The sequence below is a fragment of the Apis laboriosa genome, unplaced genomic scaffold, assembly GCF_014066325.1.
Source record: "Apis laboriosa isolate Shangri-la unplaced genomic scaffold, ASM1406632v1 scaffold40_cov151, whole genome shotgun sequence".
Classification (NCBI taxonomy): Eukaryota; Metazoa; Arthropoda; class Insecta; order Hymenoptera; family Apidae; genus Apis; species Apis laboriosa.
In genome coordinates, this window is record NW_025223180.1 from 4,032,444 (window position 1) to 4,104,532 (window position 72,089).

Here is a 72,089-nt window from a genome sequence, read left to right on the forward strand (position 1 = left end):
CGGATCCTGCGGAGAAGAGATCGTTAAGAGGCGCTTATAAATGAAGGAGATTTAAAGGCCGAGATCAGACGATAGCTGGGTCCACGCCGCTTCAAAACAAAAGCGAGACCGATTACAAAAGCCTCCGAAGAATACGCGAAAGGTTACGCGACGGGAATTATTTAAATTTATTAATGGGGGCCGGAGAGGAACTGGATTTTTATAGTAGAAAAGAATTTAATTAATTACCTATTTTTTTTCCCCCTTTTATTCTATTTTATCGTAGACAGGTATCGAGTGGATGGATGGTTTTAGAACAAGCTTCTCGTAGAAATTAACCTTTTTTTCTTCTTTCTTGCTCGTCGAGTTTTTTTTATTGGGGATGCATAATCGGTATATTGGAATATTCCTGGAATATTATTGTTGTTGAACTTGTTTCACGTTTTCACGTTATATATTGAAGATTAAATTTAAACAGAGAACGGAATATTATAATGTTGAAATTTATTTTTAAGTTAATTTGAAAAAATTCTATTTTATTTTAGACAAGTGGATAGATGGCTTTAGAACAAGTTTCTCGTAGAAATTAACATTTTTCTTGTCGAGTTTTTTTATTGGGAATGTATAATCGGTATATTGAAATATTCCTGGATTATTATTATTGTTGAACTTGTAACTAACTTTTCACGTTATATATTGAAGATTAAATTTAAGCAGAGAGCAGAAATATTGTAATTTATTTTTATGTTAATTTGAAAAAATTATTTCATTATGGAACAGATATCGAATGAATGGATGGTTTCAGAATATATATTCGAATATTTCTACAGAATATTATTGTTGCTGAACTTGTTCGTTCAATAGCTTTCACGTTATATATCGAAGATTAAATTTAAACAGAGAACAGAATATATTATATAGCATTGTAATTTAATTTTAAATTAATTTGAAAAAGACTAATAGAACTACTATCCATTATTGTACGTAAAATAAATAATATAAAAAAGCTTAGACTTCTTCGTGTCAATTTTCGAAGCTCACAAATAATATCAAAGACGAAAAACTCAACTCAGTATAATATAATACTTCTATCGATTCGAAATTAAAATAGCTTATCTCTCAAATCGAACAGTATTTCAACACTTGAAACAAGATTTCCGATTTCCAAATTTTCAATCGACCGGTTCCCGATATTCACATCGATCGAAAAACATTACCCGTCTTCTGCCCGTAACCCTCGTCGTCGAAAGTGAAAACTGCGCTGCACGGCGGCGAAAGTGAAACACGTTGGGCTGGCGAGGAACGGCGGAATTTCGGGACGGATAAAAAGGGAAGCGCGCGCGCCACGATCGGTTTAAATCTACCTTCAAAATTCCTGGGCCAAGTTCACCCGGATTACGCCCGGTGGCGGAGGTTGGGGACACAAGGGGCGAAACAATTATGGCGCCTGTTGGCCCGGATTAGGGATACGTAATGGGCGCAAAAACGGGCCCGGTTGGCGGCGGTCACGTGGCGGTGATTATCTCTCGATGCTTTTGCACGCGTAGCCGGCTTTTTCACCGCGACCCGACCGGACGGACGGGGCCGAATGCCTCTGCGACTTTGTAATTAAGCCCCCGCGTTTCCTATCCACCAGCCATTGTTCGCTGTCTGTCGTTCGGTATAACCGGTCCAACGATCTTAAATTGTTTCTTCCTCTTTGTTTCCCCCCCTTTTCTTTCTCGCCGCGCATGCGGCTACGCGCTACGTCCTCTTTCATAAATCGACCTTTCGAGCTATGAATCCTTTTCCTCTTTTCTCCACGCTTCCGAAAAATTCCAAGTAAATTCCGATCTGCTCGACATCAGGAATCTCTATCTCGTGTCATTTTGCAGGAGGGCATTTATTATTCTCGCTCAATTTAATATTTTCCAAGCGGTTAGGTTATAGGGAAAGATCTTCTTTTTGTTGTTTCAATCGCAGTTTTTTTTTTCTTATTTATTAATAAGTTTCGTTTCCGTTTCTTCTTTCTTCTATTTTTTTTTCTCTCTCTCTCTCTGCGTTCGATGTATTCTTTTTCTCTTTTTGTTTTAAGAATCAGGTTAGGTTAGATTATTAGAGTTTTCTATAGAGTTTTCCTGAAAAACTATTATTTTATAAATAATTCGTTCATTTCTTCTTCTCCTCCCTTCTCGTTCGATGGATTTCTTTCTTTTTTTGTTTGTCAAGAATCAAGTTAGGTTAGGTTAGGTTAGGTTAGATTATAGGAGATAAAAGGATTATAGGAGATCTTTCTTTTCCCTCTTACTTACGAATAATTCGTCTCGTTTCCGTTTTTTCTTCTCTCCTTGCTCGATATATTCCTTTTTCTCTTATTGATTTGATGAAAACTTAATTTTGTGAATAAATAATCGAGTAATTGTGCGTAGATTTATTTGTAAAAAAAAAAAAATGGTTTGTTTCGTTCAGAATCATTTATCGATCTTAATTTTTGTTGTAAAGTATATATATCTTTTTTCACAAAAGTTTGAACGATCGATCACCAGTATATCTAATAAAAAAAAAGTTATAAACCTGACCTCTCAGCGTGTCACGTAGGGATTAAAAAGCACGGATTAAGGTTAAACTTGACACGACTGCTCGACATATCGCTACACAAGTACGTATCTAGTTCTTGGAACAAGCCTCAAACCGTGTCACGACACATCTAATATTCCAACTCGATCCGTTGTTAATCTCGTTAACGAGCATGCAAACAGCATTAGACGAGATCTCGAAGAGACCTTCGCAACGTACGGCTCGGGAACGAAAGGCGAAAGGAAGGAGGGAAAGAAAAGGAAAGAAAGAAGAGAACCCTTGCTAACAAGTGTCGCGCAAGAGTTAAGCCTTGGAAAAATCTTCGAGACTCCTCGGTGGTGGATTACAAGGAAACGGTTAACCGTATTTTAATAACGATAAACGGTGGATGTAAACGGTGGATGGACCGATAAGAGCTCCCGCACGGCTCGTGTAAACGTGAAACGTGGGTGACCGTTCGTGCAAACAAGTAGCTCGTGTTGGTTCCCCAACAAACTACCTTGTCTTGGCTTCTCCTCCCTTTGTGTTCCAGCCGCCTCTAGGCCGTGGAGCACCAACAGTAGACACACGTTTTTTTTCTCTCTCCCTAATAAACACAACCGATATATACAATATATATTCCTATATATAGAGAGGGGCCCGGTGTTACGGCCCGGCCGAAAGCGGATGTCCGAAGAAAAAGGAAGAAGGGTGAAGGGGAGAGAGAACACGAGACGGTTCTGATATACGATGCATCGTGGATTACCATAAAACGATATTTCACTTTTTTTTCAGGGGATTCGCCGCCTCGCCGAAAATCGACCACCGATTCTCTTACGAGGCGATATTAAAACGAGCGAGGAGGAACGAGAAATAATAATCGAGTCGATGGAGAGGGACGAGGGGGAGGGGGGGAAAGGAGAGGGAGGATGATGGCTAATTGAAGGGTTGCTTATCGGTCGACTCCTTATCCCGGTCCCGGGATAACCGGGGGGGGGGGGGGGAATAATTTTGTTTTCTTCCGAACGAGGGAGGGGAAAAGAGGGGAGGGAGGGGGGGGGGGAGATTATTTAGGTCAACTTGGATTTTCAATTACGGAGACAAGTTTGTTCGCGGAGTTAATAAGAAGTTTAACTCTGGAAAGGGAGGAAATATAAGGGAGAACCGAGGTTCGTTCAGTTTTGTTTTACTTTTCGGCAGTTTTTAAGCTTGTATTTTGTATCGAGTATAAAGTCGAAGTCGAGAATTGCGCGTTGAACGTTGTTAATAGCGGACAAATTATTGGAAATTGATTTTTTACATTCGTTTATTAAGGGGGCGCAAAATTCCTTATCGAGTCTTCCACCACCTTTTACTTCGAAGCAGTTATTCCGACAAGCAGTTGTTCCTCGTTTATTTTATAAAACGACAAAAAGTTTCGATTTTCGTAGCACTTCGATTCAACTCGGAGGGAAAAGTCACGCGCCATTCTACGATTCTTTCCTAAAAAAAAAAAAAAAATTCCGTAACTATGCTCGACCTTCCTGAACGGCGCACCTATAAAAAAAAGGATCGCCTCTAATCCCTCACCTTCGATGGCAGAGTTAAGAGTTTTCGGACGAGCCGTTACCGTCTCGAAATCGGTGCACGAGAGGTTGCGACGCCACTTTCGGCACAGGGCCATTACTTCTCTTACTTTTTAACGATCCGTCTGGTGGCTCTCCGGTGGAGAGGAGGTGGTTCGCGCTCTCTTGGAGGTTCGCCGCCGAGGGAAGCACCCCGCTGCGATAGTCTGGAGTCCCCTTAACAAGCGGCGATACCATCGTGGGCCCGGTTCCCCGGGTTTGCATACCGCTGCGCGCGGTGCCGCCGCGTCGGGACGCCTCCCACGCTCGGATTCCAAACGCGTATCGTCAACTATGAATGAGCCTCCGCCGCCGCCGCCGCCGCCTCTTCCACGCACAGGTCAGAAATTTTCTGCCTTTCGCTTCCTGCCTTACGCTCTTATCTCTTTGTGCCCTTCTGACGGCCCCCGCCTTTGCATCTGTCTTTTGGGAAATTCGGATACGTCGAGGCGAAGAATTTGTCCTTTCCTTGGAAAATTATTTCTTTCCAGCGTTTTCTCCTTTGAATTCGAAAATTCTGCGAAATTTAGAAATTGTGCAAAATTGTTTCTTCCTCGGCGTTATCTTAGATCTCTTTTTACGAAATTTTACGAAATCTGGAAATTAAAGAATTGTCTTGTCTTGGTTTGGAAAAATTATTTCCTTGTAATCGAGACAATTGTGGCTTTGGAGAAAAATTTTTAAATTTCTTATTCTATAATATTTATTTATTTATTTTTCTTTTGGAAAATTTCGCGAAAGAGAAAGACTATCGGTTTGGCGAAGAACTTGTCAGAAGATTAGAAATTGAGACAATTATCATCTTCTTAACGAAGAAGACGTTTCAGGAAGAAAGATTCTGACGATGAAAGTTGGTAAGTAATTTGGTTTTTTTTCAATGGAAAAAAGTTAAAAACTTGGAACAGTCGATACAAACTTTCCTTAATTTCCATTTCTCCCAACAACAACAAGTCGCTTAAGCACGCGTTTAGAATCAACGCGCGTATCCACGCGTTCGCGCAGTTGCGTTTAACTTGGACGTTGAGCAATCAGAAATTCCGAGGGGAAAGGCGAATTTCCATTCGTCTTGTTTCTTCGTCCAAATGAGCTGCCGCTCTAAATTATAAAACAATTTTAGTTTCCACGTATTTCCGTAGTTACTTGCGAATCATCCACGCTGAAATTCTCGTGGATCCACGTAAACTATGCGCGGTGGACCTTCTGTTCCCGGAAAGGAACAACATCATGGATGGCACGTATTGGCTCCAAACATTTCCAACACCTACGAACGTATTTCGATTCGACGCAAAAGTCGATGCAACCGTCCCCTTTGCTACGAATACGTGGAAAATTATTTGTTTGGGACAACGAAAATGGATTATGCGAACGTGATTCTTCGTTATATCATACATTTGGTCGGAAACTTTGATACTCGAGAGATACATTGAAACTAATACATAATTTCGCGCTTTCTCTTCGTATTCCACCGCGAGAATATCAATTTGTCATTATGCTAAATTTAACGTTTCTATATATTATGTTTAACTTTCGGAAATCGTTTCGCGAGGTTCCGGTTAATGGAACTCTATTAAAGCTCAAATTGTTTGATATCGACTTGATATCGAAACTCTAATCACGAGATCAAATAATTAATTTTTAACGAGATCTCGTTTAACTTTTTCTATCAATGTTACAACGGAGTAGTTCAATTTCAACGATCCTTAGCGGAGGAAAACATAATTGGCGGTGGAAGAGTAGTAGTGTGATTTTCATTTCGTCGCTGATTCGCATTTTTTTTCCACGAGGAGAACGAACATTCTTCATTTCGCAATGTAATCAACGGTACGAAAGGTAGTTTATACGATTGGCCGCGACTGACAAAGAAAGGAAAATAAAGCTGGAGCGAGTTCTCTCGAGTTCTTCCTTCGTGCCTCTCGCTTCGTTGTCCGTTTCGTCGAAAGGTTGGTGTACCGATATAACGGCCGCGCACTCACGAATTCGAGCGAAAGTTTCTTGAATCCCCCGACGATTCCGGCAGGTAGGCTTCCCCGAAGCAGAGTCCAACTCCCTTACCGAGAAGCCCAAGTATAGAAAGATTCCGGAAGTCGTGGAGCGGTGGAGCCTACCGGGTGGTCCTCGCTTCTCCGACGACTGCCGTCGTCAGTCATAAAGGGAGGTGACACAATGGAGAAATCTGACGAGTCCATCGGGAATTCCTGGTCGCTGGTGAACGAACACGCGAAAGCTACGAAAGTCGCTTTCCTTCTCTCGTCAACGAGGAGAATTCTTCGCCATGAAGGGGGATAAAGGTGACCGGGGGAGAGGGATTCGATGGATGCACCTTTGAAACGCGAGGATGTACAGAATGGAGTAAAGGAATTTCTCGAAAAACTTGAAATTCCAAGAAAATTATAATTAATATTTAAAAAAATATCCTTCCTCGTTCCATACCTTTATTTATCTAATTTTTAAATATGATAATTCGATGTATCCCTTAACCATGAGGGATTAATAGAAACCCTAAATATTAAGATTTCTGCATAAGTCATAAACCTCGGCCCCATTAACCCCCAGCTCTATTAACAAGATAAACAATTCATCGATCGATCCTCTAATGCCCAACCCTTCAAAATAAGAACCATCCTTCGAACTACCCCTCCTTCGCCTCGTTCGTTTCCTCTCGACTCTGCTCCGCGAGGGGGTGAAAATTGATTCGACGCCGGAAGGGCGCCCCTGGCCCTTCGAGAGAGGAGAGAAAGGTCAGAAAAATCTTCGACTCCCTCCTCACCCGCTCCCGCTGTTCAAACTCGCCAGGAATCTCGGGGGCTGGAAGCACAGCCTCCGCTCCACAACAGGGGCCGGTTGCCCTGGCCACGGGTGCAAGCCCCCTCTCCCTTCCCCTCCCTCCCTTATCCACGCAGGATCGGTCCTCTGACTTTTGTCGGTGCTTGTTCCCCGGTCCTCTTTGAGTAATGGAAGTGGACCGAAATCAATTTCAATTCCTACGAGGCGGCGACCGAGCGCCGGCCGCGGTTCCCCCTTTGAGACAACCACCGTCCCAGCTTCCATGCGCGCCTCCCCTTGCTTAACACCTTCGGATTTTATGCGGACAGCCTCCTCGCGGACCGATCGGTATGCCGACCATCTCGCGAATCTCGCCACGGTTCCAATCGTACAGAGCTTCCACGGGTTATACCTGAGAGAGGGAGAAAGGGAGAGAGAGAGAGAGAGAAAGAGAGTCGTCGAGAGGTGTCAAGATTGGAAGAGGATGGGATAATTTTCGAGAAAGTGTATATTAATAGCGACTTAGACGCATGTTAAAATTTAAATTAATTCATTCACGTTTAACATATTTTGTCAAACAACGTGTTCTTTAAGGAGCGATCAAGTTTGGAGAAGGAACTCGATCATCTCGTGAATTCGCTTGGAATCGAAAAACGGAAGAAGAAAGAGATGAAAAGTAATCCACTTGCAATTTTCACATCTGTTTAAACGTTCACATCCGATCGTTTATCGAGGAGATATTTAAACTCACATTCGAAATCGATGTCACGTTCTCTATCCGTGATACGCGAGACAACGAGGTCCGAAATGGCCGGTCGAACGCGAGGACACGGTTTTACGATCCTATTTGAAATTCGCCACGCTCGTAAACCAGGTACGAGGGCCACGGGAGCCGGCCGGGGTAGATCTCGAGGGGAAGGGCCGTCGTGATTTCGTGCATCTGTTGTTTCTTCGCCGCGACAACGAGATAAGATCGCCGTGACGCGGGCACCATCGGAGGAGGGTTTTTTCGGGGATGAAGATATATCCGTGGATAACGCGGCGTATTGTACACCTGCGTAACTGGACGGACGTGGAACCGCGTACTATAAAACTTAATTAACTCCTCGAAACGATTTATCCCCGGCGTCGATTAAGAGGTAATCCCCTCCCCATTTCCTAATACCCGCGTTTTAAATCGCGCGCAAATTTCACTAACCGTTACACCATTGGGGAAGCAAATGACATTTTTTTTTAATCTCAATATCACTCGAGTTTAATTTAAGAGGAGGTTAATACTTGGTTTAATTAAACGCTAAGAGATTGGTGAAATGGACGAGGGAAAATAAAATGATTAAAGAGGGATATATTGGAATCGAGTTGGAAAAGAAACGAGAAATATACGAAGTCCTTAATAGAAGCGTGATTATATCGTATATCTGTCTGATTATTGACTTTTGTCGAATCGGTAAGATCGAGGCAATATAATAAAATCAGACGGAAAGGTAATAACTTGAATTTTATTTGGAATGCTAATTAATTTAACGTACCGTTGATGCAACGGTATTGAAGTAGGAAACAATTTTCACATATCCACTTAAATTCCTCTTTTCTTTTCTTTTTTTTTTTTTTTTTAATATCGCGAAATAAGCAAACCCGGCTCGAAAACATTCGGTATGCTCGGTTAGAAGCGTGACACGCAACAGTTTAGTTGGCAATAACGGCCGCCACCATATCAGGGTCTAAACACGCGTGGCTCGTAAAAGAGGCAGCCGTAAAGGCGAAAAAAAAAGGCGAAAGTTTCGTTTCATGAAACGGTCGCGATTATGAACGTCCCGTGGCAAAAATACCGTACAGTTAACAGCTCGTTCGGCTCCCGTAAACGTTCACCGTAATCCGTGTTACCAACTTTTATTGCCGCTATGAAAACGAAGTATTAATCGATGTCCTTACACCTTTATCATCAAAACCACCGGTAGACAACCTCGTGTATGACTTCATACCTCGGAATCTTTTCGCTGGTGACGCTCGTGTTAATTAACCTCGATGACTTTCCGCCTTCCTCGAATTAAAACTTCCTATATTTCTCGAGCCTCGTCCCTCGTGAACAGGCCTCGTCTTAATGCGTTTCGAGCGGATAAAATTCTTTCCCAGGTTTTTAAAGGCGATAAGGCGTGGTATTCGTAAATTTACTTACCCAATATTTTCCAAAACGACCGAAGGAGATTGGAAACCTCTAGAAATTTCTTCGAAGAAAGATGGAAAGTGTCTCTCTCGAATATTAAGCGGCAGGATATTCAAGCTAAACGCGTCTTCCTCGCTTCATGATAGAAATCCTAATTGAGTGTAAGTCGTGCAATCGTGAAGATTGAACTATACTCTTTCGACCCTCCCAAGACGAACGGTTCATAGTTTCAATACATTGCCCCGCTTGTTCACGTTTCACCAGTTTCTTTGCAGACGAATCTATCCATTTATTAAACAATCGATTAATTAAAAACACGATTCAAGAGCATGCCGAAGAAAACGAACAAACGAATCTCTTTATTCGTGAGAGATCTTTGACAAATCGTCGGATTCGAACCTCACATCGAACCTTTTACGCGTCAACCAACGCGTCGCTTTAAATAAACGCTCCCCAAGTTTTCCAAAAGAGATGAAAATACGAAGGATCGATCGAATCAATCACGAGATCATCTCAGGTCGCTTACCAGTTGTACCATCGTCGAGTTGGCTTCGACGCTGGCGACAGTGGCGGTGAAGTTAAAAGTGTGTTGTCGACGGCGATCGAAACGGTTAGAAACGTCCCTCGATAATAATGACACAAAGATGCCGGCACTCGGGGGGTACTGGTACACATGGGCGATCCCGCAGCTGATCTCTCGGGACGAAAATCTTCTAAACCAAGGCCACGGTTCGTTAGCGCCATTGTGACCGGAGTCCAAATATTGTTGGATTCCTTTCCTACGGACCTACAGCGGAGATTTCTGCCGTTCCATGACGTCGCCATTTTGCGACCATCATGGAAGACTTGACGACTTTATGCGCGGTGGCACGAGAAAGAAGATTTTCTTTTCTTCTTTTTTTTCCTTTTTTTTTTTTCGTTCGTCGCTCGCCTTTCAAATTATCCGACGAATTCTCTTTCCCTCCATCTTTTACTTATCATTAATATTATTGATCGTGATACGAGCGAAGAAGATTTCTAATCGGTTTAATTGTACGATTTTTATTTATTTCGTTCCACGATTAGACACGAAGAAAGTTTATTAAAAATTACTAAAAGTTCGAAAAGAGAAAAGGAAAAAGATAGATCTTGGTCTAAATAATATTTTCTTTTCCTATAATTGTCAACAGAAACAAATCTTATCTTATTTTTTTTTTTTTTTCTCGATTAACGCTTACACTTCAATTCAATAATAAGAAGAATAAATGAACGTCGCAATTAGAAAAAATGAAATTAAATCGGTAATTCGATATTCATAGAAAATAGAATTATACTGTGTTTCGTGCTTCGACGTTTGAAAAAAATCGGCTAATGATCTAAAAGCGTGAACTCGCCCAGTTCCCAATTTGTTAAACGTAAACGATGTTAATCGGTGTAGTAATAGTACAATGGTGGATGGAATTTTAATTGATCTTGCGATCGTTATTGCGGTTGTTGGTACTGTTATCTTTATCGAATTTGTCGAGGATGTCGAGGCGGAGGAACGAGCCGACGATTGAGCGGGCCGTGGACGCAGCCCGACCGATCCCATCCTCCATCGAACTCGTGCCGCTGCTTTTAGAGATTTTAACGGGTTTCGTCTCCGCCCAAATATTCACGGCGAATTTCAATTCTGCTACCAGCGCCTCCCATGGCGTAACCTGCAACAACACGCCGACGAAATATGATCACGGCTCTTCCCCCCCCCCCCTCCTTCTGTTATTCGTTAATTCCATGTTCCCCGCTCAAATTCGATGATATAAAACTGTTATTAGAATTTTAATTAAAAAATTTCTAACCTCTATACGGTTAAGAATGGGAAATAAAATAAAAGGAAAAAAGGAGGAAGAGATGGAAATAAAAATAAAAGGAACGATTATGATTTGTCTTCCCTTGGAAGGGAGAATTTAAAGGCGGTCTTTATAAGGAAGAATTATTCCTTCGCTTTTCTATGCACGCGACACGGAGGAATATTTATCACTCGGTTTCGGGGTAAAAGAGATCCAAGGGTGAGATAACGGTGCAGCGGGAAGAGAAAGAGGGGGCTCACCTTCTCCTTCACGGCGACCTTTCGTACATTCCACAGGAATTCAAAGACGGCGATGATGAACGAGCCGCAACATCCGATCAGGAGGACCAAGAACACACCACCGACGTTGGCCAATCCTAATTCGCTGGACGATGTCGGCTCCACTTCGATTTTCGAGCACAAACCACCGCCTCGCTCCTCCCACCACTTCTTCTTCAGATCTTGGAGAACCCCTTTCTCTTGCAGTATCAGTATCGCCCTGCTTATGGGCGTTCTGTACGGTGAATCTGGAAGAAAGAATCGCTTTTTTTCAAAATATTTCCAAAGAAATTGGAATATGAAATGGAAATTTCGTCGAGCTTACTTACTTCGCGGCAACGCGATACCGTATCCCTTGTTATCGATCAGACCTCCGACCTTGTCGAGGTCGCAGTTCCTCTCCATTCTGTACTCGATCGTGGTGGATTCCATGAGGAAAGCGTAATCGCGTTTCTTCAACACCCGATCGACACCCTCGTCGTTGCTCTTGGTGAACACGCTCGGTCTCGCTTCCTGCATGGCAGCCCACATGCGTTGATAGGTGGAATAATTGGAATCCTTGAAAACGATTATTTTCATCAATTAATTACGCAATTGATGTTTTCGAATTCGTTGAACTATCGCATCGAAAATCACCCTGAAGAAAGTGGACGTGGATCCACCAGCCACGGCTCCGTACTTGATTTTTGTCTGCTTAGCGAGATCTTCGACACCTTTGATCGGATTGTCCATCTTGTCAACTGTGAGGAAGGCGGCCAAGTTGGCGGTGTAAGAGGAGACCATTATCAGGGTGAAAAACCACCACATACCGGCCACCATTCGGATGGAGGGTGCTCTAAATTCGAACGAATAAAATAAAGGCTAATTTTTATTAGATCGTAGAGGATCGTGATTCGAACAGGATGGCACAAAGTAAATCGTGTCAAAGTTGGAAACGAAGCGAATCGAGTTTCATGTTGGAATTAATCAAAGTGAATCTATGCTAGTTTGGAGCATAGACGATTGAACCGAATGGAAGATCGATGCGAGATAAAACCTGGACCGAGAAGATCGATCGAAGTGGATCTATCGAACATGAATGAATTAGAATCGATCGATGGAAATTGGCTATTACGTATCGGAGAGAATTCAAGTAACTCGAAGATGATCGAGGAGGAATGTAAATTGGAGCAATTGATTCTTTACTATTCTTCATTTTTTTTTCATTGAATTATCTGCGTTGCCACAACGATTTCCGCGGAAGACCCGTTGATCCTTTGTCGTCCGCAATCACGGTCTACGTCGGGCAGATAAATCGGTCGGTACTCGAGAGACGACTGGATGAAGCGTCTCGTCGAGACGCGCGCGTAGGAGGGCGCGCAGAAGCGGGGACAGAGATAGGATGCGTCGCGTTTTCCTAATTAAGCGCGAGCTAAAGAGCCGCGTATGCAAATGACGCCTGTTTGCCGAGCATGCCGCGCGTGCGTGTATAATATATTTTGTGTCGCGCGAACGTGCACAGGACGCCGAGTAAACAGAAACAAAGGACATTGTTTCCTCCGCGAGCCGGGACCCTTTATCGACAAATGGATCGCGATTAAATTGCCACCGCGTGATATCGATAAGCGATACCACCTCCACGTCCTCCCGTGCCGTGAATTTTCTTTTTTCTTTTTAATTTTTCAACAACGATACGAAACGTCGCTTCGTTTCAATTTTTCGATATTATCAATCGAGATTATCCGCGATATTATTTAAAAAAAGAAAAAAATCAAATCTGATCCTCGTGCGCTTTCCTTCTCCAAAACAGGACAAGATAGAAAAGGATGTCATAACGTTCACGTATTCTCTTTTCGCCTTAAAAATACGTATATTTAAATTACGCACAAACAGATTTAGAAAAAATGAAAGAGACATGTTACTTCGATCACGCGAATCACTACGATCCATATCTAAATTAACACACAAGATAACAAATTCGAAGGTCCAAATGTCCACTCTTCCCTCATAGGAGCATAAACGAGGAGGTAGGAGGGAGCAGTTAGGAGGATTCCTGGTTGTTAGTCGTCACCATGGTTGTCGTTGTCGTTGTCGTTGTCGTCATCGTCGCCGCCTTTGGTCGGAACCATCGTCGTCAGTATGTAGCGAGCAAACATGCGCGGTGTTACGAGCGGAGAGTTAGCGCCGTGCCGGCGCTAATAAGTGGGAAGCCGCCTCAAATATGTCCGGCAAACAGCGGCTCGTTAAGCTTAATTGTCGTGAAAAAAAGAGGATAGCCGGGGGAGGGAGGAGACGGGGGGAACCGGGTACGGAGGGAGGGGGAAGGGGAGAAAAAAGAAAAAGTGCCGCGTCTGCTTTTGGCACCGTCTCTTGTAGACTTTCCTACAAACGATCCGCGATATTTTATATTTCCTTAAGCGGAATAATGAGATACGCCAAGATTTTTATCCCCCACCTTCAACGCGAATGAATTTCCCAAATGAACCGCGGGGGATATACGCGGGATCTCGGGGACGGGACGGGACGAGGCGGCGGCTGAGAAAGATTCCCGCCAGCGATTTTAAATTATATTTCGTGATTTAGCGATTGTGTAAAGTGGAGATTCTTATCGGTATCTTTCTTCGTTCGTTCGGATTCATAAAGTTTTCGCGATAGAGGGGGTCGAAGTAGCGGATTTAATAAAATATCGCTGTTGTAAATTTGGAATTTTTTCACGATCCTTTTCTTTTTTTTTTTTTTTTTTTTTTTTTTTCTATCTCGAGCAAACGATCGAAGATTTCCGTCGGGTAATTTCTCAATTTTGCTCGGAACAGTATCTACCAGAGACTAAAGTTAAAATTTCCGTTTTGAATTTATAATCCGGGCGATTAGGAAATGGAACGCTAGTTTCGTTAGAACTTTCACGAGTAATTCCGGAATAGTAATTGCGCGAGGTAAAACAGATATGGTTGCATCTCTTTGGGGGCACTGTTGCGGCTTCCGTTTCGCGATTATCGCGCGAGTGTAAGGTAGGTTGAGGTTGCATAGGCGCTTCGTTAAGTTTGCCGATCCGGACTTACTTGGGAAGTATATCGGATCCCTGTTGCATGAGGGAGCCGACGGTGAGCCACATGGAGTTTTTCAAGTCGAAATTATTTTCCAATTCCTCCGGATCCGGGTTGCACGGATGCGGATTGTCCCATTCGCCTGGCGCCATTCTGTAGATAAAAAAATTCCTTTAAAAATTCTCTTAAATACTATCAAGTTGTTCAACTTTCTTCCTTTTCTACGTTCTCGAGAATTTAATTTTATCACGCTTTGAGGAGGCTTAAGAAAAAGAAAAAAAAAAATATTCTTCCTCGAAGAGGAAAACTTTCATCGAGATATGTATATATATATATCTTCTCGCGTAGTTGTCTTAAAAGCTTACCTGGCCTGTAGAAACAGCATTATCGAAACTGCTAAGAAAGCGGTCGCCATGTAAATCCAGACGTCGGTTGACAACGGCGACAGAAACGAGAACAGATCCGGTTCCTTCTCCTCCGGTTTCCTGTATAAAATGCTGATACCTAGCGAACGTATCGGATAAAATAGCATTGTCGTCAGATTTATCGTGTAAATGGGACGCGCGATAAGGAATTAGAAACGGCCGTACCTAGGTTCATGAACGGCATTGTAAAATCGACCGCGCTCTCGCGCTCGTACGTAATTGTCAGATCGCAAATAGCCAGATCCGCATCCTGAAAAGGATCCCTGCATCCTTATTCCGTTTAATCGAATGTAAGATAAACTTTATATACACGGGAACAATTACGTACGTGATCCAATAAACGTCTAATCAGGCCATTCCATTGTTTCGTTTCCTTGTTCAACGTGCCGTAATTACCGTCCGGCACCAGCTCGAACTCATATTTAAAATTTAACAATTTGGCAATCTCCTCGATGAGATCGACGCAGAAGCCTTCGTAACGCTTTTGTTCGATTAATATTCCTCGAGTCGCGCTGTCTGTCACTTCCATTACGTACGGCGGACCCTGATCAATTACCATTAATTACTATTGATTAACAAGGGTACAATTATTAGCAATAAAAAAATATCATCCGAGAATTTCTTTCCAATTGCAAAAATTGTACTCGAATTCTCATCAAGATATCGATATATCTTAATCAATAATTTTTTAATTCGAACAGATTGTGCGTATTACTTACTAATTTAGTGCTAATCTTGAATTTCTTCTGTTCAATAGATTTATACAAATAACTCTCCCGTTCCTTTTCGTTGTCGGCCGCGTGAAGACCTTCTGGATCCCAATATGCTATTTCCACGCTCTCATCTTGTCTCACGTCTATGATCTTTAACTTGAAGAATTGACGTTGACCATTTTCGTCGATTGTAATCGGCCCTGTTATCTTCCCCTCTTTGGATAGCTATAGAAATTATTAACAATTTTTTCTTTCTTTATTTACAGAGAAATTTTAGGAGGATATATTTGGATGATTTCTTACGAGCGAAATAAAATTGTGCACAAAATTGTGATTAAATTACTCAAATTCAAGCTAATTTGAACTAGGCTTTAGAGTGTTCACGTTGCAAGAAAAATACGTTTCAAGAAAACTTTACCTCGCGTATCACGTTGGTAATGTTGGGACCTGCGTTGTATTTCTCTTCTCCTTCACAAGAGAGCGGTACTGGGTCAATAGTTTCACCCTCTGTGTTATCCTGATTCCTTGCGTTTAAAGTTTCCAGCGCGTTATACACCAGGAAGACGGAATCATATAAAATGGCCGATTCCACCTTTTTAAAGTAAAATCTAATTAATTACAACGAAATTACACGATTTCCATGACATCATGAATTACTAAAACTGTACAATTATCCAAGCAATTTCAAGAAAACTCAAATCAATCGATTTTCAATTAATTTAGAAATTTTTCAATTAATTTAAAGTCTTCGATATATTCGATATCATTAGCAAGATTGTTATAACCGATGTTCTTCCAGAAATAAGCACGTTTATCATTTAATTTATCTAAATCTGATTAAACTCTATTAAAATTAGAAAAAATTTAAACCGCTATAATTCTAAAGATAGTGATTTCCGATCAATGAATAAATAATTAAAAACGTTGAATCTTATCCTTTAAAATATTTTTTGAATTATCTCGATATATGATTTTAATCGAGAGATATCATTTTTTGATCTCTCACTCACGTCTCATTGGCCTATCCAAATTCCAGACGAGTAACAATCGCGGTTCTTAGAAAAATATAATATTTTCCAGGAAAAAACTCGATCTATAGAATTCATAATTCCTGCCTATATTAAATACTTATGGAAATTTCGAATCCTTTCAACACTTTGACAATCAATTGAAATATGAAAGAGAAGACTTCGATGGCATTTCCTCTATTTTCTGAACGAGTTTCGATGACAAAATTTTTATTTCTTTTCCTTCGAAAAGATTTACACGAAAAATGATGGTTTCATTTGTGACTTTACAACGGTTTATTGTTGAAGATACAAAGCACATACGTAATTTTCAAAGATACGTAATTTAGAATATGTTTCACGGATTGTACGATATATTTTCTACGTAATATTTGTACAATTCAACTACAATCCGCTCAATAACCAACCACTAATTAATCTCTCTAAGAGTTGAATACGAAAATTCCTGTAATCCCTGTTCCATACCTTGGAACAAACAATTTTACTTAATCCGACATTTTGTAATTCAGACCCTTCGTTTCGTTTGCACGAAGTAACAAGATGTTAGCAACGATCCGTTCTAATGAGAAATGAAACGTTAAGCCGTCCAATTTCCCAGAATTATAAAACAACACGATTAAACGTTTCATTGCACAGCGCATTTGCATACAGGAGAAAGCATATTGCTCGCGTTCGCGCACTCGGCCCACGATACAAAGCGGATCGGCGAGGGCTAATGAAACGAAAATTAAGGGAGGCCGTCAGCTGTTCGCAAGTATCATGTCGCGGCTAGATTTTCCGGAAAACGAAAGGCATCCTCGAACACGAGAGTGCAACTTCATTATATCGGCTAGTTAATGAAGAAATTATCTTATAATTGTAAGACCTTGTGCTCCTCCATTCAGACGATTCTGAGAATGCAAGGAACGTTTTGAAGAAGACACGAATATAGTTAGAGGAAATGTAGAAACGTCTAATTTGCAATAATTTTATTTTTATTATTCACAACGAAGATTGTTTTAACATTGTAATGTAGAACTATAACTAAGAACTTGCAATCCTCGAATGTTTTCGATCAAAAGAATTTTCTTCTGGTGACCTTTAATTCGAGAAAACCGAGGGATCCTCTTTAAGATAATATCGAAGATTCGTTTATCTTCTACTTTTTTAATATTCGATCACTCGATTGATCATATCGATGCTCTTTATATTAGCTCTTTACGTGGAATTTAATATTACGAAGGGAGCGAAGGAAAATTCAAAGGAAGGACGAATTTAATTTTTTAACGAAAACGAAAAATATTGAATTGAATTATTATATCCTATAATATCAATCTTCGAGGATGACCATGCTCTCTTATAAATGAATCATTCACGAGATTTCTATTAGCATCGATTCGTTCGAAAAGAAATATCATTCAAGAAAATTATGGAAACATTCTTGAGAATTCGATGTCATTTTACCAAGTACCAATTCGTGAAGATTCACTTCATAATCCACGCTCATTACCAAAAATATCAAAAATACCGACGCTTGAAATATTTGTCCGCCACTTGGCGAACCGAGCGCGAAGGAGATATCGGCGAATATTATCATTTCATTATCTACCTATCTTAATTATATATCCCTATACAGAAAATTGGATGGAAAATAAATTCATCGGAAGAATTATACGTTTATATTTACCCAATTAATTCCTTCCACCTCGTTTCCTTCCTCGTTTCGCAAATTCAGTCCAGTAATATTGATCGTTGATTCTTCCTGCACCTCCCACAGGGACAATTTTGCCGAATCCTAGAATAAATTCGTAAAAAAAAAAAAAAAAAAAAGAAAAAGAAAAAGAGAAAAAAAAATTCTTAATCGTATCAACAACATTACAATATAAAACAAAAACGAAGAAAAATAACAGAGTGGCGATCGCACAGGCTCACCCTGTATATATACGCGCGCGAGCTACATCTATACATATATAACACAAGTACGATTCTCATCTTTATCCAAGACATAATTTTAAAAAGTGTCGATTGCCAGCCGCACCCCATTTCTATTTGGCGGCGGAGCCAAGTTTTCGAGCCGCGCTGTCATCTATCTCGGATGCCCCCCTCTCTCTCCCTTCCTCTCTCTCTCTCTCTCTCTCTCTCCGAATTCATCGCTGACCACCGAAAAAACGATCGGTCATCGTCGATAACACGCATACACGTGTCTCGACCCGGATTCGAGAACGACGAGAACACCAATCGTGAAACTTGGAATGTTAAGCGGCGGACCCATCGTTCGAGGGGTCGTTCGCCTTCTTCTTCTGTCTCTTGGTGCAACAAGCGAGAAATAACTTGGAAACTCCGCGCTAACTATAAGAAGTGTGTCTGCAAACGAACGAATCTGCGGAAGTGACTCGATGGTTCGTTGACTCCCTCGTTTTTCCTTCTCGAATTTCTCTTATTTCGAAATATATACGAATCCTATTTTATAGGGAAACGTCTCGATTCAACGTGTCTGTTCCAATGATTTATGACGAGATGATAATATTCGAACGGGATTAAAAAAATGCACGATACACGAATATAACACGAAAATAAAATGGGAGGAGGAGGAGGAGGAAATCGCGGGAACTGTCACCAAAGTTATCGAATACTATTGTTGTTACGAACGAGCTATAATATAATATATGATGGCAAGAAAGTTGTTGCTGCGAGGCGTAACGAAGTTTGGACGCTAATTTTCAATCTACCCGCGCTGCACGAGCTATCCCCCCCAATTACAAAGTTGCAATCTGTCCGAACTTATCAAGTCAATCTTTTTAATCCATGGTAAAAAGTTTAAAGCGAATCTTCACTTTCTTCTACAGATTATAATCCTCCTCTTCAAGGACTAATTATCCAGCGTACGATACATAGCATTATATCGCGCTCGTTCAATTAAAATTTCTTCGATCGCGCGCCCAACCCTTTCCTCCGCAATTAAAACGAGCGTTTGCCGACTCGTTAAAGTCGAAAGTCCGCTCCGCTTCAGGATTATCGAATATAATCGTGGGATAGCGGGGACGTTGACGTTGACGTGGGTCCAGTTCCCCGGGTTCCGTTCTCTAACATCGTTCAACGAGCCGCGTCTTCCACGAATTTCTCGATAGCTCGGACAAATATAGATGCACCGTGAAATTCCACGCGAATCCATACGACACGCCACGCCTTCCCTTTCCATTCCCGCCTCGTTTCTCCGTACACGCAGGACAAATTTCGAATATTTGCGAAACGTTCGAATAACTCTCTGTCAAAGCGATCAAAGTGTTCCTTCTTTAAAACGTTAAAACGTTTTGGAAAGAGGGGGGAGGGCCTCGAAACGTATAGAAGATCGCGAGGAGAAGATTCGACTGCTTCGTTCATAGAAATGGACACTTGAAGCGTAACGAGTCAAGATATATCGAAAAACGTAACAATTTGTGGATAAGTAATTTCTGTAGAGAATATATATAATATAATAGAATTGAAACGATGGTCGAACGAACCCTCGATCTTCTTCGAGCGTAGCTCTAAAAAGGACACAACCTTCGTTCTCTTTTCCAGTCCAACTCCCCCGGTAAATCGCACGAGTTCCCTCTAACTTTGCATTGTCTTTGGGTACGCGCACGCTTCGACGCGACAAAAGGGGCGCTTCTACGCGTCACCCGGAGGACGTCGAGTTGTTCCGCTTTGAAACAAAGAAAGAAAAAAAAAGAAAAGAAAAGGCAAAAAAGGAAGAAAAGAGGGATTCAAGGGGAGAGAGAGAGAGAGAGAGAGAGAGAGAGGGGAAGAGACATACGTAGAGAGAGAAAGAGAGAGAAAAGGAAACGATACGCGCGAAAACCCTCGACTCGCCGCGAACGTCGTTATTTATGAAGGTATTGTTACGTGCCCGGTGGTAATGCGTCATAAAAAGCGGATTCCAGGGTGCGGTGGTGAACGAAGGAATGTTCAGACGGCACGCCATTACCGGCGTATCGTTGAAAACAATTACTCGGAGCAATTTATGGGTACGTTTAATAAAAAGGCTGGCAATTGTAACCGGCTAATGCAGTTACTACGCCCGGGGTGAACGTGACCGCGACACGTTCCATGGATTTATTAATGAAATTCCCTTGGAAAAGCCGCGGTCGGGGAAACCGCGAGCGTTATCTCCGCTAACTGCCCGGCCTCGACGAGAAAATCTTGCAGGGTGCGGTGACGACGTGCTCTCGAATGCTGCGATGATTTTTAAGCGAGACGATCGAAAGATTTATCCTGGCATTTTTTTCAAACATTTTTTATGGATGGATGGACGGACATTTCTGGTTACGATTTATCAGCGATTTTTCTATACTTGATTTCGATTCGTTCGTTTGTAACGTTCGTGATCTAAATGCGATCTTTGGGACGGTGGTGAATTAGTTTTTTTACATAATGTAAACACATTTGACAAATTTTACGCCATCCACCGGAATTTTCAATTTCCAGCTTTTGTCCCAGCTTTCCAGTGAAATTAGGACAGGAAATGTCAAACCGATGGACCGCGGAATACGAACCCACCACTTTCGTATGGATGCCCCCGCTTGTTCAAACTCTTAAATCTCCCTTCGTCGTTTAAACTTCGTTACGTTTATACTTGGACAAATGAATTTTCCAAAAAATAAACATTTCTGGTTACGATTTATCAGCGATTTTTCTATACTTGATTTCGATTCGTTCGTTTGTTTCGTGATCTAAATGCGATCTTTGGGACGGTGGTGAATTATTTTTTTTACATACTTCGCATAATGTAAACATATTTGAAAAATTTTACGCCACCCACCGGAATTTTCAATTTCCAGCTTTTGTCCCAGCTTTCCAGTGAAATTAGGAGAGGAAATGTCAAACCGATGGACCGCGGAATACGAACCCACCACTTTCGTATGGATGCCCCCGCTTGTTCAAACTCGTAAATCTCTCTTCATCGTGATATTTAAACTTCGTTACGTTTACGCTTGGACAAATGAATTTTCCAAAAAATATGCTCGTTACGAAAAAAAGAAAAAAATGAAATGAAATGAAATGAAATGAAATGAAACGCGAGGAAACGCGTTTAGACTTTACTTGGAGAGACGAAATACGAATGTGGGGGTAAAATATTGGCGCATGTTGCGAAGATAAACTCGTTCTAAACAAAGAGAGAGGAGAAAATAGATCGGGATTTCATCTCGAATTTTCCTCCAAGTTTGATCCAAACTTGAGTGATCCACTTTTCCTCCGTCGTTAAGATTAAATTATGGTAGATTGGTCGATCGTGAGATGAATCGAGTTTCCGAGTGGAGGAGATCGTACGCATATAAAGTAGAATGTGGCGTAATACCAGGTAAGTAATTAAGAAATTACAGTACTCCGCCAACAGCTTGACCTCCTTCGCCTGATAGAGCACATCGATGATGTTCCTCGGCTCGACGTCGATGATCACGTTGCAGATCGACATGGCACGAATCTCCTTCAGTATAGGACGAAAATCCGGCCCTTCCCCCAACCTTCTTATCGTCACCGCAGTGTCCTTCTTTCGTCTAAGAGACAGAGCCTTTTGAATCCGCGACAGGCCGTCGTTGTTTTGGTAGACGGCCGCGAAAGTGGTCCACTTCATGGATTCGACCACGTCGGCGATCGCCTGGGCAAAATTTTCATTCGTTCTGGTACGATGATTTATATTGATATTAGATAATCTGTTTTTAACTAGGCTTGTTAAAGTTAATTTAATGATACATGATATAAAAGGGAAAGGGTTATGCGATGCAAGATACAACGAAGCTATCACGAAAGTGGGCCGATATTCTTCAACGATCGTTTTTTTTACAAAATTCACGTTCACAAATTGAGGCAGAAAGAGAGAAATCGGTTTATGCAAACGTGAATTTCCTTTTAAACCTGGGGGAAAATCGTGGGGGAATTCGTTATACACTCGGATCGTTATCGGTCGAGAAAACGAACGTCGAACGCCGTACGCGATAAATTAAGGGAAGACCGCGGTGACGAGTTAGGTGCGAAAATTCGACGAATGGAAATTTCTTTCTGCGAAACCGGCGTAAAAATGGCGTGAAATAGGCGTTGCGTTGCCACCGAAATAAAAGAGAGGGGAGAAAAATCGAACGAAATGGAAAAAAATCTTCAAAGGACGGATGGGAAAATATTGAAATATTTTTACGTTTTTCCAGCGCGAAAGAATTTTTTTTTTTTTTTTTTTTTTGATAAAATCATGATATCTCGCGGATCGACAGTTCGAAGAGCGAGGGGGAAGAAATTGGCGTGCGTGAAATTACGATATTTGCGACGATGAAGATTAAATACGATGATGAGATAAATTGACGGATACTCGATATATTTGAAAATCTGGTTAATTTAAAACTCGTGTTCGGCCACTCGTGTTCCTTCCCCAAAGCGGCAATTGATTTGAAGAAGCGCGTGATAAATTTGACGCGCATTAATCGCATTAATCGTATAAATAATTGGCCGGGCTTTATAACGAAGGCCATTTTAATATTCTTAGCCTCGTAAGCTTGTAACGAGCATCGATATATAATTCTTGTATATGTAATCTTCTTATTGATCGCCTATGTACGATAACGTTCAATCGTTTAATCGTTTCTCTTTCCGTTTCCACGTATTTCGCGCGTTTTTTACATAACGGCTTCCTTTATATTCCCATTTCCCCGTTTCTTCGCTCTTCGACGCGATCGTATTTACGCATGGCATACGGGGGGAGGCGAGCGAGCGCCACGCGCTGCGCCAATTTAACCGCAGGATTTAAACTAACCTAACACAGCGGGAGGAACGCTTTAATTGCGCTATAAAGATCGAAACGGCGAGTAATCCTTTACGCCCGCCACGCTCGTTCGTCGACAATTTTAATTAAACCTTAATCGGTGGGGGGGGGGGGGGGAGTACCCCGCCTCGATTCGTCTCAACTTGGTTTTCGTTTGTTTTCCCGCGTCCGTGTGAAAAGAGCGGGGAGAATAAAAACTCATCCGGCCGTCGTCGTTAGCCGTCGAAGTTCGGTCTTTGATCGCGCTCATTAGCCTCGACTAGCCGGTTTAATGCGCCAGCTACTTCAAACCCGTTCGATTTGCCTCGTTAAACGAGTAATTTAAAATTGCATCGAAACGCGCCACCTTTGCTCCCCCCCCCCTTCTCTTCGCTCCTCGCCATTTTTCCTTTAAACGATTTCCTTCCCCGACCATCGACCCGTAAAGGTGTCGCGCATTTGTGCGTCGTTGTACGTATACACGTAAAAAAAAAAAAAAAAAAAAAAAAAAAAAAAAAAGGAAAAAAGGAAACGTTGAAGATACTCGATTAATTCGAATCAATTTCACTCCACGACCGGTTTTCAATCCGAGGAGGAAATAAATATTTGCGCGCAATTGGATAATTTACGGCGGTAGGTTGCGTGGCGCCACTTTTGTTGCGGTACTTTTGTTTCGAGAGAAATACAGAAGATCGTATATTCCTTTCCTCTGATTCGATGGATACGATGGATAATTTAATATTGTGAGAATTTCGTTCGATTGCGTTATCGAAGAACATTGTCGAATCTATCTGATTCTTTACAGTGTTAGAAATTTGTAATAAATCATGTTATGATATTACGATGAAACGGGACTCACTTGATTCTCACGTTTTGTAAAAATCGACTCACCTGACTGACCATCTTGCTGTCGGGAAAGAAGTTGATAGTCATCGGTTTTGGATTTTTCGGCTCCTGATTCGCCTGAAGCTCTTCATTTTGTCTCCAGAAATAGTCGATGTGAGGCACATCGAACTTGGCCGCGATGCTAGCTACGATCCCATAAGTGTAGGGGCTCGAAGGTCCAAAGATCGCCGCCACACCCTCCTCCAAAAGTTTGCAAGCTGCAAAAGCGTGTTAACCTCCTCCGTAAAATAATACAAATCAGGAAATGCACGAAGCTCTTCGAGATCGAGTGGAGAATGCAAGCTATTGTTCGAGGAAATCTCGAAAATTAGAAGGTTTTGATCGATTTTCTGCTCTTACTATTGCTCAAAATCCTCCTTACTACTCCATCGTAGAATCGTGTCATGGAATTGCCGTGATGTTTCGAACGAAGATTAATCGATATTCCATTTTCGATGCAGAAAGAATGGTACTCGAGAGGAGGATAATCTTATTATTCGTTTCAATTGGAAGGGGATGGAGGGATGGAGGGAAAAAGAGGAACCGTTTAAATATCGAGTTGCATTGGGGAACAAAGAAGTCCAATTACGCTTTATTATCGCTCCAGCCCTTCGATTTGTTTCTCCCGCGGCAGGATTTAACGCGAAATTTATTGTCGATCGAAGAAGTTCGATGGGAAGAAAACTAGAGACAACGTTGCTCGATGGACTCCATTCGATCGTTTCCTCGCCATTTTCTTTACTTATCAAACGTTAAATTTCCTCGAAATTGATTGTGCGCGTTCAGTCGCTAATTGGTTCATTAGCAATTTTAATCTTCTGGTCGAATGATTTCGCCTCTCGTGCAATTCGAATATTAATTGAAAATTTCCACATTTTCTTCGTTACGATAGGAATATCGAAAAATATAAATAACGTTTTAGATAGCGAAAGAGAATGTATCGTAGTAACTTCGTATCTATCTATAGAAATACAAAATTTTTATTTGAAAACTGTTTTAAAAATTGTCAGCTGAACTTACTTATGTAAATTTATCTATATAAAAAAATCTACTATAACGAAAAATATATGAATAGAAATATGTCAATGTTAGTTTTAAAATTTGTGTGCAAAAATGTATATTGCTTAATACGAACCAGCGGCGGCGGTTTTGAAGCTGTCAGTGTTAACCTCTACTTGCTTTATACTAGTTTCCACCTTGAACGAGGGTGCGATGTGTTCCGATTTCGTCTCGATCACCGCCTTTTTAAACGCATTCATGTACTCTTCGTCCCCCGCATGAAAGATCGCACCTGGGAACAAACGAGAAAGTGAACAAACGATAGAAAGTTTTACACTTTTATTTCGTAGAGAAGTCGAAAAATAATCTGCACTAGATTTATGTTTACGGGAAAGGATTCCATTCGGTGATATTATAGCATTAACGGTGGTCATTACGAAATGGACAAGCATAAGATTTTAGAGAAATGAGGTAATTTCATAATAAAATTCGACGTCTAATGTTCCAGAAAACGTGAGCGTTGTTAGTCCGTATCGTAGTGTGTATAAAATGAGAGTCTTGTTACGTCTCGGAGAGACCTTGTTACGAGGGTTGTTTATAAAGAAAAGGAAGAGAGGCAAAGAAAGAAGCCGGCTGGACATGGAAATGGTTTCGTTTCAATTGCAAAACGTTTTTATGAATTAAATTTTGTTCACTTCGGGGGAAATTTTTAGAATTAGAATTTAACCAATATAATAATAGAACTTTGTAATTTCACAGCTCTCGATTTCTATTCGTTTTGTAGCGGGAAAGTATCAGGTATTTGACGATTTCGAGGTTTTCACTCGATGAACGTCGAAAACAATTCAATCAAACAATTCAAAGGCAGAGCGATCGATAAAAATCGAAGAACAATCGAGTTGATCGTTTCGTAAATAGCATACTCCACGGATAACAAGATATCTGTTCGATCATTAAAAATGTTTCTCTTAATTATCCATTCTGAAATACTTTATCAAATCATGAATTGCAAAGAAAAAGAAAAAAATTGAACAACACATTCTACCTTTGCACGCGAAAAATCTCCAAAATTTCCGTGTTTCAGTGGAAAAATAGGGAAGTAACAGGAAACCACGAAACCGATTTAACGCGAATTAATGGAGCCCCTCTAGCTGCCTGACAGGATAATTTCAAACTTCTGTTTCTTTTATTGTCTTCCTTCCCCTCGCACGTCGTGTGAATTTCTGGTTGAAGAGAGAGATTCCACCGGCGAGAAATTGTCCAATCTCGTCGAACCTTCCGCCTTCGATCGCGATCTCGGCCAATCTTTCCCCTGTATGCTCGAGCGACTTGGAAAGTCATCGTCGTCGTTCGGTGAAACGACGTTGAAACGAGTTGCGAGAAAAACCGATCGCCTCTCGTCTTTTCCTCGAATGAGAATTCGTCGCATTCCCACGAACCGAACGATTCCCGTCCACGTTTCACGTCCACCAAATTTAATTAGAAACGTTGACTTTCGCTCGCGCCAGAAGCGAATCGTTGCCCGACCTTTGCCTCGTTTGCAATTTGCGATTGAAATGTAAATGAAGTATGCTTGATTTTATTTGTTTTATTTTATTCTTTTCTTTCGTTTCAAATGAGAAAGAGAGAGAGAGAGAGATTTCGGCTAGATACCGAAGGATTTTAATTATTTTTTTGTGCCAATTTTTCGATTCGATCGATCGATATTCATCGTATAATTATATCGATGTAAATTTAAATCTTGATTTCAATCAATTTCAGTAATTCTAAACTTGATGGATAAATTTAAATTTGTAAATTTAAATATTTCAATAATAATAATAACGATTCGATTAAATTTGAAAATTCATAGTGTAGATGGTAGAGTATTAAAAAAGGGGTGGCTTAATTTTGCATTTCTCGTTTGGTATCTTTTTAATTAATCGTTTCGAATCGATAAAATTCCAATTCTTTTTTAAAAACAAAAATTCCAACTATTTTTTTCTTCTTCTTTTAGATTAGATAAAATTAGACGTGTAAAATATGAGATTTATTCGTCATTATTCGTTTTTAAAATATATCTCTGTGAAAATGATGATACACGAACAATGTGTAATATAGTTTCATAATAGTTTCATCGTACACAAGTTCGTGCAATTTTGATTGTCTTACCGTGTAAATCGCATTAAAAAATATCACGCGTCAGCGGCTACGGATAGAACGCGCATCAACGCGGATTTTCACGCGTTAAAAAGTCGCCTAGTTTCCACGAAACAATTCAAATAGATGTTCATGCGTCCCTCCTTTTAAAGCAGGGGATTGTAATATCGAATTTTATACTATGCCGTGGCATCGTTCTCTCATCGACGATAGATTCGTTTCCCATAAAATTTTAATTCAAACAAAATTCTTTCGACTAATTGTTCGTGTTTTAATTTTTTATAAACGAATATAATAATAATAATAATAATAATAATAATAATAATAATAATAATAATAACAAAGAAATTTCGAACGAAAGAGAAAGAAAATCAAGCCTGAAATTTGAAAAAAATATTATGGACGAGTATTTCTGACAGAATCGTCGTCGTTATTCAATGTTTTAATCCCATATGGAACATATTTATATATACACACTCGATAAATCTCGTTTCATTAAACATTCCCGATTAAAACGAATTTATTAAGCCCCGTCCTTTGCCCCATTATTTGCTGTTTCGTTACGGTTGTCATGGAATTTCGATTTCACACCGATACGATAACGACGTTAATCGAAGTAACTGCCAAACCCCTCTTCCTCCCCCCCGAATGAAAAATCCTCGCAAAAATTTCATCCCTCTCGGCTCAGTGTATCGTATCTCGAAACGTGCTTATTTCCACGTTAATTATTTCCGAATTTTCGCACGAAAATGTTTCGTTGAAAAAAAAAAAAAAAAAAAAAAAAAAAAAGAAAAAAGATATTTTTAACGAACGACGGATTTTTAATATATTCCACCCTCGATATCGAAGCGTGACCGTTCCCGCCATATATCCCTCCCCCCCCCCCCCCATCTTTTTCCACGATCAAATTTTATGCAAATCCATCGAAGAATATCGATAAACAACGATAAAACCGTATTGGCCTCGATCGAAACTCTACGTTCCATCCCGAATGCTCGCTCGAAATCTATCCGCGTTAATAATAAACGCGATGTTTAATGCATATTTTGCCATGCTAATTACACGTTTGACGCGCGCGACCGTTACGTGGACCCATACAGGCGCGCGTACAATGCCAGTTTGCAGGGAAATAGGGTTGATAAACGGGTTGATCTCGACATCGGTCATGAAGATAATTTCAATCATTCAGCTAACACGGGATTATGCGGCGAGCCCATCGGCCACTGGTCAAACCTGACTGACTGACTGGCAGCCCGCTCCGCTTTCATATCGATACTTAGACACACAGTCTCTCTCTCTCTCTCTCGATAATTTCTGGCTAGCTTTGACGATTCGACGCCTATGTTGGGATAATAATGGCTTCTGAAATCAATAAGCGATGCATTTACGTTTTCATCGAGGGATTAAGACGGGATGTAACATTTGAGATAGGATCGAAAATCAATCGATAGGGATGATTTGGGGGTGTGTGTGTGTGTGTGTGTATACGCGAGATTTTTAATAAAACGTAATGGCGAGAACGTGTGGCGATAAATCGAAGCGAAAACGATATCGCCCAATTTGAAATGGACTGGACTCGCAAATGAAAATGGCGAAGGCATGTTTATTTTTAATATTAAGTCGGATACCGTGTACATTATATCGATATTATTTATTAATAGATCGTGAATATTCATTCCCAGTTGGAAAGTAATAATAAGAAAATTCTAATTCGGTTGGAAAAATTATTGGCATCTTGGCCACGTTTCACGCCATTCCTTTATCGAGTTTATCGCTTTTTGCCACCGTATTCCTTACGTACTTAATATGCATTAGAAATTTCACGATGAGTACGGATAATTCAAAACAGGGAAACCGTTGTTTGTTCTTCCTTTTAGAGATTCCACGGTACGTGGCCTCGATGTAATCTCATTTCCATGGGATTAAAGGTGTTACGAGAAGCATGACGAATCGAAAACCTTGATAACAATCTGTCTCAATTTGCACGGTATAATATATCGCGCTTCTCAATCATATCTCGCCATAAATTCGAATACAGCTCGTTCGTGTATATCGTATATAATCAATGAAACGTGACGCTGCTTGATGCTGTTTAATAAATTAGAATATTTATATACGGATATAAATAGGTAAAACTAAACTGAATAACGTCCATTTAATTTCAAAATGTATAATACACGTTTTAATTAATTTTTGGATTGGATTCAACAATAACGACATTTATCGATCTATCTTATTGCTTTTGCTTTTCTTCGATAATCTCCAGTGTATCGGGCATCATGAATCACGAGAAATTCATTACACCGTATTACACGACATTTATCCGTCATCCTCGATACACGATGCCACTATATCTTCTTCCTGTCAAAGTCATCATTCGATTACGTACACTCCAATTAGCCCGATATTCAGCGTTTCGTGGCAAACTCCATTCTTGTCTTCTTGAAATCGTTTCGTGTTTCAAACGAACCCATATATTTTTTGATATATCATAAAACAATGGGCGTTTCCACAAGTTAACCGTTTGCGCTCGAAGCCTTTTTCGCTCGATCGAATCAACAAGTCGAGACGAATTTTTAACTCAAAATGATTTCACACGTACAAATTAATGTATAAAACTTTTACATTTTAATATTTTACATATCTTTATGTTTAAAGGAAAAAAGATTTGTTGAATATTAAATTCTGTATCGTTGTTTCGTGCGATATTTTATAAGATACATCTCTGATTTGTCAGGTAGTTTTACAATAAGTGATTCACAGTAATATGTTCTTTCATCCTTCTTGATCCTTCTTAACTCCTGTTAACGTGCTTTCACATTCATCGTCTATTATTCTTATTTTTCTTATCTCTTTTTTCACTTATCTCTTCATTATTTCATCTTCATCTTCATCACTGCTCTCTTTATGAATTTCTTTATGAATGAAAAACTCATCTTTATTCGAATTAATCATTATTACGTTCTATGTGCTTATAAAAACTTAAAAACTTTGAAAATAATATATTCCTATTTCCACGACTGTCAAACTCACACTAAATGCCAAAGATATCCGATTACGATCTAATTTGAAATAAAAAACTCTATTTGATTATATTATATTACAATTCATAAGATTATATACGACGAGCTTAAGAGTCTATTCTAAAAAAATTGAATCTTCGAATCCAAGTTGGTGAGAGTCACCGTTCAAAAGTGTAAAATTAAAAACACTATTTCTCCTTTTATACTCTGATACAAAAATTAATATAAACGAAAGCAATATAATTCCTCAACTCCTCTGATCAAACAAATTTATTACCAAATTTATTACGATCAATTCCGTTTATATGTCAGGACGAATCAATTAGCATTTATGCGCCCCATCTTGTAACAAACACACCGCAAAGCAGCCAAAGCGTAGAGAGAGGGAGGGAGTCGTGCAAATTCAGTTGGTTTCGAGTTCTATTTGTCCAGCTCGGTGTCCAAGTTTGTTTCGCGCGGACCAAAATTGATCTAAATGCCGTGAATGTTGTACGGAAGAAAGAAATTTAAATTTTCGTCCATTCGAAATCGTTGATCGCGACGGTCGAGCCGGTTACGTGGAGTGAACTTACTGGAACGTTTTAAAATGCCGGAAATTGTTCTCTCCAACGGTTGTGGCCGAGGAAACGAGTAACGCCTCGGGCGAATTGTAATTGTAGCCCACGAGATAAGAGGCGTGGATGAGGGTACGATGAAGGTACGATGTTCTTTGTACGTGATAAAATTCTAAATAAAAAAAAAAAAAACGAATCGAGTAAATAAATTTTCATAATTGGCGAGCTTCGTTCATTTATCGATTGGATTTATCTATGCGATAAAGATATGCGATAAAGAGGGGAGAAAGAATTTTACAAAATTCTCGAAAAGGATAAACGCGTTTAAAGTTTAAAATTCCTCGATAAATTAACAAGTTCGACGTTTCGAAAGTGAAAAATAAAGAAAGAAGAGATTCAATTTCTTTGATTGTTTTCTCTCCCTCTTTTTTTCCTTATTAGCGAGGAATAATTTTTCTTTCTGCTGCCTAAAGTATCGTAATAATTAACATGGTTAATAATTCAAAAATCGAGAATCTTTTCATTCAAATAATTACGAGCTTGCAACATTGCGCTTTCTATGCAGACAGGATACCGATAATCCATATTCATAATTAGCAGATATTTCATAATTAGAGGGAATGTACGAACCTTCACAAATTAGAAGCAATTAGAAATTATCCATCAGATGCGCCGCTTCGTTTCGTTTCCTTTCACGCAAAAATATATTCGTACACCCTTTCACTTTTACGAAACATCTTCATCGCGCTCCACGAAAAAAATACGTTTCTTGTGTAACTTGGGATAACTCCGTAACGTTTCGTGGTAAATTGAATTTCTGGAAAGAGAACGAAAAGAAGAAAAATCCCGGATGGAACGATTTTTTACGGATTCGCATTAAATTGTACTTGTGCTCGATGTCCTGGATGGATATCCACTCGATCCATCCAGCGTATCGTTCAGCGATCGATCATTCCCCCTTTTTTTCTTCCTTTATTTCGCTTCTTCCTTTATTTCCTCCTCGATTCAACATTACGATCGATCGTGAATCGACTCGAGGTCGATTAATTTCAACCAATCGACGATGTATCTACGAATCTAGACGCGAGAAGTATATATTATATATATTAACGGAGTGGAGAAAATTTTGAGGGAAAATTTTTTTCCCCAATTTTCCTTCGGATTGAAATCATTCAACTTGGATTTATTTAAAACTCGTCGGTGACGATATGGGAACGCGGAACGGAATGATAAATAATGATAGTTAATAATACGTATTTACACGTGAAATTTCATCAACGAACCATGTAAATTTGATTGAAATTGTACGTATTGTTTTCTCATCCTCTCTGCTGATATGAATATATAATCATTCGTAACAAACGAATTTATGGAACGCAACAGAATTTCCACGTTTGTAATATATTAAAATAGAATATTTTTATTCAATTAATAATTCACGATCCATTGAAATGACCGCGGCTTTGAAATTTCAGTTTTTTTTTTTTTTTTTTTTAATGAGTTGTTAACTTCGTCCGGAGAATCTGGTAAATATTTGATTATTAGAATTATAATAATTTATATAATTCCGCGTCGTGTCACGTGAAATTTTAGTGTCACGGATTGGGGTACAATTAAACGATCAATTTTTAATCAACGCATATCAATTTCTGTTATTATATTATACATATTATACAAGTCTATCTATATATCTAGCGATATATTACGATAAACTTATTTTATCCAAAATCTAAAAGTAATTTCACTTTGAAATTCGTAATTTGCAATTCACTGAAAGCTGAATTAAATGTCCGATGTTTCGAAATTTTGAAAAAAAAAAAAAAAATGTATCGAAAACATTTAATCTTTAAATTCCATTTTTTTTATTCACGAATCAGGTAAAACAAAATACAAAATAAACCGCGATATAAAATCGCGAAATATAAAATTAAAAAGCAAAAAGTAAATAAAACGAACAACAACGCAAGGGGAAAAACGAAAATAATAGAAAATATGAATAAATAACGAATTTATCCCGAAACGAAACCGGATTTCGAGGAGGATCCAGCGAAAATGAGGGTGGAAGAAAAATTTTTGGAAAAATTTATTCTCCCGAGAGGTAGAACAATGACGTTCTCGCGAACGACGAATAAACGCCGGGTAAACGCGAATTTCATTCACGTGGATTCCGTTTGAGCCGCGTCGCCGAGTCGCGTCGCGTTTCGAAACGAATCCCGCCATCTCTTTCTTCTGGAAAAAAACTTTTCCATTCGAAGATCGGAGGGATGGGACGGTTGCAGTCCCATCGTAGCAATCGTAATCGAAAAACGGGGCGGTTGATCGATCTGCTCTTCCTCCCCTTTGTCTTCGTTTCACTTTTGCCGAAAGGCGAAACTTTCATCCCCTATCGAGTGATAAAAGTTGGGGCCGGTGGGCGAGCGATATGGAAAATCGATTCCACGAACGTGACGACGTATCCGTAGCTGGGGGACTCGAGAACCACCCGATCGAGATGCATCTGTCCAAGACCTGACGCCGTGTTCAACAGGTCCAGGCGAAAATTATATCCTCGTGTCCGTCCACCTTCTTTCGAGAACTCAAGCGCAGCTTGTTGTTTCAAATTCTTTAGAACGAAAATGAAAATAACATGGAATTTTTTAAAAAGATACTGTGATGACTCTTCGATATATATCCTAATGTTGCGAAGATTTTACTAAGAAAAACGGTTTAAGTTAGGTTAAGTTAGCTTGGAATGGAAGAAAATTAATCTAAAATCTAAATCTAATAGATATGGCAAATTGTTAAATCGATCAACGTAAATTAAATATGTTTTTATTTAATTTCTAGGATAAGTTGGGTTAGTAAGTTGTTATTAATAAAAGGATGAGAAAGTAAAGATAGGAAAAAAGATCGAAATCGTAGCATTTTGTATTTGCAAAGATTTACCAAAGAAATTTGCAAGGGATCTTCTTCGTTTCTACGTTAAACGATTTCTTTATCCTTTCAAGCGTGATTACATGAATAAATAACCATCAATATCGGGGCGAAAAGCTCGCACCGTTATAGAGAAAATAATGAAGATACATTCGACGCGAAGTATGCCTCCCTTGTCGGGATTATTTCGTAGCAAGTACCACTCGTAGAATATTTTGTACACACGGTGAATATTCGTACAAGAAAAATAGGTTAATCTTGTTCCAGGGGTGGAACGTAATCACATTTCGTTGTTGCGTTTCAAAAATAAAAGGATCCGCGAAATGAAACAAAGACAAACCTGCCACCCGTTCTATCTTTCGATGGACTCGTCGAATTTTTCTTATTTTATCCCGATATAATAAAAACCTGCGACCGATATCTCCGCAACGATAATTCGTCCAGCGTATCCAGTAAAAAGAGAAAAAGAGAGAAAAATCCAAAAACGAATTTTTTTGAACTTTTGAAATCCGACGGAATTCGATTCCTTTTTCGAATCGTTAAAAAATTCTATAACCACCTCGTACATCCTTACAAACTAGCGTCCTTCATTAAAAGCTTGTTTAGTAATTAAACATTCCATTCATTTTCTTCCCTCCTTGTTTTCGTCCTCGTTTTGCCGTGCCGCGTTAATTAAACGGAATATTCGTTCGCAAAATAATAAAAAAAAAAAAAAAAAAAGAAGAGAGAAGGAAGAGGGAAAAATGAAAAACTCTTCGCTCTGAAGATGTAACAAATGAGAGAACCAAGAAACGAAAATCATCGCGTTTTTCTTCTCGATTGCAATCCACGCTTGTACGGATTCTTGACACAAGTTCCCGCCTGTTTTTTCATCCGTGAAACAATATTATTCCGAGGAGGAGGAGGAGGAGGAGAAAGAGGAGTGTCTCGAAAAATCGAATGATCAATATCTATACCCGCGTGATTCCCCGTCTCTGTTATGGAAATCGGCCACATCCGATATCGTCCCATATACATCCGCCCGTATTTTTACGCCGGTAGAAAACTTCCGGTAAATACGGCCGCCCTCGTTCGATCGATCCGCCATCTACGATGAAAATATTTGCGGTCGTTGCCCGTCCACGTTTTTTTTCTCTGTCGATTATTATTATTATTAATTCGTGTGGGGGGTTGAAAAAAATCGGTTGAAATTTAATCACGGGGGAGAGGTGTCTCCTCGCGAGAAAGGAGATATTTTCCGAACGTATTTCTTCGAATCTATTCGAAAGGTTAAATCGAAAGTTAAAGGAATCGAATCGAAGAGAGACAACGATCGATCACTTGGTCACTTCGAGCGTATCGAGAACTAGAGAAGAGAGATGTCCTCGAGAGGGAAGGAAGTTCTCGGTGTCACGTACTCGTAAGGAAAGTAACAAGTGATTAGGGTTTCGTTTGTATGGAAGAAAAACTTTTTCGGAAAGAAGAAGGAATAAACTATTGTCAAGTGTTGGAGAGAGTACGGAGATAAAGTTTCGTGGGAACGACGTGGGACTGTCTCACACGTGTCGCCATATTTTATTATCTTTTAATAAAAAGAGAAAACTTCTTCGTCGTATGGGTGGAAACGTATCTAGATTTTTTCTTTCGTCTCGAATTTCGTTATTATATATATATATTGTTTTGCGTTGTAAAAAAAGAACGAAGAAATAAGGTAAGGCAAGACTAAAGTAATTTAAGAGTAAAGTGAAACTTTTTCATTGGTTTAACCCAACTCCTAAATCTTGATCAAGACGTTTCAATTTCCCCTCGTAGAACGATTTTATATATACGCGTTATAAAGTGTTTCTGCAAACATCGTTGTTACGATAAAACGTCGAATGGGAAGCGAAATGTCTTCGCGACAATGTAATGCTCGCGTTAGAATATTCGAAAAGCGTTTCGCAAACATCGTTTCGTGGATTATAGGCGAGGAACAGCCAGTCGCAAAAGGGGGAAAGGCGCAAAGGATACGAGAGACTTTTGTTAACCCTGATAAATAATCTACGATCCAGTTTAATAATTTGCTGCCTCGGCGAGTTTACGGCTGCATTAAATTGGAACTGCATCGCCTTCCGGAGGGCGTGGAGGGAAAGAGTTAAGAAAGACTGGCCTTTACGGCCCAGTCTTTCACCCCAGTTGTACGTACCAGCCCTCCCTGGTGACGGCGGGGAAACTAAACGGAAGTTTTCTAAGAAAATTGTCTCACGTCCCTCGCCGTTTTTCGTTCTGCGAGAGAAGAAATTGAAAATAAGCGGGCCGCGCCTTTATCTGCCGCCCCTGCCGTTGACTCGCACCACTTTAAGACTCTTGATGAAATGTCGCGCCTTTCACGCGTGACACCTCTTTGCTTCGAGCACCTGTTTTCATAAACTTGTATAAAGTTTACCGAACTTTCAACGCTCTTTTATCCCCCTTCTTATTAAATTTTATGAATCGCGTCGTTAAATTTTTTTTCGCGATCGTTAATAAAGCAAGTATAATAATTTTACAAATTATAATTCTGTTCCAATGTAAATGAAATTTCAATCGAAATTTTGGTTGTTTGTAATATCGACAAAATTATTTATTTGTAAGATCTGAGACGATCTGTTGAACTCGAGTCAATCGTGGAATACGAAAATTTTTGCAACGAGGTTTCTTCTTCGAAGATAAAATTAATAACAGGGAAATAAAGGATTAATGTTGCAAGTTCCTCCTACAATTTTATAGGAATTTATGCACACACGTGTTTCACTCGAGACTAAACTTCAACTCGATTCCATCCCACCCAACACGCTTGTCATTTCCATTCCACGCCTGAGAATTGTTCGCACTTGTAGGTGCCTCTTAATAATTACTAAGCTTACATACTTTGGAGAATATTTGGAGACTTTATCATCCGGTATCTCGAGAATTATCCCCATAAAAGATTTTCTCTGTTAATTTTGCTTTGCAACATCATTCGCATTCCTATTTTGTATAAAAGAAGAGCAATGATAATAAAAATGTTTGGAACATGGATATAGATATGGATCGTAATCGTAATTCTTTTAATCAATTATTTATCAAATTATCATTGGTTTTGCGAAGCAAAAACTCGATCAAATCTAAAAGAGAAAATTAATTTCGAGGTAACAGTGAGCGGAAACGTAGCGTACAATGGTAATCTTTTGTTAAACGCGAAATCTAGAGGAACAACAAAGCTCCTAGAATTTGAACGTTATTGCTCCTAGCATCCCTGTACACAGTTTTCGCGCACACTTCATAACTGGCTGCGTAATTATTCGGGAAATGGAAATTATGAAAATTGGTGCCGCTGTATGAAGAGGCCGTTGGAAATTTAACCGGGAAACTTTCGACTTCCGTGCAATTGTTTCTCCCATTACCAACCAGATAAGACAAGACCCGTTTTCCATTATCTTTATTCAATAGAAATCTGTTTCCTGAGAAATCTGTTTCCTGAGAAATCTGTTCCACGGCTGTAATACGTGCCATCTCCCGTGGAAAAAAATTTGAAATATCGATTAGAAAACCACCCACCTTAATAACCCACCGCGGAGAAGAGATCTCGAAAAAGGGATCTCTGGCAGAAATAGAGGGGAGGGGGAAATGAGAGGGAGGGAGAACGGATGTACGCGTTGAGATAAAGATTTTTATGAAAAATGCGGGGATTAATCGAAAGCGAGTTGAAAAAAGAAAGTCGAGATCGAATCGAATTAAAGATAAATCGCGAGGAAGAAGCGCATTACCATCGTGTTCAATTTTCATTGTCGACTAAATCACCCCTAAAAAAAATCCATTTATCGAACAATAGAACTTATACAAACCTTTATCAAACCTTCTCTTCTTTTCTTCCCCCCCCCCCCTCCCTCTTTTTTCATTTTTTTCCAGACCCGTGATTAATCGAGACGAAACAAACCAGACCGTTTCCTTTCCTTCCCCCTCCCTTTTTTTTAATCCCCACGCGAATATTCTTTATTCGACTTTATTCTTTATTATGAGGGGGAGGGTAGTATCGCGATTAAAGCCGCGAAAATAGATGGAATAATAGGTGGTGTAATTAGATCCGTGGCGTGTAATTGTTGCTTTGCCTTGATAACACACCGTCGAGTGGGGGGAGGGGGGTTCGGGCGACCGGTTCATTACCACGTCTGGATAAGCGACGTGGCCACCTCGCTCCTTCTTCCAAACCGCCCCCCTTTGAGCTCTCGTCCTCTGTTTCGCTAAGCCCTTATCCGGGCGTAGATTACCGAGTTTCCAAGTCGACGGTGCTCACGAACGGTGCACAGAATCTAATCGAGAAGCAAGCCGAGTTAACGCCAGACGAGGGGCTCAATCGCGCCGGTTTGACGAACATCGGGCTGACGGTTGTCTCTCGCCGCGAGTCGTCTGCCGACAAAGGGTGAAGCGGATAACGAGAAATGGGAGAGGCAATGATTGGATCTCGGAATGGAATCTCCCAGAGTTTGCACGCTTGTTTTGCGATTGAATAACGGCCACGAGTTTGTTTTAATCACGCGTTGGATCCGCGTCGAACCGAGTTTTGTCGAATCGGTACATAGCCTTTCCATGCTCATGAAATCTTTCTATTATTTAATTATCATCGAGCTCGTCAAAATTTTCATGACTTCGCGTGTTTTTTTTTTTAATAAATAATGTGGAGTGGGGTAGGGTAACCATCAAATGATTACCTCGCGTATCCGATATCGAAATCGATATTGTTTTTTTTTGAGCTTCGATGATATGAAAATCGTTTCTATTATGTCGTCATGAAATTTATGAGTATTTTCTCGTATTATTTTTTTTTTTTTTATTATGTTATACTTGCGAATTATTTACACGTTATTGGATGTGATCTTAGATATTCCGTGAATCGTGAATATGTATATGTTCATAAAATCGAATTGGGATTTGCCAAGTTTAGATTGGTCGTTTCGATGAAGTGCGGCCATGTTTATTATATAAATATTATATAAATTCCTTTATACGATGATTTTCACTCGCCATAGGAAATTAAGGGAACATATTTAAGAATGTTCGTCCAATTTCATTAAATCACGTGTAGGCTTGTAATTTGAATAAAATGAATTTCTTATTTGAAAAATGAATAAAAACGCGAGAAAAGAAAACACGCAAGAAAGAAAAGAGGATGGAATTATTTTTACGGTAAATAATGCGAGGCGAGAGTATAATATAATAATGCGAAGAGGGTAAGGAAGGATGTTAATATTGTCTCGGTGTGTTTTAATTGAAATTTTTTTCGAACGAAACAGTCAATAAATATTGGCGGCAACGTTGTGTATAAATTTTATTGAAAACCATTCAAACAAAGGTGAATTGTATCGCGTGTACTGAGTAGAGAGAGAGAGAGAGAGAGAGAGGAATAAATAAATCGCCAGTAATAGACGACGCGGCACTTGTTGCTTGTAAAATATATTTCATAAAATTTTAACAAACCTTGTCGTGAGCTGCCTTCCAAAGGAAAATTTCCTTTCATTAAACTTTTCAATTAAACTGTCACGTATTAACCCGTATACACGGTTACTCGTACATTAATAACACGCACATTAAATGTTTTTATAATGGTTTTTGAAAATAAAATAAATAAAAAAAAAATGTATTGAAAAAATTATTTCGAGCGTTTAAACGAAACGAACTGGGATGCTGGACAACGGGATAATATTAAACTCGGATTTTCGAAAAAAATTTTGTCGACAAAATTTTCGTGAAATGTTCAAATATTAGCGAGATGAAAATATAAAAAATTTGTATTTACAAATTAAAATAATTATTTTTTATATTTTTTATTTCTCGAATGAAATGACATTCATTATTATTTTCCATTCACACGGAATAATAAATTCAGACATTACGTAAATTGGAGAATATTAATGTGATTATTTATAAAAATATTATTTTTTATATGTGTATTTAATATGATAGAAAAGCTAATATATTTTGATTACTTGGAAAAAGTCCATATTTTCATGTCGATTAATTATTTCGATTTTTCATCTGATTTTAAATCTTTTTTAAAGAAAAGTATTTATAGCTGATATTATTGAAACCATTTCCACGATTAAAAATTTTGTCAGTTACTCTTATTTTTATCAACGATACTTTAAATTAAAGCAACATTCTATGAATGAGAATTCCGTTTTTACATCGAATGAATAAAAATACCGAATTAAAATTCGAGAAAAGCAGCGAGAAATGAAAAAGAAAAAAGGAGAAAAAAAGAAAAAAAAAAGTCGAGTTTCCATTAAGGTTTACCAGTGTTTTTAATAATAAAGTCTTCCAACAGAAAATCTTTTATTTTTTCTCAAAATTATCAGATAAACGCCGTAAAATATTTTCCACGAATTTTTCTGTTTTCTTCTCTTGTTATTTTCATTTAATAATGATACAACGTAGGGCAAAATCTTCCAGAGATAAACGAAAAATATCATCAAACCAAATCCATTATACGAAGAAATATTATTCTTCATCCAACTTCGTCAAACGCAAACGTGATGGTACGTTAAAGTATGTTTTGCTTTCCGTATCCGAACAAATAAAATCATCCTTGAATCATTCGTTGGAGCGAAATACTATTATTTACACCAAGGAAAGAGAAACAGGGAGGATCCACGAGTCTCCGCCGAAATTTCAACGTGACGATTAGTTCGATTTCGACTTCCGTATAGTCGACAATTCTCTCCAATATCGTCGGTCGGTGACAAACAAAATTTGCATAAGACTGTTAATAGTAGCGGATAATGGGGGAGGACTGGTGAAAGCCAGTGGCCAACGAAGTGAGACCAGCCGAAATGTCGCGGTGCATTAAGCCGGAGTTGCGTCCGCAAAAGGACCACTTTAAGGTCTCAACGACGTTTCTCAGCTGCCTTTCATAGGATTCTTGGGGGGAGGTTGTGTAGATGAAAAACAAAATAGAAGCGACGCTGGCCTGTGCCCAGATCGTCGAATCGATACCGTCCAATCGACTGGAACCTTTCAGTATGGTGTTTTCATGGATGAAAAGAGGGATTGTCGGGGGGGGGGGGGGGGGGAGGTTGTCTTATCCGATGAATCCTGTACAGACATTTCGTGGATTGAATTTCGGCTATCGATTCATTCACGTAGAAACGTCTTTATTCTCTCTCTTTATTCTGCTAGTTTTTCTAGTCTCCTGCAAGAGGAGGATTGGTAACGCGACACATTTCACATGGAACGCGACACCACTTGACACTAAAACTATTTACTCAATAATCACCGCGTCAGGTCGACGTAACTAATCGCCTGTTCAACGCTATTAAGTTAGCGGGGGAAATTCACGAGGCCAACGAGTGAAACAGCGCAAGTTGTACCGTATCCGTCGAAATGATGCTCGTGTTTGTGGTCAATTTAATTTAAAACTAAATGAATCGCTATAATAACGAATAATACGAATATTGGAATAAAACAGGTAAATAAAACAGGACAGAAAAATTTCTATAAATAAATAAACGATCGAGAAGATAATTACCAGGAGAGGTGAACGTTCAAATACCACAATTTCCATCGATAATTTTACCCCGTCGAACGATACAACACTTGGCCGTTCTTAATTACCGATTAATCCCAGAATTTGTCCAAAAACGGGATAACGGACGTTTTAATGACGCGTCATCGTTTCAATCGATTCTTCCTTTCACAGGAACAAGAGAGAGAGAGAGAGAGAGAGGTATTTCGATTTTCGTCGACGAAAAAGCGTGGAAACGTTATTATACGATGGTATTTCGGGAACGGTCGAGATAATACAATTTCGCATCAGTATACCGGCCCATTTAATGTTTCATCAATTAAAACGACGTTACAATGGGGCAAATTGTAAAACATGGGCCGGGTTATTATCCGGAATAGTCGGGATGGGCGGTCGCCATTCCTGCGATAATCATCCCCCGTGTCCGGCTTTATTTATAACTTCATTAAAATTCGAGCGGTAATCGGACGATACGTACGAGGTTGACCTCGTAATCTAATACGAGCTGACCGTGTCCACCTTGAATCTTTAATGGAAAGACAAGGGAAGGTGGAGCAACGACAGGTGGAACGTGCACCGTTTGCGAATATTCCTCGTGAATTTTTACGATCTTGATCCTTTTCAGGGATCCTCATTCGAATATCCTTTTCTATCTCCTTCCCCGTACCGACTCCATTCTCGCGTAATAGGGGACATCAACATGGGTGTTGGCGAACGCCTTTAAATATTTTCCTTAGCTGAGATGAAGAAAGATTAAGATAATCCCCGGCGAGTCGGTGTCTCATTAGCGAGATGTTGCGAGTGCAGCGACATTTAAAATCGTGAAAATCGCGGTATTCCCTAGGGAGAAGGGAATGGGAGAAGCGTTACTCTAAACATAAACTTTTAAAGCGGTCGTAATCTCGATTATCACTGCGTTCGCGAAATAATCTTCCCGAATGACCGCATCGCGCGAAACTGCGATGACTTTCTGCGAAGAACAGCCGAGCCGAGATTTTTATCTTTCCGCCATTTGCGAACGATCTTTGCGAATATAAAAAGAAAGAGAGACAGAGAGAAAGAGAGAGAAACGAAGGAGAAAACATCGAAACATTTGGCAATATTTTCAAACGGCAACAATAATCGTGGTTAAGAGCTTTCGACTCTTTTACTACCCTATCGAAAAATCAAGAAAAAAAAAAAGAGCATCGAGGGCAAAATAAGAAAAAGAGAAGAATGGGATACGTAAGTTCCGGTTAAATCTCAAAAGTCTTCGCAATAAATAGAGAGTATCCTCATTATCTCATGGCGGGTTGTGTCCTCTTCTCGACTCTATTCACTCGATTCGCTTCACGCTTAAAAACGTTCAACTCAACGATGAATGAGAGAGTCGCGCGGATAAAAGGAGGAAACGTGGGAGGCGAAAAATCAGCTTTGTTTCGTTCGATTAAATAATCGCGGTGGAAAACTTGGACAGTTGATTTTGAACCTCGGAAACTTTTCAACGAACGCGGTTGAAACAAAGGTGAGATATACCTTACGGTGCATACTGGATTATTAAAGAAAGATTGCTCGATTTTTTTCGCCGCTAATCCAATTATTTTCGTTGATTTATAGCGAGTTATACGCTCCATTATGGATCAAAGGGTGGACTCTTCGGGGGATGATCGCTCGTTTCCTTACGCCCGAGAAAATTGAAACGAAGTAACTAAAGCACTCGTCAGAGACTCCTCCTCAATGGTTTGTTTGCATACGTCTTCTGGATAAAGGATAGGAAGGTTTCATTAAGTGTAACACTGCGATGTTCATTTAAAACGAGAAAGAATACACATAAGAATTTTGAAAGTAGTGAAGTAAGGAAAGAGAGAATTTTATCGAGAGATTAAACGATGATAATTCGAAGAATGGGTTGACAGTCGTTTCGAAGCAAGAGGAAAATTTTAATTTGGCCAAAAGAAGATCAGGGTTGTTCCGCTTTTCTTGTAGTGGCTATTAACGTATTCTTCTCTTTCTCTCTCTCGAAAAAGAAGAAAGAAAAATCCTTGTCACGCGCCCATTTTCTTCTCTCTCTCTCTTTCTCCCTCGCGAAAATGCGAGGGCAAGTATGCTTTTAAACGAGCTCGTTCTCCGTGACTCGTTTAATTTCATTCCCTGAAAAAACTCCACTTCCTCTCGCGGATTCTTTCGCGGGAGGGACTCCTTTTGCCGCGGCCCGAAATGCCCGAGGACGAGGAAAAATATTTCCCTTCAACGGGCCACTCGTTCAAACTTCGACGCCCAACCGGTAAAAAAATCGGACCAGAGATTCAGCTCAACCTTGTACACGAATACTCGAGCTTCATTAATGTTTTCTCACCGAATTATTCACCTCTCTCTCTCTCTCATTTCGATTTGCCGTCGGTTATTCGGACCGCAACTCCGGATTTACGCGTAAGGCAAAAAAAAAAAAGCGCGAATCGCACTCTGACTCCCATGAATATGTAACGAGTGTCTGCCAACCGCGATATTTTCCTCTTTTCGAAGAGAGAGAGAGAGAGAGAGAGAGAGAGAGGGGAGGAAATTTTATCGATGAACGATTACCAAGGTGTTGGATATCGATGGAAAGTTGCGATGTTTTAAAACCGGCCTCGATGCATTTACGATAGGGGTATTTTGGTATCGGATTAGGAAAGAGGGGGAATGAAAATGGATTTGCGAAAGGAAAGTTTCATTTCGTGTTTCATCGTGCTTCGATGAAAAAGGAAGGAAATTGCTAATGTTTTTACCCTTTCGTTGCTCTAATCCTCTCCTCTGATTAATCGGGAAGTATTTTTTCTTTTTTCTCCCCTCCCCTTTCTGTTAACCCCTCTTTCGAGTTAACTCGGAAATACGATTGATCCAAAAAGAGGATAATAAGATTCGATTCGTCTTCTCTATCTTCACGATCCACTTTCTTACGATATTGTCCTCGTTCCCGTATAAATTACCAAGATTTATTCAGCATCAAGGATGTATCTTTCGCTTTGGCGGGACGATTAAAATTTCTTTGTAGATTCGCGAGAAGGAGGGGAGGGGAGGGAGTCGCTACGATTTTCAAAGGGAAATCCTCGGGAAGGAGGCGAAGGGAGGGACGCGTAGCGTCCTGCAATTTTTCTTCTTTGATACGGGAATCATCCTCGCTTCGCGCGCCTCCACGATATCCCAGAGGAAGAATGGTGGAGGGCAACGAGGAACTGGTTTAATTAAACTTATAACTATTATCCACAAAGTCTTAGCTTAGCCGTGCTATTATCGGGCCGGCAATAGAGTGACGCAGAGGGAGTAAAGAGCGGCAGGAATATAAGAACGAAACGGGTAACTTCCGGGTATCTCCTTTCGACGATAATATCGGCGAAAGAATTATAATGAAAAAAAGAATGAAACCTGGGGACGATATTATTTTTCCTCGTCACGCCGTGATCTCGCCGTGATCCCCTTTTCCTCTTTTGCTTGTCTCGAGATCGAGATAGAAGGAGGCTGTGCGTTTGAATTGTAAGAAGAAAAAAAAAAAAGAGAGAAAAGAAGAAAGAAAGAAAAGAGAAATAAGATTACAATTAAATTTTTGTTCTCGTTATTAAAATTTCTGAGAAACGTTCTTAACGAGATTTCTCACGGTTGCTGGAAGTGGTGCGCGTTAAATATTTACGTGGTCGGTTATAAAAATGAATTATTTCGTTCTTTAACCGTGCACGCGTGATGATTCCAAAGACAAATCGTATGTATTCTATATTTCATCATATTCTCGGGAGAAGAATATCTAGCAGCGTAAGTAAATACAATCAAACGAGAATTTTTTCTTATAATAAATAATAATTTCAAGGAACAGGGTGTGAAACGGAGGTAAATTGTACGGAGGAGTATGCACGAAGAGGGTATTCCCTTTGTGATCCAGATCGATGTGAATAGCCGGTGATTGGACTAATCATTATCCTTCATTAGGGGTGGCATGATCAACTCTTGTCCTAGGGATAATATGCAACGGCTGTGTGAATTATTCCAGAACAATTACAATTCCCAAGGAGGACGGGGTTTCGACCGAACTGTTATTAGCAACTTTGCTCCCTCCAGATCGGTCGGTGATCCGATATTTTCGACCAAGTACTGTATCCCGAGTACTGTATCCTTCTCGGATACAATTACACGTTCCTCGCAACGCGGCGGACAAAAACCCTGCTGGAAACTGTGTTGTAAAAGTTTCAACTTCGAGCTGGTAAGCTAGCTCCGGTAATCGGTATGAAAAGGAAGGATCTCGTTTAACAATTTTCTCTACTTCTCGGGGTTTGGAAAATGTTTGGAAAAGCCAGGTTGAAATATTAAAAATATCAAACTTCGATCGGCAAATAATCGGCAAGAGAATTATTTAATCCAATTAATGGAACGATTACAGGATAGATAGAGGATAATTTCCCTAAATAGATTTCGAACAAGTTGGGTTCAAACCGACCCCACCGGACATATTCATCCCGATATCTTCTTCGCCCAGAATCCACAAATCATTTCCAACAACAGCGGCATCCGTCATCGATGCCAGCTGCATCCTCGTTCCCACGTTCACCGCGGCGATACATCACACCTTTATCTCCCGTTGAATATCGATCAACCCGTCCGCCCTCGTGTCTCACCTTTTCTTCCATTTCCCTCCTCCTCTTCCTTTATCCGTTCCCCGCGGCCGACTTTATTTCCCCCAAGCGAGAGCCACGCGATGGAATCGTTTCACAGAGCGGAGATCGTCGCATCGAGATCGGCCCCAACAACTTCTAATAACGTTATCAAAAGTTTATTCCCGGGCAAGGCAGGAAAGGGAAGGGAGAAAGAGTTTTCCACGGCGAAACGCCGATGAAAAGGCCATTCCCTCCTCCCATTGAACGATCTGGGGGGGAGGATGCACGCATACCAGATCCGGTTACACGTTTGAAAGGGAAGTAATCACTTACCCGGCGGGGAAGGGTATTTTCGCGATGGCGCAAAAAAAGAGCGGTCTGCCTTGGTGCGGAGAGGAGGCAAAGGAAGTTGCTACGCCTGGGTCTCTTCCGGTCTGTGGATGCCTGGAAGCCACACGGAGTCGAAGCGGAACGGGAAATCGACGATTTCTACCACGGCGATGCCAGAGGGCTGGCGAGCTTCGTCCGCCACGCGTTCCTCCAATCGTTCCTCGTGAAAACGGCCCTCTTTTCACTCCGTTCCATCCTCTCCTTTTCTACTCCATGCCGATAAACATCGGACGGGACGAACGAACCCAATCACGATAGAGCTTTGATCGGTCATCGTGCGTTAACTATTTCGTCGTTCGCTGTCGAAGAATGGTTGCACGAGTTTTCGTTTCGTAAACATTTTATATTTTCGAAGACGTAAAAAACGACTCGAATTCTTCGAGCGATAAAAAGTGGAATAATATTTTTGCACGCCTTGGAATAGTGAACGCGTCGAAACGTTGTTAAGTACGATCGTCAAACAGCATTACGAATATCGGTTCGAAATTTTTTACGCATGAATTTTGCAGCGTTGATGTTAAAAAACCCTGATAAATACGATGGTATCCCCTTCCCTCCCCTTCCTCCTCTTCTCCGTATATTTTCGTACACCTCTATTTAACCCCGCGTTACGCGTGAAACGAAATTCGAATTATCCATCGCGACCACGAAAAGTGGTTACTCGATGAAATCGAAAACCTTGTATGCATCCTACGTGCGCGATTCTATTTTGAAACTCCGATTTAAATTCGCTTATAACACTATGGAACGTTCGAGAAACGGCTAAATCGAGAAGAATCTGATTAAAATCCTCGCGAACGATATCGAGGAATTTCCAGGCCCGCTTGTTTGTTACGTTCGACCGGAATTACGAGTCAGGCCGTAAACCTGTCCGTTTGAACGGGGCGTATAATTTTATACGCGCGACACGTCGTACGCGAATATAATCCTTATTTATAGTCACATCGCGCTGGCACCGTGGAAAATTTCCACGGCTCGGCCACCGAGGATTTTCTTACCACCCTTCGAATGACCTGTAATTCTCGCGAACAACGAGAGCTTTGGAGGAAAAGAGGGGGCGACGCGTGGTGGCCGGTTGGGTGGTGGCTCGTAAAGCAACGAGGGCCAGCCTTGCATGGCCCGAGCTTACGTGTCTTGTTCGCCAATAATTCAATCTTGTTTGTGCGCCGTGTCGTCCCGAGTTTGTCGACTGTTTCGAAGCCGGAAGAAATATTGATAATTACTCGCGACTGCGTGTTTCCGGTCACGTATTTCGCTCACGTATCGCGGCTTACACGCCGTATTTTCTTCCCTTCTTTCGCACTTCTTTGCACTTTGAATATTTATGGAATTTTTATGAGTTATCGGCAAATTCGCATGAATTATTTTATTGAAAATTTATAATTAATTTTTTTCACGGGAGGAGGTGGATCGGAATTTTATTTATTTTTTTTTTTATTTTTTTATTTTTTTATTTTTTTTTTTTCCAAACTCGATGGAATATTATTAATAAATGGCAGGCGGTATCATCGTATTCGTACACAACTATCGATTTATTACTATCTGTCTTTGACGAAGCATTATACCGATCATTAATTACCTCAAATACGATCGGCCGCGCGCTATTAATATGTTCATCTGTCAATCATTTTAATCAGCTTCCCTCTATTAATTTTCATGTAAATCGAAGCGAATTGTTCCAAGTTGTATATAGAGAAAATTAATTATAACGAGCTTTTTTCTTTTTCTCGATGTAAATTATACAAACTGTACGCGTAAGAGATGATAAAACGTTATGAATTTTAATGGATAATTACAGTTATTAAAACACTTGATGATTATATTATACCACCGATAAAACGAAATGATCGTAATTATAACTCGAAACAATTACCGATATTATTTATACCGATATTCTATATCCGTAATTTATTCCTTGAACTTGCATAATAATTTAGAACGATAATAATAAAAAATGATCATCGTTAACGCAAGAGAATCTCGTCGATTGTAAATTCGGCAAGCGTTATGTTGCATACCGGTCGTAAAACAAATTGTTATCGCGGTAGAATTTCCATCGATCGTGCATCATCGCTAGGATATTTCGTTATTTGTATCGTTCGATACCGGTCGACTGATGAATGGCGTTCGACTTGAGGCAGTAGAATGGCCCATTCATAGTCAGCCACGCGGAATGCAGCCTCGCTCGGCTCAAGGAATCGGTTTGCTCGTATTTGCGGTCCGCGGTGGTTACCTTCTATTTATCTCGAATCGCGATTTTAAAACATCTCAAAAGCGTTGCGATTAATTATTCGAAACACTGCAATTATTGAACGGATCAAGGGATGATTTAAAAAGGGAGGGAGGGAGGAAGAGATCGTCACGAGGGTTTGAAACGATGACAAATGATCGTGTTACTTTTCATTCGTATCTCGAATTTATCTTCTGTAACTATCTTTGATGATTATATCGGCCGGAATTCAGAGGGTTATAAATAAATAAGTGGTGTGGGATGAAAAGAAAATATATAAGAAAGTATATAATCATCCTTGCGCAAAGAGAAAATTCTTTAATCGATCAAACGTATCCACGATAAAAAAGATAAGATAAGAGAGAGAGAGAGAGAGAGAGAGAGGATGACGATTCGAAATTGATTTCCTTGGAGGCACCATTTTTAGACCAGACGCGTATGGATATCGAGAATGCTCGATACGCGAAAAGGGAAGCTCGCCAAATACCGAGTTCATGTTCGATCGTTGCAACATATTTCGCAAATATAGGGAAAAAAAAAAAAAAAAAAAAAANAAAAAAAAAGAAAAATAAATTCATCCAACGAATACTCAATACATTTTCCATTTATACTTTTTCCTCGTGACATATAACAAATAACACGAAAATAAATTCCGTTTTACCTCCTTTAACAATCTTACGTTCTAACCTCACCGCCTTCTTCGAAACACTCCAATTCAAACTTAACCCGAATTTCCGTCCTTTAATTGCACGCTCCTTTACACCCGTTTTCTATTAAATTTTAATGAAACATATATACACACACCTTTCTCCTCCCACACGCGAACTCTCTCATTCAGAAGAAAGAGAGAGAGAGAGAGAGAGAGAGAAAGGGAGCAGAAACTTTAAATAATTGCAATCGCCGGAAGGAAATTCTTTCGTTACGATCACTTGAATCAACCGTGTGTACACGCAACACATACAGCGTGTGTACGTATACGGAGAAACGATTTGGAGAAGTGAGAGAGAGAGAGAGAGAGAGAGAGAGAGAGAGAGAGAGAGAGAGAGAGAGAGAGGAGAGAGGCCAGTCAACGAAATATCCAGTCCCTTCCCCTCCAGTCGCATTCACCGCGTCACATTCACCACGGAATCCGTAGAAACGTGACGCGCAGCGCGCGCGCGCGCGTGTGTGTGTGTATACGTGTGTACACATCGGTGCGGTAAATGCAGTCGCCGCACAGACAGCTCTTATGAAACCCATCCGTTCCCCTATCTAAATATTTGGGCATTTTCATAAGGGTGAATTTCCTTTCCCTGTAAGCCTGCCCCCCTCCCCCTCTTCCCCCCTCCCCCGTGACAAACGACGCTCGCTTCTTTCGAACCCGCGGGCTACTTGCACTGCGACTTCCGCTCGTGAAGAACGCACGTCGTCGTAACGTGACGTATCGCCTGTCTATAAAGTGCAAACGCGTTGGCGACTCCGTGCGTTTCCGGCTCGGCCAGTGGCGATATATCACGCGCTCCTGTATATTTACAGGAGGGGAAGGAAGGGAGGAGGAAGGGAGGGTGGTCGAAGAGTGGCGGGCGAATTATTCGAATTGGATGGAAACGAAGGTCGGTGATGGGGGGGGGGATAGGGGATGGAACGAGGTTGGTGTATTGGAATTGAAAGGTGTCGTGTCTTCCGCGCGAAACACGCGTAACACGCGGGGTGAGTCACGATTATTGCGGAAATATTTTCGCGCCGCGTGCGCGCAAAGGGTAGATTTTTTCCCCCGTCGGTGTTCGTCCATCTTTTTAAAGGGATCGTGGGGGGAGGGTGCAGGGAATAGCTTTGTCTCGACACCGGTAGAAATTTAATTTGCGCGCGAGCATGTTCTATCCCTTTCCCCCTCCCCCCTTACTCCCTCGTTTCCCTTTTGTTTTCCATGAAATTCGTAGCGTTCGATGTTTTTTTTTTTTTTTTTTATTTTGTCGAAAGCGAAAATTTGTTGTAGATTTTTTTTTTTTTGCTTTTGTTTTTGTTTTTATCGTTACAAGGGGCTCTTCCGAGGTTTTCGAAGGGGAATTGCAATTTGGGGAAAGCGAGGAGATTCAATCAAAAGGGGAATGTTTTTTTTCCCCCCTCGCGGAGATAAGTTAGATTAATATTGGGGAGAAGGGGAGAAGTGGAAAGAAAAAGGCGTGGATTTCTATTTTCGATCACTCACCGATCTTAATTGTACGCAATGCATCGCAACTGCGAGGAACGATTATGAATAAATTGAGGACGACGACGACGGATGCGAACAGCCTCACGTCCATTTTAAGAGCCATAGCGTAACCTGAAAAAAAAAAAAGGAAATGTATCTTCTTAGAAAACGTCGTGGTTCGGGATATCGATGCGCTTGTATGATATAATTTCCCCCTAAACCCAACATCGTAATTCTCGCCCTCCAATGAAAATTTCAATGAAATAGCTTTCTCCAGTTAGCTCAAGAATTTAAACTTTACTTCTCTCGAGATACTTTCCTCGTCTCCTCCACTTTTTCCCCTCCTATTATCCAAAGTTCATCAGCGAATTACTTCCGGCCCACGCTCCATCACGTCTATTTCTAATTCACCCCATATATCGAACGAATCGCGGAATATCTCGCGATTGGTAATCGTAAATCGTGAAGACGAGCAACCTGAAAACGCGACAGAGATGCGCCGTGGCGAAACGACGACTACTCGGAACCGGGGCCGAGTTGAATCGCACGATATGGCGTTCAGAAGAACGTTTCACAATGAAGAATGTTTCTAATAGTTTTAATACCTGTATATTGTTTAACGACGCGATCGCGTGACAAGTTTTCTCGTGGGCCGTCTCTCTTAAAAATAACCGGTTGCATCAGTACTCTCTCGGTTTGATCCGATCGTTCACCGAGCTTTGTGCTACGTGTTCGCAGCCGGAAATACGTTCCGTCCGAATGGATTCGAGTGGAACAGAGGCGATTCATATTTCGTAATGGCCGTCGACGGGAAACTGGTTTAAACTAGGTTTTAACCAGGCGATTTTTAATCAAACGATTTTGAATTTCGCGATCAAGGAGTTGGCGAGAGGAGTGGAAGTGGATCGAGCTCGGAGATGGCAGTGTTTTTCGTGTTCGAAAGTAATCGAATGAAATTAAAATTGGAATATAGATTTTTGATTCTAAAATTTAAAATTTATCCAAAAAAAAATTTTATTCAAATTCTCTGTCTTGTTGAAATTGTATTTGCGATCGGGAAATTGTACCGTGCATATTCGGTGAAGAAATGGATTTCAACAAAAGTTCACTTTCAAATAATTCTCCTATTTTTATTCGTATCTAATGATCCGAGATTGGATTTTTCTTTAAAGGAACGATTCGAAATTGGATCGCATACTTTAATGTTTAATATCGGCGAGTAGAAAATATCGATATCGATCAAGAAAGAATTTAAGAATTGATAAATTTATATTCGAGATCGTAAAAGAAGAAGAAGAGTTATCGTTAAGGTCATGAATTTTTCTGAAATTTTAACGTTTTAATAGATTGCAAGTAGTTTTCAACAAGTTTTCTCATACGTCGAAAGTTCACTTAACACGTTTATCCCACGTTTCAAATGGAATCGAAGATTTTACGTGCTCTTATTTTTGTCCATAGCACGAGTAATAAAGTGAAAAGCAATTGATAGTAATCTTTTAAGTTTCGCCCGACGACTGATCTTTATATCCTCGCTTTTACAACGATAATAGATGACAAATAATTCGACGGTAAACACAAGATCGGAATCAATAAAGTGAAAATCACTTTTGAACTGTCTTGTTGACACACGTATAAAATTCATTTATAAAATAAATAAAATAATAGATCTATCACGTTTTAACCCATATCGAAATATCCGTTTTTAAAAATTCATACTAATCAAATAACAGAAATCGAACGAAACGATTAAATTAAATGTTGATAGAAAGAGGAAATAAAAGATCGGAAAGAATTCCAACGGATGTTATAATTTATAATAAAGAACGAAAATTAATCGCGCGTATACGATTTTTATTCATCATATATGTTTTTGAAAATTTTAATTTTCCACGTTTTATTTCCAAATTCCATAAAACTGGATATTCTGTTCTTGACAAAATGTTTCACGACACGTGAAACATTTAAATAATAAAAGGACGAATAAATTTTAAGTTGATAACCGACGAATTTCAAAAAGTTTATTTTACTGGAAAATGTTTTCCATATCGACGAATTGATTCGAGTTTAGAGAGAAAAAAAAATCAAGACGAAGAAAGACCAACAAACGTTCGCGATTTTCATCGGAAACAATTCTTCGTCGAAAAATCTGTATCAACATTCGGTTAAAATCGATGTTTCATTGTAATGATCCGATTTAAAAAAAATCCATTCAATTGACATTTTTATTTCCCCTTCGAATATTTTTGCTTCGTCCTGTATCGTTGCCACCGATTATATTTAAGTATTAAGTCGATGCATTCTCTGTATCTTTATCGCAATTATCATCACTGATATTCCTTAATAGTTGTTCTCAACGATGAAAGTTCTCGTTCGTCGAAGCATGCGAATTGGGCTGGTATTCGTAGATAAACGAGAGGGAAGCCGAATCACTGATTCTGTGAAATTTTGGGGGTGGATATGTACGGATTGTTGGATTATATAGATGTAGTACTGGAAGACGAGAGATTGGAGAATCGAATTATCTGATCGAAGTATATAGTTCTCCAAGTATAATTGAACTAATATTATTGTTTTAATTAATAGTGAAATTTCACGAAATATTAATTCTCTTTGCTGATGATGATATATATATATATTTACAAATTCTACATCGCTTAAAATTATCGTTTAAAATTTATGACACGTGTCTGCTATTCTTAATATTAATTCATTATTATTATTAGTTAGTGAATTTAAGAGTGCCAAAGATAAGATTGTAATTAATGCAGCGAATAAAATTGGATGAAAGTTTTAGGATTAAGCAATAAATTCTAAAAGAATTTCACAATAAATGTATTGCATAATATATCGTTGTTGGATTATTTTGCTCTCTCGTTTTTATCAAACATTTTTTACGATACTTTGAGATATGATTGTTAAATAAGAAAACAAGTTTTCAACGATTCCTTCCTTCTTCTGAAACAGCTCTTTTTATCTAATTAATTATTATATTTTTTAACGGTAATTCAGAAAGAAACTGAAATTATATATACGCAATTATTTCAATTCTTTCCTTTCAATTTCCCTCGTATCATTCGTATGTGAGATAATAATTCGTATATCGAACGGACAAGCGTGAATTCTTTTTCACGAGAAATAAATTAATGTTATTCGTATTCAACCGTCTAACGATCGTATAATCATAATTCCACGGTTTCGAATAATTATTCGCGAAATTTCTCAGCGCCCTTTGTCGTTGTTTCTTGAATTTTATATCAAATGCGATTTGGACGATTGGCGAAAATTCGTATCCTCGTAAAATTAACACTCGTTTCCCTATTTTCTTATTTTTTTCATTACAAAAAGCGCCATTGCCGATGTGTCTTGTGAAAAAAAAAAAAAAAAAAAAAAGAAAAGAAAAGAAAACTGGAATCGAGCGTTACACCTCGGAAAATGAAAATGAATTGAACCGTATCAAGAAATAGATTTGATGGTTCCCGGTTATTTCGTTGATTTCATCGTTCCATCTCTCTTAATTGCTCGTTTCCTTTTATCTCGAATTTTAGCTGAATGAAATTGAAGTTTTTTTCGGAGCATTTATACGGAAAAACTTCTCTCGTTTCTTTCTCCAATTACCAGCCCTCGTTCCGAAACTTGAAATTGGCAGTCGACCATTGTGTGTACGTTGTGTGTACTTCTCACGCATTCTTCGTATTTCGACGTATTCGAGAGATCGAAGTTAATTGCAGTGTTAGAAATGTTTGTTCTTCGTTAAAAATCGAATTCTCGCCCGATAACCTCTTGGTTTTCTTCTCTGTGATTATGGCTTACCGTAGAAAGTGTGTATTGTCAATTTTCTTTCTTTTTTCTTTTTTTTTTTTTTTTTTTTTTTTTTTTTTTTGAGAAGAATCGATATAAGAATATATTTTTTCGAAAAATGGAATTTCTTGTAATAGTTTTGATCGTGTAAATGTAACTTATTTTGCGAATGTAGCAAAAAAAAAAAAAAAAAAAGAAAATGGAGAAAAGTTTCACAGGAGTTGTAACGACTTAAAAATTTCCGATCGAAACTTTTGATAAATTGTTCGTTTTAATAGTTCAAAGATACGATTATACGAAGTAGCGACACTTCTCCGATGTACAATTTCCAGGTAATATCTTTTTTGTATTTTCCCAGAAAAAAAAACTTTTTTTAAATCACAACTACATATGAATAATAAATTCGATAAATTGAATTTAATATATTTCGAGATTAACCAGTTGAATAAAATTTGTAGCTATAAATATTAAATGGATGGTCGCAAAAAAATGTAGTTGTCATATTTCGTGAAAATAAATCTCGGTTGTCACGAACATTGGAGAACAAACCGACGTGCTAATATAATGGAGATAATACCGGTATTGCAGACATTGTGGATAAGTAGAAGACGATAAAATATATGAATTGGGGTGGAAGAGAGTGTATTATTATCGTGGCACAAGTCTCGTGAAAATTATTGTATTTCACAAGCTTGCTGCGCTTGCGCATTTTACTAAGTTAAATAAATTAGTTACAAAGATAAAGATATATATATATGTTCTTTTCCTAGAGCACGATGCCATAACGAACGTAGTTGCGACTGATCAAAGAACTATTTTCACTCACTCAATTCTTTTCCTTTGTATTTTACTTGTTTACGAATGGCGCGTTACGATGGACGCGTGAAAATGGACGTGTTCATCGTTCTCTTTGTTCTCTGCACGAATTCTTTATCTTCTAGAAAAGAAGAATACGAATCCTTCGAAGCATCGTTTGATCATTCAAAATCAAAATCAGCAATTTCACGATTGAATAATACATAATTGAAAATCGGCGTTAAATTTTTTAATCCAACCTCTGGTTCGGATCTCGCGATTTAAACGAGCAGCGAATATGCGCGCAATAGTAGATTTTTCCAATCGACGGGTTAAAATCTCTCACGAGTCATTAGTATAATATCGGTTAACAGGGCAGAATGGATTTATCTGTAATTAATAATCATTGAATCCGCGGGTAAAAATGGAGGATAAGCGGGCCACTTCTCCGCGAATCGAAGAAAAATAAAATTTGCCGGCCATTTGAGGTACGTAATTCGAGGCGAGATTTACATCGGTGAGATTTAATCGATGGAATCGTTATCGAAATATTTCCGGTTCGAAGGAGCGGATACGCAACGATTCACAGTCGGGATCCCCAGTATCGCAGATATTTTTATCGTTCGCGTGAAAATTCGACGCAAAATGCAACTTTCCAACACGAACACGAACACGAGCAAACGCAACATGGCCATTTTTCGTTTCACAGTCAGTTCCTAAAAACCAGCCAGTCAAACCTCTAACGCGCGCCATTTTACACGGGGCGTAAACGGCTGTGAAATTTCTACCGTTTTCAATCCTTTGACACCACCATTCGCAATATTTTCCTCGTGGCGTGCTCCGAGTCAGGTCTAAAGGGTGTTAACTGACTCGTTCGCTCGCACCTTCCACCTATTTTCTCCCCCTCTCCTCTCCTCCCCTCACCGGATCGATGTTAAATCTTACGCGTAGAAAAAAATCCAAGTCGCCTTGTATTTTCCACGAATTAACGTGTTGCTAATTTAACGCGCCGCGATTTTTTACATAGATTCGCATTCGAAAATGTTTGTGGAATAAGATTTCGAAGTTGACGAGATTTATTCATACATTATTATATATGGTTTATGCACCCGTTCCTCTTCAATTGCTTTTTAATCCAGCCCTCCATCGCCATAATTAAATTTTTTTTACCCGGTTTCTTGTTTCCGTTTCAGGCGAAGAGAAAGTTTTCGATCGAATTCGAGATCGACGAATTAATTATCGACGAGTTACTCGTTATTTATCCAGGGCGGATTCTCGCGAATAAAGAAATGCTCGATGATTTTATTTTACAATAGTAAAAGAACAGTGAGAAGACGGAAACTTTGCGTACGCGGAACGTTTCGTTAATTTACATTTCACCGACGAGAAATCACCGCTCGAAAGGAAATTACGAAAAATAAGGGAGGAAAAACGGCGAAACAAGAAAATATCCGAGCCATGGGAACACGCTGGTTAAAAACAGGTGGCTGATGCGCGCACTACCATAAAGTCGACTCCTCTTTTTTTTCGTAGCGAGCGCAACGCTCGCTCGTGTTTCCAATACGGCGTGAGATACTCGGGTTGGATTCGAAGTTCGATCGGGTCAAAAATTGGGTAAAAGGGGCGGTCATTGACTCGAGCCTCGATTCGATATCCCCTTCGTAGCGATCGAATCTATGGGTCTAGGTTCATCGAGCAGCCTTCCCTCGATTTTCAAATATGCACATCCCTTTCGTTGCTGTGAATATATCAGGCCTCCTCGTGGAAAAAACACGGTTCGTAGGGAGCTCGTAGGGAACGTAGAATCGAGTCGAGTGGAAGTCGAAAGGGCGAAGATTGCGAAGGGAAGCGCGAGGTTCAGCAAGAATTCAGATTCAGGAATTCAGCTTCAGTTTCTTATGGTTAATCGCGGGATATGGGTGGTGAATTGTGGATGAAATTGGAAATGTTAGCGACGTCAGTGAAAACGATGGGAGGAATGGAGGAGATTAGAAATTAGCCGATGCACAACTAGTTTTTTAATAATGGGGATAATGTTGAAAATAATTGGAACGAAGATTTAGAATTTTCGCATAGGGTCTTCGCTTGAGAGGAGGAAATTTTCCGGATGAAATTTTTCTTATTATTCGTTTGTTCGGGCTGAACGAAATTTTCCGCACAACGTGAAGCAAGCTGTGATTGTAAATTCAAAGAATTGGAAAGCAAATTATTTTTTTTTTTTCTTTTTGAAGATCTATGAGGTTCGTGCCAGTCTCGATTTCGTTCGCAATAAAATCCTGGATTCTTTAAAAAGTTACTCGCGATTTTCTATCATTGATAGTTAATTTTTCACCGCAAATACGACAAATTTTTCTATCAATTCGATTCATCTTTTTCTCCCTCGTTCCTTGATCAACGGATACATTATACCTTCGAGCCCTTTCGTCGATAATTTACATTTATCTTCCCCCTAACTAATCCACCCGCTTTTTTACATCGATAGCCTATAAATTTATCGATAATAGTAAGTCTAGATGCGCCACTCACGGATCGAATTAAAGCTTAATTGCGCCTGAATAATTGGCGAAGACGGTCAAAAGTGGAATCACAGATCTATTAAGAAATAAAAGGCAAGATGTCGGTGTCGTTAAGAACCAAATGCATGATTTCTATGGAAAACCTCTGCCACGATCACGACGTCGCTTCGACGTCGTTTCGATTTCATAACACTTTTTTCTTTCCGAACAACAACGTTTGACAACAAAGTTACAAACGTTCGAGACCCGACCTCGAAAATATTTTTCAGTTATAAACACGAAGGAATTTTCGTCTCTACCGTCTTCTAGCCGCACTAGAATCAACACAGGAATCTCGTCTTTTAAAACTTTTCCCCTCCCCTTTTCGAAGCGATGATTCTTTCGAAAACGAAATTACACCGATGCGCGCGACCCGCGCCAGCAATCGAGGCCAGATTCTCTCCATGACAAATCTCCAACGCGACAACGATCCCGGACGTGGAAACCGTCTGCCATATTCACGGCTGCCATGTTGGATCCAACCAGCGTTTGATACGCCGTTGAAATTGTTAAACCGATAAGAAACGCGTGTTTACACCGAACACACACCCGAGAATCCCGAGAACGCGACAACGCGCCACGATCCAGCAGCAATCGCGTCCATCCGAGACCGTGGAGGTGGAAGATCGGTGAGAGCACCACTTACCTAATTACTTGCAGCGATTCGCGCAACGAGGAACACGCGCACCCTTTCATTCTACCATCTCTCGAGTCGGCGATGAACCATCGAAATCGAAGCAGCAACAAAGGGAAAACAGCACGGGGATATCGGCACGAAGCGTGGTCCAGCGATTCTTGCCAGCAGAAGTTTCTCGAATCAGGCGAAGACACCGTGAAGAGCGTCGAAATCGATGAGAACGCGGCGCGGAGTATCGCTGTGTTCGCTAGCCCCGCCACGAACTGATTTAAATTTAGCGTGGAACCAGCCTAAATACGCGCGTCGACGTCGCCCGCCTCGAGGAACGCCTCGACACGCTCGCGATCCTCTTCGCGAGCGCGCATCGTCGTGGCCAATCGTGCGAGAGATCGTCGCCAACATTCTTCCTTTCTCCCTTTCCGTCTCGTTTACGTTCCGTTCGATGCTCGGTGTTCGCGCCTCGTCCTCGACCGTGTCGGAACGCCGAATCGGGCAAGGGAAATTGGATTAAAAAAATTTCCACGCCGGCGGCGCACCAATTACGAAACTATTATCGCGGTGCCGAGTGCTTTTAGTTGTTCAACGTAAAATTACCGTGTCATTGAATTATAAATTGCTCCGGCCTAGGCTAGAGGAGAAGAGAACGAAAAGAAACCATTTCCTTCGGATTAATTGGATGGCGGATGGTGGCACGTGGCCGTCTTACGCGCGGAGGCGTATTTATTTTCGTCCAATTTCACGTTCCACGCTTTGGTTCAGTCGAGCCCTCGGCTTGGAATAGTGTGGCGAGTAGTTTGAATCGTTGTTTCGATCGATCTTGAAAAATATGTTATTGACGGGTTGTCACGTTTGGGGCTGGGCTCGATGGGGTAAGATTTCGTTAAGATTCGATCTTGCTCTTTGAATATTTTAAATTAAATCGCACGATTGCGCGAATCGGTGCGCTCCTCGGTGTCTAAATACGTTGGAACGTGTCCAAATAGTTCATTGAAACTGCATTAACAAAGTCTCATAACGTTCATTGAAACTATTATTAGGATAGAAGTGTAGTGAATGAACTGAGCAAATTTTAGACAGTAATGGAATAATAAAAAATGCGTGAACGATGAATGGGATGTGTATTTTGATCGTGTAATTAATTTAACTTACTAAAATGTTATACAGCGGGAGGAATATGTATAGGCAATATTTTATCTTTGATGAGTAACGTACCATCGCCGTTTATTGGACGTGTAAAGCGTACGAAATTGAAAGTGGAAGGGACTTGTAAAATGAAGCGCAAATGTGTTACGACGAGGCCTGAGAGGGTGGAAACGAAAATATGAAAAACTGCGATCGTATCCGAACCACACTGAAAAATGGTATAAAAACGCAATTGTGAAATAAATACGAAGAATAGCGGGAACATCAAAACGACCTAGCCACCTTACACGATTCCCAAGTATAGCATAAGCTGAGAAAAAAATTCTACATTATCTCTTGTCACATTTATAATAAACCAAATTTCCACCCTCACGTCTCAATCACCTTACACGATTCCCAAATATAGCATAAGCTGAGAAAAAAATTCTACATTATCGCCTCTTGTCACATTTATAATAAACCGAATTTCCACCCTCACGTCTCAATCACCTTACACGATTCCCAAGTATAGCATAAGCTGAGAAAAAAATTCTACATTATCTCTTGTCACATTTATGATAAACCGAATTTCCACCCTCACGTCTCAATCACCTTACACGATTCCCAAGTATAGCATAAGCTGAGAAAAAAATTCTACATTATCACCCTCTTATTGTGCAATAAATCATCCTCAGATTTCAATCACGAACGCAAATAAAATTCGCAAGATGCAAGTTTAGAATCAAAACTCGATGAAAATCGATTTCACTCCAATATCGCAGACCGATATCGCAATATTTTTTATTCTACTGAAATTCTAAATAAAACATTTCCTCCCATCAAAACAATTCAAAACAGATTCACCAAAGTGTGGAAATTCAAAGCTGTATGTAAGGAATGTACGTATGGTTGAATGGAACGGAGGAGAAACTCGGCAACTCTCGAAACGCGAGGAGAGTTCATCAATCCCAAAGTGGTGCGGAAGCGGCATCTGGGAGTAATTAACCCTCGATTACGGGGAATTCCCGATGATAAGTTCCCTGTACATTCGACAACCAAGGCTCCTCCTCGCGCTATTATTTATTTACGCCGACGGTTAATTGCATCTTCATTGTTTGAGGCCGGCGGACACTCCCGCTAATTGGTTAATTGCAAAAACAAACGTGTCCATACGCGGATGCCCGCGCAACCGTTTATACCGGTGCAGTCTCAAGTTAATTGCAGGCGTTGGCTATTCTATAATTACTCTCCACGGACCAAGTTGTGGTCCTCCGTTAACCGTGGCGCGCGTGTCAAAGTTAACGTAACTTTGACCTTTTAATAGGGAGCCGGCTAAGCGAGGATATAATTTAATGAGGATTACGCTTTTTAAAAGAAAAAAATCGTCAGAGGCGGAAATTCAACTTCTTCGCGTGGCCCGTGGAGAAGAGCGGAATTGCGGCCGAGGTCTCGTCTCTCTAAGTGAAAACTTTCGTAAGGGTAAAGGAGAGGAAACATTCTCAAAGGCGTATATACATCCCCTCCCCCCAGCGACAATGTAAATTATTTTTCTGAGTATGCGCGCGTCATGGGGTTGGTTTGACGTGTTGGCAACCGACATCGCGTTACTCGCTTAATTCTCTTTGTTTATCACTCTCCAGAGACAAAGATGAAATGAAATTTCGCGAATATTTTACGATATTTATTTCACGGATTTTACGTTTAGATTTTACGTGTTCTGGTTTCCCTCCTGGAAAACGCTGTGCGCTTATAACATAACGGTTTGTTTGAAGATAAACTTTGGTAAGATCGATCTTTTTTTGTACTTTTTTCTTGTTACTTTTTGATAAAACTTAGGTATAAATTATCGTATTATCGAACTAGAGTACCAAGAAAATATTAATAAAAGTATGTATAGTGGAATCGTAGATTCAAAATATTGCGTAGAAGCGTTTAATATTTATAAGTTCATTACAAGTATACAGTTTCTCTAGCCCCACTAGCTTAATCTCGCTTTATCGAAACTTATCGAATTTACGTATAATCCCCGCGTTGTCGCGCCAGTATAGTTCAATTTGCAACAACGACGCTCTTTTTCCAACACCTTGCAAGTTTCTCCCCTGAACGTAATTTTCTCGGTTGGGGTAGTTACCAGCGCTAACTTTTCGATTGTTTCATCGTGATTCACATTGGTTACCGAGGGCCGAAGGGGCGGACCCAGGAATTGTAAAACTTGGATGGAAATTTTGAGCACACCCCACGAAAATTAAAGCTTAATCGCACTATATCACAGGTCGGCTCAGAATTCTTGCGCCAAAGTTTTTTGCGGCAAGATTGCGCCAAGTTTTTCTCCGTGTAATTTCGTGCGTCGAGAGGCAAACGAGGGGAAAGGGAAGGGAGAAAGGGTGGAGGAGTAGGTGGAAATGTTCGATCAAATAAGAGGAAAATGGAGCGAAATTGATTAATAATCAAAAGAATGGGATGAAATCGAATTTTCGCGCGAATATTAGATTCGATTACCAATTATTAATCGAACTTGATAAAAGCAACAATAGAGAATTTCGTATTTCGTTTTATGATTATGAATACATCTTATTGAGATAGATACAACTTTAATTCAATGAAGATGTTATTAATTTTGGATTGTGGAAATTGTCACGATGAATGCTGAAGAAAATTATTAAGAACGAATGGAATTTATCATCGTATTGTATACTACGTCTTTCTTTTCATAATATCGTTTCGATATTTCTCACACATTGTTCGCGTCAAGATAATCCGTTGTTTCGAAATATACCTGGTTGGTGTCGCAGTGCTCGTTTGTCTGAAACTTTATGCGCTCTATCCTTTATCCGCTGTTGAATTTGGCGAGAAGTGGAAAACAGTTGAACTCCCAACGACAGTAAGTTGAATTTATCATAATGCACGTATTTAGTATTTACAACGCAAACTGCATACACCGTTTCTTCGATCCGATACGAGACGATTGTATCTTATCTTTTCCTCCAAGTTCGAGGATTCGCGTCGCTTCAAATCGAATCGTAAAATCGAGCCAACTGATTTCGCTCTAAATGAAATGAATATAATTTTAACAACGATTTCACGATTTTTCGATGTTTAGGATTAAAAGGATTGTACCTTATCTGTTCCTCGAACTTTAGGGATTCGCGTCGCTTCAAATCGAATCGAGCTTATTTCGTTCTAAATGAAATAAAAATGATTTTAACAACGATTTCACGATTTGTCGATGTTCAGGATTGTACTTTATCTGTTCCTCGAACTTTAGGGATTCGCGTCGCTTCGAATCGAATCGAGTTTATTTCGTTCTAAATGAAGTGAAAATGATTTTTAACAACGATTTCACGATTTGTCGATGTTTAGGATCAGAGAGAGGACGAGCGATGGAAATGGAAAATGAGAGAGAGAGAGAGAGAGAGAATATCAAGGAAAAAATATAACGAATTCATCCGATTTGTTCATCGTGTGAATAACACGGGAGAGGGTATTCCAATGATAACCAGCGTTTCAAAAGCGCGTGGAGTTACAGAAACTCGGTTACTCGACCGTGTTTGTAAAAGCATTAATTCATCGGCGGATCGTACGAATAAATCTGAATGCAATTGAATCGGAACACTCTGTTTATGCATTAATAATTCACGATTAACGAATTCGCATGCCGAGCGAAAAATGAACTTTAAAATGGATAATGTTTCAGCGGATCGACCACCTTTCGCGTCATCATTGGTTAATCGAAGCTTTACAGCTTTATATATCGGTGAAAATTGTTTGTCACGAGATTCGTTTGATTTATGCCTCTATATTTTTATATAAGCGAAAAAGAAAAAGAGAAATGAGAGGAAGAAATGACTTCGAAATAATTTCGAATTACGTCCATGGAAAAAAACGGATATTGCATATTGAACGTAACGTTTTATTGATGGATAAAGTTTTTTCGTTTCATAATTCAGAACGGACAACCTCGTTTAACTATCCGCCTTAATAGCTGTGCCATGTGCGAACACATTTCCTATTTTTTGACTATCAATCATGGTCCAACGCTTTTCTTCCGGGTCTCGCCTGATCGACCGCCTTGTGTCGCGATCGATCAAACACGCTGAGACTTTAGACTGCTTTATTTTATTCCTCAGATTAAGATAGCAACAGCAGTTAATTCCACTTCGTAAAACGGAGTTCATAAAACAAATGGGATTAAGCTTGGAACAATTTATGATTGAACGATCTGTTTTTCTGCTTGAAACGAAAGCTTCTTCTAATTGCTACTATCTCGAGAGAGAGAGAGAGAGAAAGAATATTTCAAACAATTTTGAAAGAGATTGCTAAGAAAATTTTGGAATTGGAAAAATTAACAAGGGAATAGTCTTTTTTAAATAAGTTTTCTCGTTATATATTTTATTATATATTATATTTATATTTTATTATAATTATATATTATATTTTATATTTTATTTATATATATATTTTTCCAAGGAGGTCAAGATGTCTCGCCTTTTTTTCAGGTTTTTTTTTCACGATACCGCAACGATTAAAAAAGAGGGAGAGGGCAAAAAAAAAAGAGAGAGAAAAAGGCAAATACGGAACTCATAGGTAGGGGCAAAGTGTTCAACACCTCGTAACAACCCTTCTCTCCTGCACGAGGCACGATTTAAAGACTTGTAAATTGCGAGCGAGGGCATAGATCGCAACAGGGTAACCACTTGAGCGGGGGTAAACTTTCGAGTTTAAGATCCTCGCACTCGCCCTCGAGTTTCCTTCTGGTTAGTGGCGTTAGAAGAAGGGGAATATGAAATTCCCGTGACCAGACTTTATGGCTTCCTTCTCCTCCCTTTCGTTCCCTTTCCACTCGCTCGCTGATTCAACAACGTTTTCCCTTCCATTTCTCCTTCCTCCACGTATATTTGTTTCTTCCTTCAGTAATCGCATCCTTATCCTTCTCTTTCTCTCTTTTTTTCTTTTCTTTCTTTTCTTTTTCGCGTTACCGTGACGAGCCGTATCCTCCACTTTCCTCCCTCGTTACTTTAGATACATTTTACATTGTCACCCGCCCTCTTCTTCTTCGTCCTCCATCTCTATCAACTTTCCACTCACCCCCCTCCTCTCCCCTTTACAGTTCCATTTAATATTTATCCTTATCCCTCCCTCGATTCCCCTCTCGTGTTTTCCTCATTTTCCACACCCCCACAGCAATGAGTTTCTTTCACCCGTTCCTTCATTTCCCCTTCTGTCCAGCCCCCCAGCCTTCCTCTCTCTCTCTCTCTCTCTCTCTCTCTCCGTACACCTAAGTACGCCTCGGCCCCCTTTTCCTTTTCCGCCTTTTGTTCCTTAATAGTCGTAGCTTCTGATGTGCGCGACTTAAACGGCGGCGAGAGGCCCGGAGGTGAAAGAAAGAGGAGCGGTGGAAATTTTTCCGCTTTGCCGGGCAAAAGTTTGCCAGGACGAGGCGAGATTGACTCGCGCTTCGCGCTTTCGTGGCTTTTAATAACGAAAATCATCCCTCTCCCCTTCCCTTCTCCATTCTCGTTTCCCTCCCTCCCTCTCCTCCCCTCTCCCTTTTCTTCTCTTTTCTCTTTTTATTACATTCCTATACGCTCCTTTCGAAACGCGCTCAATTCGAAACGAGGCGTTGTTCGAAATCTCTGTTCTTCCTCTCCCCTCCCATACCAAGTGATGGTATATTTATAGGAAGTTGGACGCGACGAGTGATCGTCGCCCGATCTTGGGCTCCGTCTTGACGACAACGTCTCGATGTTGGGAAAAAAATTGTTGCGCGATAATGGCGCAATTTCTCGCGGGGATCCGCAATTATTCCACGAGCTGAGGAACCGTGAAGGAGAGAGGAGAGTGGAGGGGGAACGATCCGCGCGAATTAACGAGAAATTGGACGCGAAATGCCCCGTCATTTCGACGTCGGCCCACAATTTCTTCTATCGTTTCTTCTATGATTCTATGAAGGGAGAGAGAGAGAGAGAGAGAGTGGAAAGTCCGCGCGGATTATTATCTCCTCGCAACGAGAAAGGGAGAGGGAAGGGGGACGTTTTAAACGGGATGGGGAAATACGTTGTGCGTCTATTATGCCGGTATCACGAGAGTTATCAAGGGACAGATTATTAACATGTTGGAATACGAGCGTTGCTATCGGGGATTATATGATCGGCGTTATTTGAGCATTTATAATCGAATATCGAGTATGTGTAGAAATCGAACGATCGATTTCGGAAATACGAAATACGAAATATCGTCGATCGTTTTTCGATGAGCGCGAAACGAAAGGTGAATCTAGAGAGATTAGAGGGAGGGAAAAGAACGTGATAACGATCGATGATTTGGAATTGTCGAAAGAGATTAGGGATCGTTTCTGAATAAATTCAGAAAAATTTTTCGACAAAGCGTGCCGTTTCATATTCGAGCACGCTGTAAGTTTCCCTTCGTTCCTCTTTTTTTCCTTTCGCGCGATCATCTCCCTTTCAGCGAAATAATATACGCGGTTATACAAGTGTGATCCCACTTGAAATAGAATTTGTAAAACCGGGTCACTGTATTTAAAACACCATTTCACGCTATTCCTCGTTTAATTTTGCATATCCCGAGAGAGAGAGAGAAAGAGAGAGATTTCTTTAAGTCTCGTGCGAAAATAAGAAATTCGGTACCGCGAACTTTTGATACGAATCTGTTAACACCGTGTTGTATATAATAGAAGATTGTCGGGAACGGGGTGAAAAATGGATAAATTGGATAAATTGTTCGCGTTGGAATAATTTTATTTAACAACAAAATTTTATTTAATAAAATTCGGTAGCGCGAATTCTGGTAAAAAGTCACGATACATCACAGATCGATTTGTATACCGGGGTGCAACCGGTATCTTTGTCATTCAAAATTTATGAAAGACAGCCACCCTCGTACAACCCGTGGACGGTTTGCAGTTCGTTAACGATCGGCGCAACGGGGACCGTATTATTGTATATACTGGCAACAATTACGTTGATATTTTATTGCAGGAATAATTATGTAAAGCGAACTAAACCGTGAAGCAATTAATGTACACGTTTGCAGTTGCAACAAACGTTTCTTGTACGGTGTGCGAAGTCCGTGTATCTATGTTCGTTCGGACACAAATTTATTAGTTAATTACATTGGCACTGTGTTTATCGAATTCCATTTCGTTCACTATTTGCGTGATTCATAAACGTTTAATTAAAGAGTCATAACATTGCGCTAATTTCCACCCCGTAAACGGATTTTAATGTGGAATTCGGTAACGAAAAAAAAAAAAAAAAAAAAAGAAACGAAAAGATAAAAATTTCGATTTTGATTATACGTGTTGCTTTGTGAAAAATTTGTAACCCAAGACGTCTCTTTTTCTGCAGGTTTGCTTCATTTTGAGTTGCAAATATTGCGTTTTCGATTCACGCGATTCTAGCTAGTAAAAATAACAAAGAAACTGACCATGTTTTATTATATTTTCCAATTCATCCGCGGGCGGCATATGCGATAAATAAAATGAAAAAAAAAAAAAAAAAGGCAAGGAAAAACGATATCGACGCCATAAAGTTTTTCTCTTGAATCCATAAAAACCTCTAACTGCGGGCATTTTCCGATACTCTGTGGTTTTTATTGGTTTTCGCATCATTGTTCCCGAGATTCAAAGATTCGATGCGTTGACTGTGAACGACTATGGTAAAAATTATGGTAAGATGGCTCGAAAGTGAACGGTGAATATAAACGCGTGGTCAATCAAATTTGCATGTAATATTCCAAATTCAACGTTTTCGTTAATTGCAAATATCCAAATAATTATATCTCTTTGTCCTTTCATCATGATCTTGCAACCATCTCATGTGTATTTTATATTATCTCCACAAAATAAGATCTGCACGTTCAAAATTTTTGTTTTTACTCTTAAATTATTCACTAAATGTTAATATTCATTTCCCATAGAATTGTATCTCGTTTGTTTAAGGAAATTAAGAAATTTTTCGATTCAATAAATATCATTGAAACATTTCTTTCGTTACGTTCGAACGAAACGAGATCATCGAGAATATTCATAGGAGAAATGGAAGAGAAGAAGAAGAAGAAGAAGAAGAAGGATCGTTTTATTTTCCCGCTCTAAACGAACACGTGGAATTCATAAGCTTCACAATATGATCCATAGTTCGTCAGAGGACAATTCAATTTATTTTTCTGTTCAATTGACTCGTCTCAAAAAAAAAAAACTTTCTTTATCCCGAGTATTACTTCTTGATTTACCATATCGAAAAAGAAAGAGGCTTAAAGAAATTTTTTTTTAAGAAGATTGAATTTCTTTTACAGCTTCGAGAAGGGCGATATAGAACGATTTTTCAGTGTACACAGTATTTATACGAGCATTGATAGCGGAGAAGAAAATACAGAAAACACGCGAAACCGGCTCTCGGCCCGATTTTTTTTTTTTTAAATTAAAACTGAGTTATTCTTCCTCGTTATGGAACTCGCCGAAGAATATCGTGTCCCGATATTTTCGCGGCCAATTTAAATTTCTTCGAGCCGTGCTTTAAATCCTCCGCGCACGGATACGGCAAAACGAAACGACGACGCGAACATGTAGATTCTTGGATAACGAGCTACGATATCATCCCCCCTCGTCGTGTAATTAGTTAAACGTGAAAGTTGAGATATTTCGACGAAATGATGAAACGTTATCGACGATACTATCCTTTCTTTCTTTCTTTTTCTTTTTTTTTCGAGCGGTTCTATATCTCGACACAATAAAAAAAAAAATATATATAACGAAGAGCGAACGGGAAATTTTAATAATTCTTTATATACACGGAAGACGAATGGTAGGTTGCTTTGTTTCCGCAAAATAAATTGCAACGTTTTCACCGGTTGGTTCCTTGAATAAAGTGTTACAAGCTGAAAGATTAAAGCTGCAAGTAAATTGCATCTTTTGAAATATGTGTTTCCTCGCGGACAAGTCTCGACGATTTATCTTTAGACCTTGTACCTTTCGCTACGGTTTGTCTTTATATAAGTGTCGAATTTGAGATCGATGATCGTACAATATCGCATACTCTCCTATATATAACCTATACAACCGAGCAATATATATTTCATCAACGATGTTTGAATCTATTTGACGAAGATGTATCCGATTCCATTTTCACGTCTTAACATCTTTCGAATAGTTTCGAGCGTTTACCGTTTCTCTCGACAGATAATTCGATCCAAATTATTTTTTTCCAACCAAATTCACGCAAATTCGAATATCGTTATAAACGTACAACGTAGTTTTTTTTACGATACACAACCTTCTTTATCGCAAAAAGAGGATGTCCAACTTGTCCAAGCAAGTTGATTGGCAAAGTTTGATATGCAGATTAAATTCTGAAGGGGGGGAGCAGAGAGAACCTCGTTCCATCGGTGGCGAAAAATTCCAACCGATTCTCTCGAATCCTCCTTATTCGCCCGATATTGTTACGCGTATTCGACGTTTGGGCGAGGAACGAACGAAAATTGGAGAGGAGAACACGTTACACGGCGCGTGATGGCAGAGTCGATACCACGGAAATTGAACGGAAAAGCGTGAGTAACGTTACCTTTCAAAGTCTAAATAGTTGTCGCTCGTTGTAAATGCCCGTTGTTCCTTTTCACGCCGCTCCCTTTATGCCCTCTTTCCGCGCCCCTACCACCCCCTTCTCCAACCATCCATTCGGTTCGCGATTTTCTGCCCACGCGGACGGACGAGGCCATTATTTTTCCACGTTTTTAAGGCCATTGAGTGGCCCCGTGCCACTGAGTTATTGTTCGGTCGCAACTGCGATTCGGGATAAAAAAGTACAGTTCACAATCGGGGGAAGGGAGGAAAGGGGAGGGGAACGAACTCGGACAAAGTTCCTTTCGCGCGGGAATATTAATGTTGCACTCAGTTGCTAGCCCTCCGTTATATCCCTACGAGGGCGTTGTCAACCGATACGCGGTTTCAAGATTCCTGTGAAATCGTTGTTACACGAATAGCCCGCAACCTTTCTTCGAATCGCGCGTATCGTTCTTTTTTTTTTTCCTTTTTTTTTTTTTTTTGGAAATTAGAAATGTTTGCTGGTACGTTGCAAAGCGACGACGAAAATTTATCGCGGAATGAATTCTTTGTATGCTTTGTGTGAAATGGAATTATCGCCTCTCCCGTGTCTAATTAAATTTCGTCGGGAAATCAATTTAATCGGATGATAATTTTCGAATTTCTGTGTTTTTGCTGATACGATTATCGACACGAATAATATTTGATGCGTCGTGTTGATTCTCGATGCTTGTTCAATGTTTTAGATTCGAATATTCTATTGACTCTACAGATATATATATATATATATATGTTTAGTGTTTAAAGTTTGAATATTGCGTTGACTCGATGTGCATACTGTTTACACTTCGATCATTATACAGCATCTCGTAAAGACAAATACATCGAATCCCCTATATAATGTTTTGTCATATACACTTTAGAGAGAGAGAGAGAGAATCGAGGCACAGCTGAACAATCACGAGGAGCGAAAAGTTATGCGAGACATTCAAGGGCAGAGGTTCCGCTTTAATCAACCCTCCTCTCAAAAATCTTCAATCGAGTGAGATGTAGCCTCGGTAATAGGAAGGAGATCCACCAGGGAAGGAATTCGCCGTGTTAACGAGACTTAAAATACCTGAAAAGGGTGGAGCGCTTCGATTAATCTCGGCAAACCGTCTACTATCTAACCGTCTATTCGGGGCGGAAGAGCGGTGGCGTCCATCTTTAAAATATCCCCCGCTCGCATTCCACCGTGGATTCCGGCCTATTCCAGTCGACCGTCGACCGTCGAGGAATGCGCTACTCCACTCCGGATATACCGTGAAAACGAACCAAGCTTTGAATTGAAAGCCAATATCTTCCAAGTATCTTCTCGCCATGGGATACGAAACGTAATAATCGACGATCCAGGAAAACGAATACATCATCGTCCTCCACGCTTTGCGTACGGGCCGCCGAATTCCACCCGCCAAACTCGACACGAAATTCAACATGGCAACCAGCCTTGAGAGCACGAATATTAAACCGCTTCGTCTCCCTTTAACCGTGAATCGTGAATTCCTTCGCCGTGAAAGTAACGTACGTACGCGACGGGCACGTACTATCTCTTGACACGTAACTTTAGAGTTGTTGCTGTAGAGAGAGGGGAAAATTGTGACGCTCAGGACAGGCTATTCCGTAGGATAGACGGAATAGATTATTCCATTCGTTTCGTAATTATTTATTAAAGGGAAACGGATTACTTTTACTCTTATCGGAATGGAATGAAATTATTTATTATCGAATTATACGCTGGCCTCCAGATGATACATTTGTATCGTGGAGGAATGGATAGTTTCGTGGAATCTTGACAGAGTTACAGGGTCCGTGATAAGAACGGAAGGCGCAATAAGTTTGCCGAAAGTGGAGCACGAAAGCGATCAAAAATACGACTTCCGTTCCGCTACGTCCCTTTCGCCAACCATGAAACACGTTCTAGGAAACCTTTGCAAAGATGGCAAGAGTGATTTCATTACGTCACGAGAGATGAAATATTTTTTCGACGAGGCGAGAGGAAATTTTGACCATTCATTGACGAAATAAATGCATTGACTGACCGTCGAAATGATATTTCACCGTCTAAGAAGAATAATATCGCGAGCAAATCAAAATACTCGATCGATGTAAACGAAATTTGATTTTTCGGGAGGAGGAGGGGGAGGGGGACAACGAGAAATTCCAACAGACATTATTATAGACAACGAGCAATTGTCTCAAGGGTAGTTTCCGCCTCGAGAGGTGGAGTGGAATGTAATAAAGTGCGACGTCGAAAGCAACAAACGGTTGCCGAGATTCCTCGACGATTTCAATCTCGGTGTTTTATTACGAGCATCGCGCGTATTAGCGAAAATCTGGATAATTCGTGGAATTAGCTTCGTGGAAGAGCTTCGTTATTATACCGTGTTAATTAAATTTGTACACCTGCGCATCGATGACGAACGATTTATCTAATAAACGTTCTAGCTGATCTGAGAGGTTAATTAGCTGCGAGCCTGATCGAGACCGAATTAAATAAATTAATTCTCGAAATGAAATTAAACTTCGATTAATGGTCGATATCGATCGATTTGAAATATAATTGCAATGATAAACTTTTCTCGATTTATTATAAAGAGTATTGGTCGCAAAAATTTTTTCGCAATTAAATTATCCAATTTCCATCAATAATTGATCAAGTCGATTAAAAGTTTTTTACTTTGGCGCTTAAGAAATGAAACGTTTCGTCCGACACATCTCTCCTATTACTCATTGCTCGGTTACCTCATCGGTAAGTAAGAGTGTCTCTTAATGTTCGTAGAAGTTTGAAAACAGGATTATAACACGGTGTTGTAGAAACATGTTAAGAGACCCTCTTTTTAAAAGGAAAGTGTCTTTCGATGTTCGTAGGGAAATAGGAGTATTACGCGCACATTTCGCGATTGTTTACGAACTTTCCTTCCTTACCGCGGAGATTTGAATAAAAACGCCCTATTCCATTTTTCCCGCTTTATATATATTCCAAATCCCGTATAAAATTTCCGAAGAACTTTTCGAGGAGCAGGGGGATCTTCGATCTTCGTCACTTCGATTAGATTAACAATAGATTTTCTCTCTCTCTCTCTCTCTCTCTCTTTTTTCTTTCTTTTTAATTAAAAATTTTCA

At 39.9% G+C, this 72,089-nt stretch overlaps 1 protein-coding gene across 4 annotated transcripts; it reads right to left on the bottom strand.

Moving 5' to 3' along the window:
* Window positions 1-10,265: 10,265 nt before the first annotated feature.
* On the bottom strand, window positions 10,266-58,493 carry LOC122715974 (glutamate receptor ionotropic, kainate 2-like). 4 transcript variants are annotated; one of them, XM_043938618.1, is made up of 16 exons: window positions 58,262-58,493; window positions 50,486-50,599; window positions 25,089-25,244; window positions 23,960-24,171; window positions 21,638-21,937; window positions 17,987-18,094; window positions 15,711-15,884; window positions 15,299-15,517; window positions 14,908-15,123; window positions 14,745-14,829; window positions 14,520-14,658; window positions 14,170-14,307; window positions 11,768-11,966; window positions 11,461-11,689; window positions 11,114-11,379; window positions 10,266-10,724 (listed from the first exon to the last, which is right to left on the bottom strand). In XM_043938618.1, the coding sequence occupies exons 2-16, from the start codon at window positions 50,589-50,591 to the stop codon at window positions 10,488-10,490; spliced, it is 2,784 nt and encodes a 927-aa protein (XP_043794553.1). In that variant the 5' UTR covers window positions 50,592-50,599; window positions 58,262-58,493; the 3' UTR covers window positions 10,266-10,487. The 4 variants fall into 4 exon arrangements, with proteins under 4 accessions (XP_043794553.1, XP_043794554.1, XP_043794555.1 ...); XM_043938619.1 differs by lacking the exon at window positions 50,486-50,599; XM_043938620.1 differs by lacking the exon at window positions 21,638-21,937.
* Window positions 58,494-72,089: the final 13,596 nt, after the last annotated feature.

What these genes read in the sequence shown, in the direction of transcription:
- LOC122715974 (XM_043938618.1), bottom strand. Translation starts at nt 50,591, where the DNA reads ATGGCTCTTAAAATGGACGTGAGGCTGTTCGCATCCGTCGTCGTCGTC. An exon ending in TCAAGATTAGCACTAAATTA is followed by an intron (nt 15,124 to 15,298) that starts GTAAGTAATACG and finishes GTAATTGATCAG; the next exon opens with GGTCCGCCGTACGTAATGGA. An exon ending in GGATCCGATATACTTCCCAA is followed by an intron (nt 11,967 to 14,169) that starts GTAAGTCCGGAT and finishes GTTCGAATTTAG; the next exon opens with AGCACCCTCCATCCGAATGG.